Here is a 58,582-nt window from a genome sequence, read left to right on the forward strand (position 1 = left end):
GGCCGGCCGGCGGGCGCCTTCATTAGCAGCCTGAAATTATAATATTATGTTAAAGAACAAAGCTGCTCCCCGGAAAAATATGTGCTGCATATCTGACAAAGATAAATTGGATTATTCAAAATATTCTTGATGAAATGTTACATTTTGCAACTAATTATCAATCTGTTTTATCTGCAGACCAGCTGGGCATTTTTGTGCATGCACGACCTGCCTCTGCAATGATCTTAAGATGTCACGGTAGCGTTTACATCTTTTATTTCAAGATTTAAATAACTAGGAAGTAGCTAATGTAATTCACTGCTGAGAAGAAAGGCGAGCTCCTTGATTCTTTTCCAAAGCGATCTCCTCCTAATGAACTTCTTTGGACTGTGAGTAATGAGGTTTTATTCAAATAATGTTTAAGGAAGGCTCTGTAGGAGTAATTTCTAAAAAAAGGGGGGAAGCAATGTTTAATACATTTAAAACATCTCTATTCATAGGATATTAGCTCCACAAGCACACAATAGCCGGGAGACTCCAGTCTTGCTCCTTCCGCTGAACTTGGCCGCAGCCAAGCCCTTCGACGCCCCCACAAAGCGGAGGACTGGCCTCCTTTGCATCTGGCGTTTTCTAGAGCTAATGTGTTTAAGCTACTCTGGGTTGAGCCAAGTCCTGGCCATTAGGAAGACTCAGCTTTCTGCTCTGGTCTCCCCATCAAAACCTCTCGCCTGTTCTGATCTATCCTGGGGATTGGGTCAATATAGTTTTCTTGTTTTGTGAGCATTTTATGGTTTGAGGCAGCAGAAAAACAGGCTCTGACAGTTTCTTGGCCGTTCACACTTTCCTGGAGGGCAGCGGGTGGCTGCAAAGTGCACTCCACCTGGACACTTAGTAGTCAACCCACTTTGTCTGCTGCGGCCAGGGCTTTCTCCGCTTAGATGCCGGAGAAGGGCTGTCAGCTGCCCTGTGAACACACAGAAGTGCTTCCGGACCTGCTCTGCTCGTCACTGCGTTTCAGCGACGGTACAAGAATATCCCCACTGCTAAGCAATCTTAGCACTCCAGCCAGAGCGGACGCTTTGGCAACACCGATGGAGAAGGCAGAGCGGGGCATCATTCCCATTGTACAGGTGAGAAAGCTGAGGCTCCAGGAAGTAGAAGCAGCGACTTGCTGGAAGGTACGCGGGGAGGTAGGTTGGGGGCAGGGCCCGGAAGCCTTTGCCCCACCCCTCTCCCGCCCCACACCGACATGGATTCTAAAGCGCTCCACTTAGATGGATGAAAGATGAATTTATAATTGATGGGAGGAACACGTGGGAACCTGTCAGGATTTGGATTTCCCTTCTCAGCTGAGAGGTCTTCAAAGTGGGGATGAGGGAGGATGCCAAGGAAAATCAAGCACCCATTTTCCCCAATAAAAATGACAGGAAGTACATTCTTCTTGCTTTTCTCGTTGATTTTATTCTGACTGCTTTTCCATAAAATTATCCCCAGACAGGTTCTCAGAGCTGTCACGAAGCCATTTGAAATTTCGCATGAAGCACATTTATGTGTGCATTTCGAGATCTATCTGTATAACCTCCCCCCCTCCTTATTTGGGTTGGTTAGAAAATGTCTTTTGTTCAGACTGCAAAAGAAAATTACAGCTGATCTAACTCTCTGCCTGATTTGACTCCTGGGTATTCTATTTTGACATTCCCACATTAATAGTCAAATTGCAGTGCTCAAAACATGAAGACTTAACACCGACCGGACCTCCTGAAGTCTGTGCTTTCTGGTGAGAGTCTCACCTTCTGTTTTTAAACTGCTTGTTTCTGCCAAGATGCCTCTTTTGTGAGAAGCCATGGTGGTCACGGACATGGAGGGCAGGGGACTCTCGGGGCTCGGAAGGGACCCCAGGGGCCACTGGGTTTTCCCAGTCAATTTCTTGGGTCTTTTCCCCTACTGGGGCCAATGGACTTTTGGGCTTTCATTAGATGATGGAAAAAAAAAAAAAGAAAAAGCCTGAATGGAGAGTATAATCTCTCTGTCACAGAGACAGAAGATAACTGTTTGTAAAGTAGCAAATACTGGGTGCTGTGTTTGTTCTAAAAGAATTTCTAATCTGAAAATTGTTCATTTATATTTTGGAATCGATAAAAATGGTTTTCGTTGTCTCTTCTATAGAAGAGTGATTGTGTGTGTGTGTGTGTGTGTGTGTGTGTAAATTATTCCATCATCTTAACAGGGTGGGGTATAAGAAGATGCTAGAATTTTCCGGAAAAGTGTGTTGTATCTTTATTATTCATCCAGAAGATCTCTCTGTCCTGCATTTGTGGAGGGGACTGTCTGGGTTCACAGCAGTACTTTGCAAAATTCTGTAAAACTGTGCAGATTAGGGGGTGGCACGGCTTTCCTGCGAGGGGCCAGATGATCAGTATGTTGGGCTCAGGAGCCGTTGCAGTTACAAAGCTCTGTGGCTGCAGCTTCAAAACAGCTGTAGACAACATGTAAATGAACGAGCATGGCTGTGTTCCAATAAAACTTTATTTATGGGCATTGGAATTTGGATTTTATATAATTTTCATGTGTCATGAAATATTATTCTTCTTTTGATTTTTTCAGCCATTTACAAACGTAATAGCCATTCTTAGTTTGTGGGCCAGACGAAACCAGATGATGCCCGGATTTGGCCCACAGGCCGCGGCTCACCCGCACTGCTTTGGAGTTTGATGCGGGTCCTTCTAGCTGCTGACTCATGGCTGCTCTTGTAGGAGTGAGTAAATAATACCTTCTAATATTTCTTTTAAATTTTGCAGATTTGCATCTCTTTCATAATATTAAGCTCTCGATTAGTGACCACTCTCAGTTTTATGGACATGTGATTGACACACAGCATTGTTCAAGTTGAAGGTGTGCCGCGCCACAGTGTGATATCAGAGGATGCTGTGGAGTCATGGCCAGAGTTCCTTCACCTGCATCACTTCTTACACGATGCTCTTACGTGTGAGGAGAACTTTCAAGATCTACACTCTTAGCTACTTTCACATGCACAACGCAGTAGTGTTACCTGGGGTCTCCGTGCCGTGTGCGGATCCCCACGACTCAGTTTGTACTCAGAAGTTGTACTTCTGGACCGCGGTTCCCCCATTTACCCCCACCCCACCCTCCACCTCTGGCCACCGCCAATCTGTGCTCCGCATCTGCGAGTTTTGCTTAGTTTGTTCTTAGAGTCCACACGCACGCGATCACACGGTACTTGTGTCTGTCTGGTTAATTTCACTTAGCATAATGCCCTCAAGGTCCCTCCAGGTCGTCACAAACGGCAGTCTCGTCTTTCGTTCTCGGCTGAGTCAGGTTCCGTCCTGTGCGTTGACAGCCGGCACCCAGCGTACGGAAGGCCCTTGAGCGCCCGGACGCCCTCGCTCACAGCCTGGGATCCCTTTGCTCTTGTGGGGTCTTCCGGCTCCGCTCCGAGGGACTTACCGGCGTATTGCTTCTGTTCGCGCAGAGCGCTGTCCCTGAGAGGAATTTTGGTGAATGAAATGATCTCTAGCCCCTTCGCAGCCCCCGTGACAACGGGCCAAACACAGAAGGTGTCCAGCTTTGCTGCGGACACCAGAGAAGCTGACAGAGGGCCGGGTGACAGCGGAGCCAGGCAAAGCGGGAGAGAAGTGTGTCTGCAGAGTGCACCGTGCACCAGGCTGCCTGACCCCCACCCCCCCACTCTGACAGGGCCAGGATGGCCAGCGCCGCAGGGTCTCTCCGAGGAGCAGGGCTGGGTGGCATAGAGGAATCGGGTCATCCTGCCTGCCGGGACTCAGCCACAGATGAGGCCGCCCTAAAACATCAGGCCTCAGAGTTGAGGGGGAGGATGTCACGGCTCTGGAGGGGGATGCCAGCCAACTGGCAGCATTGGGAGGAGATTCCATTTCCCTGGGTGTTTCCAGATCCCTCCCACCTTCCTGGTCATCACTACATCTTTGCCCCTAAATTGCACTAACTTTGCTGTCCTTTGGAATTCAACTTAATTTGAGCTTTTTAAAAAATGTTTTATTTATTTTTTGAGAGGAGAGAGAGTGTGAGCCGGGGAGGGTCAGAGAGAGAGGGAGACACAGAAACCAAAGACAGTTTCCAGGCTCTGAGCGGTCAGCACAGAGCCTGACGTGGGGCTCGAACCCACAAACCGCGAGATCATGACCTGAGCCAAAGTCAGCTGCTCAGCTGACTGAACCACCCAGGCACGCCTTAATTTGAGCTTCGATGCCCATCGTGCAGCCAGGCTCAGAAGGTTGGCTTTCAGAGTGGAAGGTGGTGAGGATGTCCCGGGGCTGAACAGGATGGTTTCTGGGAGTCTCCACCCACGGGGGCTTCCCTCAGGGACCTGCTTTTCCCTTGTAGCCTCTTGAGAGCAGGCTCCGTGAAGCCAGGGCCAGGCCCCAGTGTGGACCAGTTGCAGGTGGAGCCTGGCCAGTGGCATCCAGTGAGGAGCAACCAAAGGGCGAATGGCGGCTGGTCTGGGATCTGAGACAGAAAACTCAGCCTCTGCTCTTGACTTTGGCTTTTCCCGAGCAGTGACCTGGGCTGTATCTCCACAAGATGGTGGATAGCCCTGGTTTCCTGCTAGGGCGTGGCTGGTTGGCTGGGAAATGGGAGACCAGGCCAGACAGCAGGAACCCGAAATTCTCCCTGGACCAGACAGGTGCTCAGATGGGCGGCTGGCAGAGCTGAGGTAGAGGACACGGTGTGGCCCTTCCTATGTCCTGGATCCCTGCTGCTGTGGCCACGGCTTCTGCGGTTGGTCTCCTCCTGATGCTTGGGGTGGGGTTAGAGCCCTCCAACCATGTGACAGAAGAACAGGGGCTTGGAGGTGGGAAATGGACGTTCCTAGAGTCACCTTCGTGCAGAATGGGGCTGGGGCTCATGCTCAGACAGGCTCGGGGGCCCCACGCCCACCAGCTAGCTGAATGGTCTCCACTTCTTCCTTTTCTAGAGCAGGGATTTTATTCTTGCCTCTCCGGCTGTAAAGGGTTTGTATTGCCCTCCTGTTGCTCTCCAGATCCAAGTTCAGGACTGGGGGCCAAGGATGTGGCTTAATCCACCCCACCTGTGTCTTTTATTTTTGCTCTCAGGACAGTGATGCCAGGTCTCTGGGCTCCCCTGGGGCAATGAACCCAGGTCTCTGGGGTCCCTGTGGCCGGGAACATTCTCCCACTTCTGTTTCCCCCGAAGATTGATCTTGCTCATTCCTGAACTTCCCCTAAATTAGATCTTCTGAGCATTTAGTTGCTGGAAACACACAGTGGGCAAACAGGTGCAGGGCCGAAGTGGAGAGAACCCCAGGGTGGGCTCGTGAGAGCACTCAGCTTAGAGTGGCCCCTGCTTCACGAGAGCGGCAGCAGCACTGATGTATCCCGTGCTCCCGGCACCCCACAAGGTAAATATGATCCCTGCTGTTGTTAAGTCCATCATGCCCATTTTTCAGATGAGGAAACTAAGGCTTAGCTAGGAAAAATACTGGTCTCTCTTTGTTACTGCTATTGGGGTTTGCTTACGTGTATGGGCATGCATACGTGTACATGAGCATATGTGTGCAGGTGTACGCATACCTGTGCAAGTGTGTCTGTGGACACGTGTGCATATTAATGTGTGCTTGTGTGTGTTTGGTCATGAATCTGTATGTGTGTAGATGTGTATATGAGTGCAAGTGTGTCTGCACGTGTAGTGTGTGCACGCATGTATGTGTACATGTAAGCCTGTGCACACGTTGAGAGGTTTGTGAGGCCTGGGGCAGCAGGCTGCATCTGCCTCTGCCAGCAGGGTCCGCGCGGAGGCCCGGGAACCCGTGAGGCGCGTCCGTTCCGGGCACACAGCAGGGCTGTCAGGGCTGAGAGGTGGGCTGGCCCGAGGTCTGTCTGCAGGCCTCGGGGTGTGTGGGCAGCATCCTGGGGTCGCTCCTGGCCTGCCTCTGCCAGCCTGGCCCCGGGCTGGCGGTACCCAGGGTGCTGCCCAGCCCGGCTGCCTCCGGGCCTCCTCATGGGAGGGACTGGGGGCCCAGATGCGCAGCAGCAGGTCCGTGTGTAAAATTTGGGGCCAGAGGAGATGTGCCACAAGGTGTGAAGGTGGGACGAGGGAGGAAGGGAGCAGCCTGGCACCACGATGCATCTCGTTTTTAAAGTTTTTAATGATTTTTTTAAGAGAGGGAGAGAGAGAGAGTGGGGGAGGGGCAGAGAGAGAGAGACACACACACACAGGATCTGAAGCAGGCTCCAGGCTCTGAGCTGTCAGCACAGAGCCCGGCATGAAACTTGAACCCACGAACCATGAGATCACGACCTGAGCCGAAGTCGTGCACGTAACGGCCTGAGCCACCCAGGCGCCCCTGGCCACCCCCTCGATGCACCTTTGGACCAGCCCTGGGCCTCAGCCCGGCCAGCCCGCCTGGGAAGGAGCAGTCCAGGCTCGTTCTCATATGGCATCCGTTAGCTTCATGCATCTACTTACATGTAATCAATGCATTGATTACCCAGCTAATTAATTAAAATGGAATTTAAACATTTAGCTTCTCGGTGGCACTTCCCTCATCTCCAGTGCTCAACAGTCACGTGACTGGTGGCCACCAGATCTAGCAACGCAGATGCAGCGTGTCGTTGTCTTCACAGAAGGTTCTGGTGGACACAGAGCAGGTCTCCAAGTGCGTCTCCACGGCCTGGCTCAGATGGAAAATGGCTGTCAGGTCTTCAGGGACCCACTGGCTTTGTTCTTGGGCCCCATCTACACGGCCACCCGGGAGGTGGTTTTCGAAGGTCAGTAGAAGCCTTTCTGGGCAAGGCCAGGCCTCTAGATTTCGTCTGTGGGAGACAGCAAATTCTTCTAAATACTCCACTCTGCGCATGGTGATGATAATTGCAGGAAGCAGTAAGAGAGCTCTTTTGTTGGGTGCTCAATGTGTTGAGGGTTTAAGCGAATACATACCAGACACCATGCCTGTCCCTGCTCATCCTCATCGCTGCCAAGGATGGGGACCGGTGCCATCCCTGTGCACAGGCCCCGGCAGCGCTGACTCACCGCAGACCCCACCAAGCCCATCCTTGTGAGTGTAACCTTGGCCCGGATGGGACTGTGGCTCTGAAGCCCGTTTCCCAAGCGTCTCCCCAGCCCCCGACTTTTTCTTTGATTGGAATAGTTTTAACACTTTAGCTGCATCTTTCCTAAAGACAATTCTTTAGGAAGTGGGGTGTGTTTACACTTCCCACGACCCCTGCCATTTGTCCTGGTGCTTCTTTATGGACCTGCAGATTCTCTTCACTCGAAACCTCTCCTTGCCACTTTTTAAGCTGTCATCGTTTGGAAAGTTACTTAAGACCCTCGGTCCTTGGATGACCATACAGGTTCTTTCTCCTCTGAAGAGCCTGACAACGGACAGTTTACACTAAATAGTAGAGCCCCGTTACCGCAACCATATAATTTGGCGGTGAACGTGAAGATAAGCTTCAAGCACGGTTTTTCATCACTCTTCCCATCCATGGCCCTTTCTGGCGAGAGGTTTCGGTTTAAAATCCCTGGTCAGTCAGTGCTTTCCTCTCAGGAGGAAATTAAAGAAATCACTTGGAAATGGCTGACAAATAGAAAAAAACGCGAGCCACCCGAAGCCTCTTGGCCGCAGTGGGTGTTCTGGAGAGGTGGATGTGAGGTCAGCGGCGTGCCGAACGCTGTTCCCGGCTGCCCCGCCTCCCTGGGCTCATCTGCCCAACTGCACAGACACGGAGGGCGCGATGACTGCTTTCGAGATGACTTCTGGTGAGCCGCCGTGGGCCGCTCGGGTCACAGAGCACGTTTGGCCAGTGGAGGGGCGGCGAGAAGGACTCTGTCTCGGCTGGTTCTCCAGAAGAAGAAACAAGCGTAGTATCTGCTAAGAGATCAGTTTGCGGCTGATTTGGTTTAAATGCTAAACCCTATGAAATGATCTTAAGCAGAAAAATCAATCTCCCAGAAGTCTCAGATGTACACTGGAACTCATATTTGAACTAAATCTAGGTAGAGTTAGATAATGGGCTTGCTCTCTTCAAGTGATACAAATGTATTTCATGCTAGGAGTGCCTGATGGAGTCGGGGAGCTCCAGAAGGTGCCGGGGTCCCGGAGCCCCAGGAGACAGGTGGGCATGGCCCGTGATCACTCCTGTCCTGAGGGATGGCGCCAGGGGGACACCGAGTCCCAGGGATCCTCCTATCATGAAAGAACTCTCCAGAATAAACCCATGGTCAGAGCTACGTACTCTGGGATTGCCTACAGTGCTATCAAGAAAAGTGAGGGACCTTCCACTGGAGGGTGGCATTGGAGAGTCCAGGGAGACAGTCTGGGGACACCACTGGTCCTGAAGAAGAGCAGAGACAAAGGAAGGTCGCCCTTCCTGACCTACCTCAGTTTGGTTCTGACTCCCATTTCCTGCCTGGAATCCACAGCTTCTCAGAGTCCCCGTGTTCCCATCTGTGAAATGGGACTTGATGCATCTCTTCAGTTGTATTTTTTGACTACTGTGGGCACTGGGGTGCAGCAGCAAACGTGGTGGACATGACACTCCAAGCTTGTGAATCTGGTGGTGGAGCCAACAAGCTTGCAGAAGCATTAGGTTGTGGAAGGTGCTGGAAGGTAAAGCAGGATTAACAAACTTATGTGCTTCCTAGAGTCCTTGGAGGGCTGTGTGAGGTAACACAGCCAAGTGCCTGTGGAGTGCTCAGTGGATGTTGGCTTTTACTACTATGGGTTTTATATAACATGATGCTTTACCCTTCTCATTATTAACCATGAGCATTTTCACCAGGTAAGGCAAGGGAGGAAAGAGAGAAGGAAAATACAAACTTGGGAGAAAGGAATGAAGGGGAAACAGGGTTGTGGGGCAGGCTCTGCATTTCTGTCTACTGAGTGCAGGCATCTGCTGCCTGCTTTCCTCTCCATCTCCAAGTGCCCCCAACCCCGCCTCCACTCCATCGGGCTCGTCCAGTGAGGGGCTAGGGAAGTTCTCTGGAGTCAGAGACGTATCTCGGCCCCTCTGCCCCTGGCCCTTGCAGTGCCTCCATTTTCCATGCTTAATCGGAGTGACATTTACAAGTGGGGACAGGCCTGCTGGCAGGGGACCAGTGGGTGTGAGTGCTGGTGTGGTCTGCTCGGAAGAGGAGGAGACACCTCCCCTCACCGTGCATGTTCATTGTTGGATTTAAAAGCTGGCCCTTGGGGTACATTTAGCTGAAGCCAGAGTCCCCATGGCCAAGGCATCTGGACAGCTCTTTTGGTCTTCTTGTTAGTGATTCATTCTTCTTGGGAGTGTTTTTAGCAGCTGGATGTTTGCCTTGCCAATTTAGAATACACGGGTCCTGGACCGAAGGCATCGATAACCCATTGTAGGGATGACGTGACCGGCATAGATTTGGAAGATAGAAAGCAGATGAGGGTTACTTGGAGGTGAGCTGTGGTTTTTGGTACTCACAATAGAGGCTCTGAAATCCAAGCTCCCCCTGAGTTTCAATGGACTCTATTTGCTTGCTTATTTTGGCTGCTCTCTCTGCTGTTGGAATCCCTTCTCCCTCCCCTGAAGCAGGGCCAAATGACACACGTTCAGTCAAAAACCATGAATCCAATGTTCTAGGGCCGCTGCTGTCACCAACCAGCTGTGTGACCTGGACAGGCCACTCAGTCCTCTGGAGCACTCTCCGTGTCCCAGTGTTCAAGGGAAGGGGTTGTTCCCGACCAGAGAATTCACTTCATTTAGAGAGCGGTGAACATGAAATGAGATCGTAGGAGACCCTCCGGGACCCGCCCACTGGGGCAGGGAACCAGTGGTTCATATTTTGCACTTGGTGCGTTTGCACAAAATCGTCTCCAACACACTTCTGTCTACTTGGCTGTCAAGTCTGCATTTAGTTCACGTAGTTCCTCTGGAAAGTGCTGGTCATACATTGATAAACTTCCATCTTTAAACAAAACCTCTGTGTGAAGAGAACTCCACTCCCCAAAGAAGGCACGACCTTAATGAGGTTAACTGTTATCAGACGGCGCCCCAATAAGATGGATTGGTTGACATCACGGTGGCGAGAACCGCTCTCCCGTCTGCGCCGTGCGACGGCCTGCTGGGGGCCTCGTTTTTGGCTTTTCTCCAGCAGGAATGAACAGTAAATAAATGAAGAGCTATATTAGGCTGAACCGCTGACATTTGTATGCAGGGTAGTAAATGTTTGTAGATGAAGAACAGCAAAAGATTTTTTAATAAATGCTTTTGTGACGGATTTTATACTAAATCATTTCTTGACATTTCGACTAAAACCAACAGCTTAGATAATGGATCTGATGTTCATACCATGCATATACTCTGGTTTGATAAATCCTCTGCTAAGAGGACCTCCATGAAACCGATTCCCTCTAGACCAGGGAGAAGATTGTATGTGGAATAAATTAACGGGGGGAGCTGGGGAGGCCCCAGGGGCCCGTGCCTCTGCCCACGCTCTGGGTCTGTGCTGAGGCTCAGCGAACGGTCTCCTTGGGTTTTGAATTTGGGCTGCACCACGATAAATAAACTCCGTGGTAGAGATGACTTTATGACAGTTCTATTTTCTGATGGGAATATTTACTTAAAGCCAGAGACAGAGGGCCTGAGAGGAAGTGAAGGAATCAGTAAGTCAGCATGCAGGGAGGCCATTTTGAACAAAATGTTGCCCTGTTTTCTTAAGTTGTGAGGGTCCTCCCCTAGCCGTCCTTCCTCCCCAGCCAGCGGATCCCAGCAGGGGCGCATGGCGGACTCTTCAGGCTCCTGGAGGAGGCCAGGCTTCATTGCCAGCAAGGCCTGGCTTACAAGGAGCTTCTTCCTCTTTGTCTGGCCTTCGAGGCCGGCCCCCCTGGATGTAGATGCTGGAGTGTCTTGGGATTTCCTCCCTTCCTCTCTGTTGGAGGCTCCCTTTCACAAGTCCCTACCATTGACCTTGGCTCAGCAGACACTTCCCTTTCCTCGGCAGACTCCCGTGCCACCACGCCTGGAGCCTCTCTCTTCCTCCCTGTGCTGCAGCTGGGGAGGGTCTCTCTCCGTGCCCGTGGCCCATTTCTGTTTTCCTGGAGACTTGCTCTTGCGGTTCACAAAAGGGTTTCTCCTAGTAGGGTCTGTGGGTCGCCAGGCATCCCCAAGGCTGCTGTGTGACGCAGCCCCGAATTCCCAGAGACAGGTGCAGGCCCCAGGCTTCCAGAGGCCCCTGCCACTGGTGTCCAGCAGGTACGAGGAGCCCAGCGTGTGTCTGGAATGAACGGGCGCCCGAGAGAAACAAGAAAGGCGGGCTGGAGGCTTTAGGTCTGAGACCCACATGTCATGTCACATTTTATTGTTATTTCACACGTGTCCTGCAGTCTTCAGAAACGTTAAGTGACCTCCATCCTGATCCATTAGGGTGTAATAGATTAAGCCGTCCTTCAGGAAAAAAAAATTAAAGAGCCTTGACAATGATAATTGCTGTTAATATCACTCTGGACATAGGTTTGCTGATTGATGAGTTTAGATCATTTGCTTCTGAAACAACATGAAATAACACGAGAAGCAGTCCATGGTGGTGTCTGTGGGGCTGGACAGGGACTCCCCAGCGAAGCCGGTGGGGGGCACAGGCAGGGCACCCTGCCTCCTGAGTGGGGCCCGGGCCCTGTGGGTGCTGCCCCCGGCGGGGGCCCAGGCATCCTGGGCATCGTGGGCCCGGTCCCTGGGGCAGGGGCAGGAATTCGCGCAGTGCGTATCAGCACCTTCCTGCTCCAATTTCCTTTTCCCGTTTTCCGTACTCACTCTCCCTGGTGAGTTGGCCTTGGCAGGTTTCCTGAGATATCAAATTCCAGGAGAGAAAATACACAGGTCATGTGTAAGGACTAAACAGAACCCTCTGGTGGAAATGACTTTTGTCAGGTGTCTGCAAAACAGCTCCGCCTTCAGCTACGAGTTAATCAGATGGAGCTGCGTGAGGAGCTGGGGCAGGCCCCCCCCCCCGCCCCGTGGCCTCCTGACGCCCCCCCCACTCACCTTGGCCAGGTCATGGAGCTTCTGGGGGCTGCGGCTTCCTCATCTCACTAACAAGGGGCTGGGATTCGCTCGCCCAGGCAGTTTCCAGCTCCTGAGAGGGTGGAATTCTACCCCCGCCCCCACCAGTCCCCAGCAGCCCTGGTCCAGCGCGGGCGTGCCTAGCGCTGGACCCCACAGAAGGTCCTCTGCCTTCGGTGTGGCTGTAAAATCACCCTTGGTTTGCTTTGCAGCTTGTTCCTAGTCATAGAAACCCGGGAGGTGAGCCCGTTAAAAATGTCCACCACGCGGGAAGGTCTAACGGCTTTCTGTGCCGATTGCAGTGACTGATTTGACACACTGGGGGCACCCGGGGATGGCGGGGGTGGTTTTCCACATGTGCACGCTGCAGATATGTGCCTTGGACTTGGACAGGCAGGGCCCACGGGGGGACACGGGGTAGGGTTGCCTGGGCCAGCTTGACTCTGAGCCTCGATATTCTCATCTGGAACATGGGGCAACTGCTCCCTTCTGTGAGCTTGTGAGAAGCGGCAAATGCAGTAACGAACACTGGAAATATACACAGAGCACTTAGAAAGGAGCTGTGCTTATCAGATCTTATCAGCACAACTGAACTGTGAGGTTCCTGGTTTTCTTCTGCTGCCTCCTTCTGGTTACAGCCTTTCCCCTGTCTTGGGAGAAAGAACAATCTCTGATTTTGAGGCCGTGGGGATCTGTTCTCCTGGGTACTGCCAGTGTGGGCATGAAACACCGGCCCGGGAGGGCAAAGGCGGCACCCGGAAGGCAGCAGGGACAAAGGAAAATGGGCCTTGGCTTCCAGTGCATTGAACCCATGGACAAGCCGGCTCATCCTGTTTGGGGCCGAGGCCACCATGGCTGTGCCATGGGCACTGACAGCCCCAGGAACAGGGTCAACTCCCAGGTGGACAGGGGTGGCCCAGGACGCTGCTGACACTCCTGGGGGTCCTCATTGGCTCTGACACATCACTGCCTCCACGGGGCACTGGTATCCTTGAACATGACGCCATGTGTCTGTGCCTCTCTCCAGGTCTGTCAGCTGCCTGGGGACCGGACTGCAGGTCCTCAGGTGCTGTTGGTTGGAGGAGGGAGGGGTACACCACCACTTTGTGGACTGCTTTGTCTGGAGTATCTCTTACTGACCGTGGGGGCGGGGGGCCCGGCAGGCTTGCCTGGCATTCTTCCCGGATTGGCTGTGCCATGTCCCTCTTCCCGAGTGCCCTGGGAGGACCGTGGGCCTGTGCTGCCGTGCACGGTGTCACCTACCTGTTTGTGCAGCCTTCCTGCGTGACCAGCCAGACCCTGGCCACGTGCAGTGTTATGTAGCAGCTGTGTTTTTAGAACAGCAGGGTTGAGCGACAGCTTACGTGTCATCAGTGCACGCATTTCAAAGGACACGTGCAGGATTTTCAGCAGACGTACGGAGTTGGGCCGCCGACACCACAATCCACATGTAGAACGTTTCCATCACCCGGAAAGATGGCTTGTGTCTCGCTGCAGCCACCCTCCAGTGCCACCCAGACCCAGGCAAGTGCTCACCTGCTTCCTGTCTCCACGGATTCACCTTTTCTGGCCATCTCCTGCCAGTGGAGTCACACATACGTGCTCCTGTTCGGCGGCAATATCGATGCCTCTCCCTCCTGGTTCCTGGCAGGAAACAGGATGTATTTGCGGTGGGAGAGTCTCCAGGCCTCAGGGAGATCACTGCCCTTGTCCACACTGGCTGGAACTGCATCCCATCTGCTCTCCATGGCCTCGGCTCTCTGTTCTTGTTCTCATCACTGAGAACCAGAGCTGTTTGGTGATGCACAGGCTCTGGCCCAATAATTTGGAGCTCATCTTTCCTCCACGCCCTGCACCCTGTTGTCACTGAATAGTGTGACCTTCCCCTGGTGGGCAGACTCTATGGTGGCCCCATGATCCCTAGCACCTCCCCTCAAGTGTGGGCGGGGCCTGTGGTGGACTTCTGACTGTAATCACAACAAAGGCAGATGATTCCGTGACCTTAGATTGTCCTGGCATTCTTGCTGGGCTTTCTCTCTCCCTGTTGGCTTTGAGGAAGCAAGTGGTCACTCTGGGGGCCCTCACAAGCCAAGGAACTACACGTGCTTCCAGAAACCGCAGGCAGCCCCCAGCAACCCCCAGCAGCACCCCCCCAAACCCAAATCTCTTGGTTTTACAGCTGTAAGGAATTGGATTCTACCAATAACCGTGCAAGTAGAAAACTGGATCCTTCCCCAGTCAAACCACCGGATGAGAACCCTGTTCTAGTTGGCACCTTGCCGGCAGCCTTGGGAGAGCCCAGCAGTGCATCCAGGTAAGCTCTGAAACTGTTAGATGATCCATGTGTGTATATTTTTAAGCTGCTAATTTTGTGCTGATGTTTCGCAGCAATGGAAGACTAATTCATCCCCCACACAGGATGGCCATCTCCCAGGCCACACCCCTGTCCCATAATCTTCTGTACCTCTACTACCCTGCTTCACTTCAAGCCTTCATCTTGCCCAGGATTACTGCAATGGCCTTCCATCGATTTCCCTGCCTGTGGACTCCCTCCCAACCAGCCTCTCCCCTCCCATGCCCGCTTCACTCTGATGCAGTGAGGTCTTTGTGGAGCCCGGGGCCTGGCCCTGGCAGCCTCCGTGTGGCACTGCATGGATCTCATGATCCAGTTCCAACACCCTTCGCAAGCTTCATTTTCTGTCCCTTCCTGCTCATACAACTACGTTCTGGCCACGCTGCACGACTTGGCCGTCCTTAGGTCTTCTGTGTGTGTCCCACCTCTGATTTGCATCAGCTCTTCTCCTTGTCTGGAATGCCAATCCATCGCTTTTCAGCCTGGAAAACTCTTATTCATTCTGCAAACCCCCAGGCTCAATATCACCTCTTTCTGAAATCTCCAGAGACAGAAAAGATTTGGACTTTATGTGGCACACCCTTCTTTCATTGACTCTCACGTGTCATCTTAGTTTGTGTCCTTAGAACCCCCACAGACTGTAGACAAGAACGTGGACTTGCTCTCCCCAAGCTCTAGAACCTGACTAACCCCTGTGCTGTTTAATGACCACTTTTAGAACGAACAGCTGGCTCTCTGCTCAAATACATGAACCAGAACCTTCAACTGCGACCTCATGTCAAGGTTATCCTAAGATCCCTTGATTTTGGGGGAGCTGGGTGTGTGGGTTGGGTGAGATAGGGTGAAGGGAGAGGCCGGTTCCAAATCCTGGGATGCACTCTGGAATGTACTGTCGATCTGAATGTCATTGTCATTGTTTTATTGAACTTCCAACCCTGGCCGGGGTCCCAACTAGGGGACACCAACCTGGTAGAAGTCTCAAACTATGCAGAAAGGATCCGAGGAGTGTAGACCTTCCCCTGATTTATTGCTACAACTGAAATTGCTCCCCCTGCCCCCAGGTACCCCCCTCCCCCGCTGCTGTTTTTACCCCTTGGCCCTCCTCCCGACCTAGGTAGACATTTTCCTCAATTACCTGCTTGTTTTCTGCTTTCCTTGGGAGAGTGGGAAGCCCTGCGGGGGCTGGGGGCCATGCAGTGTTCCTTTCTACATTTCCAGCGCCTGGAAACACGGAACATTCCAGGCATGCAGGGTTGCGGGTCGAGTGAAGTACAGGGCACCTGTCCCCAGAACCTGGCTCTGCCCACACCCAGGCTGCCTTCCCTTCCTGAGGTTTGTAGAATTCAAACCATGGAGTCAGCCCTTCGCTTGTGCCATTTCATTGACTTTCCATTCGCCTTAGAATAAAGGGAATAACCTTCACCTCCAGAAATTTTTATGTATCCGTTCATCCCAGATTTAAGGATTGCCAAATAAACCGTGGATTTTTTTTATGGATTGCACTTACATTTAACCAAAAATGTAACTCTATCCCTAACCCTAAAGTCTAGAAGATATAATATGAATTTTTCTTCCTCGAGTATTTTTATCTTAGAGAATCATTTCGGTTTGTCTTCACATATGACTCAATTATAAATATGTAGAGCCTGCCAGTGGGCTTTGGTTGATTACAGTTTTAAGGGTCTAGGGTTTAAGATGTGAGGTATTAGAACCCATGGTGTCAGGGCAAAATGGTGTTCCCCACTGGTTGGCCCTCAGGGGGTGTGGGTCTGACTATCATCCTTTACTTGGGTGAAGACCCTTTGTCATTCTGCTGTTATGTAATGATGGATACGGGGCAGGGATGGTTGACGTCCAATCCCATTTCTATCGTTTCATCAGTTTCAAGTTCTTTGCGGAGGAAGAAGGAAAGCCCCTCCCATCTACTTCTGCTGAAGTTTTTAAGTTGTGGCCTTGCGGGCAGCCGATCAGTGGTGAGGAGCCTCAAGCACCGGCAGTGTTTGCAGTCACCGGCTCGGACAGCCCCCGTCTACGCCAGCCCACGGCCTGGCTGTGCATCATGTAGGGTGTCACCTGGGTGGAGATATAAAGGCGAATCATGCTAGCACGACAGAGCCCACAGACTCCAGATGGCTGGGTATTTGGGGAGGAGGTGAAGGAGAAACAAGTCCTGGGCCCTACAGCTGGACAGCAGCCAGCACGCACTGCGAGGTCTTCAGGTCAGTCTGTTTCAGGGCGATGTTGTCCTGTCACTGAGTCCGTGGGACAGCATGGAAGTGTCCTTCCTCACTATTTCCGGAAGCATGTGATAAATAAGACCGCTTCTCCTAAGCCAACACTGCTTGTAAACTATATATGCCTAAGAAATTAAAATGAATCTCAGGGCAACTGAGGGGCTCAGTCAATTGAGTGTCTGACTCTTGATTTCAGCTCAGGTCATGATCTCATGGTTTGTGAGTTGGAGCCGTGTGTCCAGCTCCGTGCACGGAGCCTGCTTGGGATTCTCTCTCTCCCTCTCTTCCCCTCCCCTGCTCTTGCTATCTCTCTCAAGATAAAGAAGTAACTTAAGAAAATCTTTAAAAAAATTAAAATGAATCTCTCTGTCGCCAAGTGAACACCCTCCAAAGGGTGCCCTCAGCTGGTGTTTTGATCTGTTTTCCGCAGTGGGTCAGCCGTCTCTCTCCAGTGCTTGCAGGAGGCGTTTTTCCACATGGGACAAACCTCAGTGTTGCCTTGTGTCAACTCCAGGAAGGAAATTGGCAAATGCATGAGTTTGCCTGTAGCGTCCACTTCAGTTCCCGGGGCCACGGTGAGTCAGGAAGGGGGCTCTCGGTCCCATCACGAGTGTTCTTGCGGAACTGCCGCGTGAGCCCGAGAGGGACGCCTGTGTGCCTCTGAGGGACTTGTGCACCCCCGCATCATGACCTCTTCCTCCGCCAGGGTGACAGGTGCACAGCCAGTCCTCGGGAAGTGGAGTCCAGAATGACAACCACAGAGGGAAGGAACTTTGCAGACGGTGAGGTTGGACTTGCAGAGAAGGACAGAGAAGCCAGGGCATACGTGTGCAGAGAGGAATTACTTAGTTCCCATTCTTCCCTTACAGCCATGAGCTCTCCACTGGTTCCATAGTTTCCTCCTGCACGGCCTCCCCACACCCTGCTCCATGCAGAGAGAGCTGCCTGGGGGTGGGTCCTCAGTTCCCGGAGCATGTCCTTGATTCCTGGAGCGCTCCCTAGGTTCTGGGGGCACTGCCTAGGTTTCGGGGATGGGTCCCAGATTCCTGGAACATTCTTTGGGTTCTGGGGGTGCACCCTGGATTCTGGGGGTGAGCCTGGGTTCCGAGGGCACCTAGTTCCACCCTGGAAAGCATGCAGAGGACCATGTGAGAGGCACCTCATCCTCCCCCGCCTCACCAACCTCATCAGTAATGCATTTGATTTGGTCTCTGAAGGCCCTCCAGGTGCTCAAGGAGCGGGGCTCTCAAAGGGCCGTGGAGGAGAGCCACCGTTTCTCTGTGATCCTCAAGGCGGCTCAGGGGCTCCAGAGGCCAGGCTGAGCTGGTAATTGTCACTGCTAAGTGTCCCTGTGATTTCTGCCAAGCCCTCTGGTCAGCGAGTGCTCTCCAGGAAGTCCAGGGTCCGGGCTCTATTTTCTTGGCACCAATTAACTTCCGCTGCCTTTTCTTGTGGGTCCGTGGAATTACACTGCGCTCTTTACGAGGGTGTTTAGTGATTCTCATCGACTGTTGAGGAGCCTGCTGGGACCCTGCCAACTGATCTTAACAAGCCCACTTACTGCAGGATTTCCCACTGCTTTCCTGGGCGAGGAATTCCTTAACCAAAGGCACGTCTCCCAGGAGAACTTCGAGAAGGTGCCTCGTTATGAATATTTTGATGTTGAAAATGTTCAGCGTGTAGGTTGGTTGTAAAGCCGGCCAGTGTGTTTGGAAGAGCAGGGTGGGCCTTGGGCAAACTCGGAGCCGGGTGGGATTCGGAGTCGGCCCTCTGCCTTTTATCCCTCGTGCTTCTTTCTTCTTCTCACCCGCCCTGGGACCCCTGGCTCCAGCTACACGCCTCCCCTCCGCCCGGCCACACCGAAAGGCCCGCGCTAATTGGTGATTAGGCACTAATGCATGGCGACCGTTGGCTTGTTTCCTCCCCTGGATAACTTTCCCTTCCTTTTTATATTAACCGGTGCCTTTCATGTCTTAACAAGAGGGGCCAGCTTGTGTGAGACTTCAGGAATGGTAGGTGAGAGAGAGCTGAACTCCTGGCTTCCCTCCCAAATGCACGTAGTCTGGGTGGCTACGTGTGCCACACGGGATTGTGACTGGCCCCGGATCCAGGGGTAATGGGGGCTGTTTGAGAGAGAGCGGGTGGCATGACCTCTCCGGTCCACCTGCAGAATGGAAGAGGGGCCGGTCTCTGGACGTGGTGGGGGCTCTGGGGGATCACGGAGGATGAAGCTTGTTTGTGATGCACCCAGGAACCCAAGCTGATGGGAGAGCCTACAAGGTCAGACTCTGGGGCATCAGGCAGGTGGAGAGAGCCTCCTGCTAGAAACATACACGGTAGAAAATTAGAATTTACCATCGGGCAAGCTGAGGGGTAATCAGCTTATTACAGTAGGAGTCTTGATTATCCAAGAGCAGGTGGGGCAAGTCAGGAACAAACTCAATCCATTAAATGAGGGAGACTGATGCTTTTGGATTCACCATGGGGTTGGATTCTGAGAACGGATTTGTTTTTATCTTCCCAGATTCCCCAGGCCACGGGAGAGAGGCCCCTTGGAGAAAGACCTTGGTTCAAACAGTGTTCTCCAGGTCTGGAGCAGCGCCGTCCGACAGGGCCTGTCGCAGGGATAGGGCTGTGCTACGTCTGTGCCGTCCAGGGTGGGGAAGCTGCTCACACGCCCAGCCTGCGGGCACAGCGTGTGTGGCTAGTGCGCCTGAGGAACTGACGTTTCCTGTCATTTTTCCTGAAGTATGTTCTGGGTCATCTGAATACCCGCATGTGGCTGGAGGCTGCCCACTAGAGGGTGCCATCTAGAACATGGTGTGCAGGTGGTGGTGGGGGAGGCAGGGGGGCCGGGGAGGGGAGTGCAGAGAGGGGGCCTGGGGAGTGGAGGGTGCCAGATGGAGAGGACATTATAGAGCTTGTGGGCACATCTGGGCTTGTCCCTGGGGATGGCAGAAGCCACAGAAGGGTTTCAGGAGCAGAGTAGTGCACACTCAGGTCTAGAGTTTAAAAGAGGGGCACCTGGCGGGCTCAGTCGGTTAAGCGTCAAATCTCAGCTCAGGTCATGATCTTACAGTTCATGAGTTTGAGCCCCACATCGGGCTCTCTGCTCAGTTTGGAGCCTGCCTAGGATGGTCTGTCCCCTTCTCTCTCTGCCTGTCCCCTGCTCTCTCTTTCTTTCTCTCAAAAATAAAACAAGCAAACAGATGCCTCCTTCTGGGGTCCATGTTGGAGTAAGGCGAGGGGCAGGAGACCAGCCCGAGAAGGTCGCAGTAGATGGAGACACATACATAACATACAATGGTGTGTGATCGGGAGGAACAGTTAATGCCACGACCAGGGCCAGGCGCTCCACACTAATGGTCACCGCACCTGTAGAAAAATATCCCGTCCCAAAGGGAAGGTTGTCTGGGCTTTGCAATGAAGCTGTTGGTTGTTGAGAAAGACAACCAGAAAGTGAAGATGGAGCGGGAGCCTGGACCAGGAGCAGGTGCAGACACAGGCGCTGGAGTCTTGGCCACCTGGGCAAAGTCAGACTTGGACCGCCTGCCCTCGGTCAGGGCAAACCTCCTGGGACCGCAAGGGCAGAACTAAGAAGGGACTTTTTGGAGAGTAGGGGGAAATGACAGTGGCCAGGGCAGTGTCACCTGGTGGAGGTGACTCTCCTTGTCTGGAGAGTGTGGCCCCATCCTCCTGGCACTAGAGGTAAAATAGAGGTGTCCAGGAAGCAGGAAAGGGGCTGGCCATGCCACACGGGGACAGGAAGAGGTGGCCCCCATGGGACAGTGGTGTGATCCAGGAGCTCACGCAGGCAGGTGCTCTGAGAAATGGTGCGATGACTTACTAACTCACCAAGTTACTATTTAGCTTACACATCTATTTTTAAAAAATGTTTTCTTGTCTATGTTAAAAAAAAAAAAAAGGCCCAGCATTTGGACTAACCCAGTTCTGTCTGCATTGATCCTTCCTTATTTATCCTAAAGGAAGTAATCACGTCCACGTGCGAATCGTGAGCCTGAGGATGCTCCTCACGCTTTGTTTCTCTAAATGCGCGGCAGCAGCCGGTCGGGTCACTGGGGGGAGGCTAACCTGGGTCCTGGGTGTGATGTTGAAAGAAAATATCCAGGGACTTGAGAATTATCCAGATTATACTGATAAGTGATCAAAACCAAGTTACAAAAGAGAACATAGAGTTTACTCATAATTTTCTTGAAAAGAGTTATATAAAAAAAGGATCTATACATTCATGAAAAAAATTAGGATCATAAAACAAAATCTGATTACTCTGAGAAGTCGGATTTAGAATTAGAGGTGTTTTAAAATTTCCTCTTTTCTCTTTCATTTTTGTGAATACCGTACAAGAACATCCGTTGCTGGAAATTAGAAGAAATATCTTTCTGTTCTGTAAAGGATGAGTTGAGGGGGAGGGGCAGAGGGAGAGGCAGGGGGAGGCAGAGAGGGCTCTGCCTGGAGTGAGGCTCCCTTTTCCAGAAGCTCACCGTAGTAGATGGTGTTCAGATGTGAAAACACAGGAAGGCTGTTTCCAGTGAATCCTTTGTCCTCAGTCAAAAAAGCATTTTCCTCCTTCGCGGAAGGCAAAGTGCAGGCTGTGTCTGGTCCCGGGCATTGAGCTGGCCCCGTCGTGGGGGCCCGGTGGGACCATGCCTCTGAGCAGACAGTGACTCTGTGACTCCGGAGCACTCAGCCGAGAAAGGCGCCTCGTGCCCGAGCCCGGATCCGTGAGCCGCTGTCCAAGGGTGGCTGTGCAGAGCCCCGGGCCCTCCCGGTGACAGCAGCTCGCTGAGATGGGATTGCCTACTCAATTAGCTCGCAGGATTCCCAATCCCAGGGGTCCCGACTGTCAGACAGGATCCACAGGAGTGTGATGAAGGGCCTGTCGTTAGGACCCAGGCTGGGGCAGGGCCCTCTATAAATGGCCAAGCAAACGCTGGGCCACAGACCTGGGATCTCACAGATGGGGCAGTTCAAGGGTGTTTAATTGCATCCCTGCTCCTTTTTGGCACAGACATTTGGGTGATGGGTTGGCCTTCCTTAGGGAAAAAAGGAATCCTTTAGATGTTTGGGCATTCCTGCTCAGGTGTGACTTTCCGATGGAGTTGGAGAGCGAACCTTGCGCGCAGCCGGGCGGGGCTCCCCTGTGCCTGTGGCGCCACCCCCCAGCCCCAGAGTCCCTTTGGGCGGCCGCATGAGCACTGCTCCCGAAGGCATTTACACTGGCCTTTTGGAACAGACTTCAAAGCCCGATGCCCAATCATTCAATTATTCTTAAAACTGTCAATCTCACCCTCCGCGGAAGGCAGATTGCTCTTTGGAAGAGGACGGAAGGGGTTCGGCGCTGAGCTGAGGAAGAAGAGTAGCGCAGGAGGGGCACGTGCCCTAAGTAGCACGCTGGAAGCCTCTCCTTGTCGGGTCGAGGGTGGAGGCCCGAAGAAATCACAGGACGCGTCCAAGCCCACCTGGGCAGAGAGGGGCAGAGCCTCGACCGAAGCCAGCGCGCCGAGAGGTCCGGCCTCAGGCGGCGAGAAGCCCCGCGGGTCTGACCGGTGACCTTCCCTGATAAGGACTTACCACCACATGGCACCCTGCTCTAGAAAGCCCTGCGGTGAATGCGGCTCCAGTCCTGTGCCCACGGCTGGCTTTGGGCGTCTGAGGTGCTTCCAAATCAGACCCCTCTGGAAAGACCCCAAATGCTGTTTCCAAGCTTATAGAGACGTGAAGATCAGGCATATGGGGATGATGAGATTTTTCCCCGCCTCTCGTCGGAAAGTTTTGTGTTAGCTGTGGGCTGTGTTTCTTTATTGTGTGCTGAGGTCACGTATTTTTCTGGGTTGAGAGATAAACGTTTTCCTTCCAATAAAACAGTCTGCCATTTAAAACCGTGCCTGTTGGATGCAGCCGGACCAGAGATCACTCAGCACACACTTCCCAAGGGGTCTGCTCCTCCTTCAGGGGCAGTGGCTTCTGCGCCCACCCAGAAGTTAGGCTGGTGTTTTGCTGCCTTTCATGAATTGTTTGGACTTTATCTTTAATATATATTCAGATGTTGATCTTTTCATGAATTCAGACGGGACGTTTACCTTCCAGATTCCATTTGTGAGGGTTTGATGTGCTAAATGTGAAGTTTCGTGGTTGCAGGTAGGGCCTGGAGTGCTTTATGAAATATTTGTCGTTTGGGCTGTTGTGGGTCTTGACTGTTAGTATTCTTTCCCCAGGAGTTTTTTGTATTTCTTTTAGAATTAAAAACGTAGAATTTCAGGTTCAAGTTTTTGTACTATTTCTTCTCCGCCTCCTCCTCTCCTTCCTCCATCCCCTCCCTCACTGACTCTGCCTCTCTCTTTGCCTCTCATTTGCAAGAACTAATGGAAAGGGCATGAAGTGGTTGGACCTGGCGCTCACTGTTGCAAAGGCCCTCAGGAAGGACGGGACAGTTGTGGCCCTTACAACGGGCACCAAAGCACTGTGGGGCCAGCCGTTGGCATGACCAGGCATTCAAGGGCCCCTAAAATGTCATAGGCAAGGAAAGAGTAAGATGAAGCCTTTGGAGGCCAGCAGGTAAGTGCAGGACAGAATTCAGGAACCCAGAGAGTGACCAGAGGCAGACAAGGTCTGGAGCAGCCTCAACACAGCAGTGTCCCCACAGATGGAAGACTCAATCTTGGAAGCAGAGAGATGTGAAGTGAATGTTTAATACCCTGGTCCAAGAAGGTGGCATCTCCTGTGATTAGAATGATATAGAATTGATGTGTATCTGCAACAAATATCATAAAGATTCAGTATTCCTCAGAGAGGTGGAGAATCAGGAAAGGAAGGAAGGATGCAAGGCATTTCTCTTGGTTTGGTGGAAAAGCAGAAGATCCCTGGCCTATGAATCAGTCAAACTGGGGGTGCAGGGAACACAAGATTGCATATGAGAATGTTTCTTTTGTATCTAGATACACGATCTCAATCCCAGACAGAGGTTTGACTGGAGAAGACCTCTTCTTGGGCCGTCATGTCCCACGGCCCTGACTTGCTGGGCCTGATCTGGGCTGGCTCTGGTCATGGGTGACATTGGGCTTCTGCTGACCATGGCTTGTGATGGCTGATGTCAAGGCAACCAGTACCTGAGCCTTCCTGCTGCCATGCCTCTACTCTCTGGAGACTGGGCCGTTCCCTGGGGCCTCCCACTTGGCTCCACTACAGCCTTTTCCTCTTCTTCCAGCCCCCACCTCTACACACTCTGGCTCACAGAAGGCTGCTTCTTTCTTGTTTTAATATTTTAGAAGGAAAGTAGTGGCATCTTCTAAGATAGAGCTTGTTGGCTGATGTACAGATGCTGGGAGTCAAGCCTGCCTTGAAAGGCTGCCCTCTCTGCATGGTGGGTTTTCTATACTTGGAGCCCCAAAGCTGGCATTGTTTTGAGAGGGTTAACTAAGATTAATGAGCAAAGAAACATGAAGCCATAAAGGATCAGCATTTCCAATCAATGACTGAATAAATTTAATGTGTATTCCATTTGCAGTTTCTTTGGCGCAAACACATGGACACCAATTCTGAAAGGGGTTGCCTCTTTATGTTTCCGAGTAACCCACTAAGACTAAACACAGGGTGCACTTCCAGTTTAACGTGCTTTATTTAAGGTTTATACCGCAGTCGATGTATCGATCAAGAGGAATTTGTAGACTACAGAGGTGCGTTTAAGACGAGCTGACAGAGGACTGGAAACCTCGCGATTCCCAAGACTTTAACCCTTGTGAATTGCAACTTCAGCATCTGATTTGGGAGGGGAGAGGAAAGGGGAAGAAAAATAATTGTGGTAGAATAATGGAGACAGCAAAGCGAGAGCTGTAATTCCTACCAAATGCCCGCGCTATGAAACCAAGGAGAATCTCCATAGGTGTTCCGAGCCAACTTTGTGCATTAGCTTCGTAGAGAATGTATGTTTGAGCAGTGCGTAATGTGTGTCTCAGGCCGGAAGCTGGGCGAAGCCTCTGTCCACCTTATTCCTGCCATTAGCCCTGTACCAGCAAGAGAACAGCTCGCTCCTTTATCGCCCCCAGATTAGCCTACTGTGGCCCTCCTTCTTTCCGACATTTGAATAACAAGCTTGATGAAGCCACTTAACTCCCTCCAATTACAGGTGCCAAGTGGGGGTACACAAAAGAGAGGCCTTTTACATGTGTGAATGGTTTCACAGCCCAGTGTCATAATCAGATTCGAGAAATTGAACTTGCAGAAAGTTTGTGCTAGCCTGGTGGATTTTCATTTCAGATGTTGTCAACTCAAGGGCATTTGGACCAATCAATATCTGTCTGTCTTCTCGCACATAGAAAGTTAGCTATTAGAAAAGAGAGGCTTACAGCAGACTCAGCCAATACCATTAGCCCTAGCCTTAGGGCAGTTCTGTCCATGTGCCCGGGTAGGCACCTGCCCCCTCCCCTCCCCCACCATTAGGGAGGCCACTTGGGATGTCATTTGGACAGAGCGGGCAAAGAGCACTTCTTTATTCTTTCTCTTTTTTACACCCAGACTCCCCCAAAATCAATAAATCTGTTTTTTGCTTATTTTCAGAACTTTACTTCAATATAAGCAAGGACTTTCCTTCCAGCAACAAACTTGGCTAACACCATGTCAGGCTTATGTGTGTGTGTGTTTTCTTTCTCTGTTTCAATTTGAAAAATAATTGGAAATAATATCTGATTGATGTTCTCTCTCTCTCTCTTAGCTAAAGATTTCCTCGATGAAAGACCTTGATCCATGCGGCTCGTGATTCAGCACTTGATTTTCCACTCCAGGTGTCCTGCCGCTCCATGAGTCATTGTGGGAAATTAAGGAAATGCAGTATTGTTTTTAATCAGAGAGAACTTTATACTGATTGTGTTCATTGACTGATGTTTTCTATTTCGTTGTTACTGATGCTTTTCCTGTGATTTTTGTTTTGCACTGAACTTCTCCCTGACCGAGAGAAGACCCCGAAGCAGTTAAGATGCCAGGAAGGGAGAATTGAGAATTGGTTAGTGGAGATTTGGAGTATCTCCCGGCAGGACTTAGAATTTTGTTCAGCTTATTGTGATCTTTCTTTCTTTTTTCCCCTTCCCTCTTTCTTTCTTTCTTTCTTTCTTTCTTTCTTTCTTTCTTTCTTTCTTTCTTTCTTTCTTTCTTTCTTTCTTTTCTTTCTTTCTTTCTTTCTTTCTTTCTTTCCTTCTTTCCTTCCTTCCTTCCTTCCTTCCTTCCTTCCTTCCTTCCTTCCTTCCTCCCTCCCTCCCTCCCTCCTTTCTTTCTTTCTTTCTCTTTCTTTCTTTCTTTCTTTCTTTCTTTCTTTCTTTCTTTCTTTCTTTCTTTCTTTCTTTCTTTCTTTCTTTCTTTCTCTCCTTCCTTCCTTCCTTCCTTTCTTCCTTCCTCTTACTCTCTCTCTCTCTGCCTCTCATTAGCAAGAACTAACAAGAAGGGCATGAAGTAGTTGGACCTGGCGCTCACTGTTGCAAAGGCCCTCAGGAAGGACGGGACAGTTGTGGCCCTTACAATAGACACCAAAGCACTCTGGGGCCGGCTGTTGGCATGACCAGGCATCAAGGGCCCCTAAAATGTCATGGGCAAGGAAAGAGCTAGGCGAAGCCTTTGGAGGCCAGCAGGTAAGTGCAGGACAGAACTCAGGAACCCAGAGAGCGACCAGAGGCAGAAAAGGTCTGGGGCAGCAGCAAAATAGCAGTGTCTCCACAGACGGAAGACTCAATCTTGGAAGCAGAGAGATGTGAAGTGAATGTTTAATACCTTGGTCCAAGGAGGTGACATCTCCTTGATTGGAACAATATAGAATTGATGTGTATCTGCAACAAATATGATTAAGATTCAGTATTCCTCAGAGAGGCGAGAATCAGGGAATTCAGGTGGGTTTGTTGGCTGGAGCCGGTCCTCCGCCACCCGACCCATCTGCGGACAGAAAGGGCGTGCTCCATGGTAAAGGTGTCTGTTGGCAGACAAAAGTAAAGATGTGAATTTCCTCTCGGATTCCTGAGCAAGCACAAGACTTCTAGCCCTCTCTTCTAATATGACTCTGGATTGCTCTTTCTCTGAGAGTTGCTGTAGAGATAGCAGGAGCTTGCTGCATGGTGCAGACACACTCTATTTCGTTGTAATTAGCAAGGGTAATTCTCTGGCATGGCTCCAGAATGGTCCATGAGGGCTTTTCATATTTGAAAGCAGAGGAGAGCTCAAGGTGAGGTCCCGAGCTTTAGCACGGAAGACCAGTTCGAACCTGGAGCCAGAAGCGAGAAGCTAGGATTCTGATGACAGCCTTACTCGGGCCTCCAGGCAAAGCTTCCCACTGGGTTCCTTGTGGAGCTTCCGCTGGGGTGCTGCTCAGGGTGGGCCTGCCGCTGGGGTGCAGCTCAGGGTGGGCCTTCCGCTGGGGTGCAGCTCAGGGTGGGCCTGCCGCTGGGGTGCAGCTCAGGGTGGGCCTGCCGCTGGGGTGCAGCTCAGGGTGGGCCTGCGGGGTCTGGAAAGTGGATTCCTTTTCCACTGAGAATATAGAGCCTTCACTCTGGGGTTTGCTTTATTGTCCTGGCCTAAGCTCATCACTCGTTCTCAGCTGTGTCTTTGCTCATCTCTGTTCCCCGGTGGTAAAGAAACAGTCTGTGTGTTTTTCTTCATTTTTGCATCTTCAGTATCTATCAAAGGACTGTCCAGAAGCATCCCCCATACATATGAAGACAAATATGTCACTGAACACACTTTTCAATACAACTTTTTTTTTTTTTTTTTTTTGGATACCAAGACTTTCTCAGTAAAGGAAGCCACGGGCCGACGGGCAAGGCTTGTCTTGGCACATACCGCACTGCTCCCCTGACCTGACTTTGGGTGGCACTGGTCCAACCTGGAGCTCTGACTCGAAGTCCTGCTTCCTGGGTTGGATCTCAAGGATGTACTGCATACTGCCCCCTGTACCGAGGGGAGGGGCTGGCCCTAAGCCTGGGCTAATCATAGTGCCCTGTTTTCTGGTCACGTGGTACATCTCCATGTGGTCAAGTGACAAAATGGAATCTAAGTCTAATCAAAGCTGAGCGAGTTAAAGGAAATCTTATCTTGCTAGTGGGGGAGTTGGGCTAATATGAGCCTGGAAGCTTCCAGAAGCTCTGGTCTTGGCCTCAAAGAGAAGTTCAGCTGGGGGAAACTAGAGGGTGGCTTCCAGATCCAGCTGTCTTCACCCATTCCTTGTAACTTCCCAGCTGCGTGCATCGGGCATCCCTTCTTTCTCCCCAGCCTGTTTGGATGATTTCTGTCACTGCCACCAAAAAAGCCTTGATGAGTAAGACATCTTGAGATTCCACAGGAGTTTTAAAAATCCAAATGTTTGAGTCCTCACTTTTTAGATCCTTATTCCTAAAAGAGGAGGCTTCCACGGTCCAAAAGATAAAGAATTGTATAGATACCATGTGGTACCTCTAAGAAATTGAAACAGGACAATTTTTCAAAATATTTAAACTACCATTCCTTCTAGTTATTTATTTTCAAATGTATATGTGGTTCTTGGCGAATAAGAGACTATTTGTATTAATCAGTGCCCTTTTTAAAGTGCCTTCCCCTGCAATCCTTTATCTCTAGATAAACATGGTGCTTCTCAAACATTGGAGGGAAATCACACTCGGGTTTTTGTATGGCTTCTTCTCTTTGAGTATAATGAATGGATTTGGGAGCAAAAATAGTCCGTGCTTCAACAGCTGCAATACGGAAATCTTCCTTTCCAAGGCAGTCAGGTCCCACAGCACGTTTTCACTGTAACAATGAGGTTGAGTTAAAAAAACATAATAAAGCCATCATCGTCTTCAGAAGTGTCAATTTAAAGCTCAAAGCAGGGAGTTTGGGCCCTCACCTACCATTTCTTTTCTTCTGCCAGTTCTAAAAATTAAATTCTCTGTAACTGTAGTTTTCTTTCTATTCAGTCTGAACCTAAACTGCGAGGTTGGAGGAGTTTAAGTTTACAAGTAGAACCACTGCTGAAATAGCTACACAAGTCCGCCTTTTGACCAACCATCAGAGGGAACATAAATGTGCTTAGCAGACCTCTCTTTTTTGTCTGTTCAGCATCCTTTTTGTTGAGTAACGAGTGGTTTTGCATTCAAAAATGGTCTACTCAAATCCTGAGGGCTAGCCCCCTCCTTCTGCCTTTTAGCCTGGAGAGCCTCAATGTGTGCACTTGACCTCCAATCAGAGTACACAGAGTACCCCTTCACAGCATGAGTGATTGTCTTGAGATTGGGTTCAAGATCCCACTGGGTCACAGAGAGTCCTCTGGGCTTATGTTGGAGCTTTCGGGAAAGGAGTGCACTTTCTCTGGGATCATGAACTGTAAGGACCAAAGTTCAGAGCTATGGACAACATCTGCCTGAGGGAAGCAATAGCTGGAGGATGGAGTTGTCCATCTGGCTGGCTTGAACCTTGAGCTCTAGTCATGGAGGAAGTGGACCCTGCCTCTGCCCCTAGACTTTCCAGATTATTTGAGGCTAATGGATTGTTTTTTGTGCTTAAGTTGTTACTTACGTCCCAAAGAGTTCCAGTGGGTATAGTGTGGTAGTGTGGAAATTAAGAACTTCTTTAGTTTTTAACCTAACTGCTGTCAAAGTGTCTAGACATGCTATTTATGTGTCTAGGTCTTGGAAATGGTGTTTCTTGAAGCCACGGGTTTCAGACACATTACTTATTGGGCTTAGGATGCACTACGCACCTTTATGGTTTTGTTCATTCATTCGGTTTCTGTAAGTGGTGGATTCAAAGAGTAGGGTTAGCTTTGCTCCAGAAGTACCACCAGTGTGTTGGGGACTTTGAAGATTATACAATAAACAAAAACATTTAAAACATTCAGGATAAATGACAATTGGATGGAGAATCTGAGTCAGGCTAAGTCAAGTTGACAGTGGGTGAAAACCTCGAGTCACAGAAAGCTGCTGTACAACTGGACATCAGTCTTGACTCTGGCCTTGTCACTTGGCTCGTAAACAGAAAGTTTCCTTGAGTTTTGGCAACGTGGCACCTCCTGGTCACCGGGTTTGTTGAGCTGAAGAGCGATCTGCAAATCATAGAAATGGTAGACGTTGGTAATATTCCTCAGCATTTTAAGGAGCACGTCTGCTCCATTCCAGTTTCCAGGCTTGGTGTTGTCTGTCGTAGGCTGGAGAGGAAAAGTGCTGCTCAGAGAGAAACCTTATTATGGAGAAGGGCAGGGGTGGAAGAGAAAGGATGGTAAGCCAAAAGTTGTATTTCTGAGATTAAAAACAAACAAGTGAAAACAACTGCTTTCTTCTGCTCCCATGATTCTTGCGTTTTAAAGGTTAAAAACCCCAGTATATAGACGTCTCTTCATGTCCACCATGACTGACTTTGTATGTCAGGCTGCGCAGATACAGGAGCAGGGCTTGGCTGTTTCGGCCATGGCTCACCCTCCTGCGGGGCAACCAAATCTAATACTAGAGTAGGGTCCCAGGGGGAAAGGTCTGGAAAAGGGGGAACAGGAACCAAAGCAGACAGGACAGCAAAACAGTCCCTTAGCTGTGAAGTTGCAAGTGCTATGAGTACAAAATCAGCCAGCTGGTCCCCCTACACGATTGTTTCTGTGATGTCCAGATCCTAAGCTGGAGCAGTGGCTGGTTTTTCAGAAACAACATATTTTATTTTACTATAACCGTAGAGTCACATCAGTTGTAATGAACAATGCAGAGACATTATGCATATTCTTCACTCTCGTTTCCTTTCATGGTAACATCTTGGGTAGACTCATTGATGTTGATACAATCCAGCCATTTTATTCACATTTAACGTGTCTTACACATTCTTGAGGGGGTGTGTGCGCATGTGTGTTTCCTTCTACTCAGTTCTACAGATGTGTGTGATCTCCACTGCTTTCAAGACGTGAAACAGCTCTGCCATGAGATTCTCCTGCATCTAAGCATTTCAGTCTTTCAGTGTTTCTGTTGTGGTCAGTAAGTGTGACTTTTCATTGTTTGGAGCCTCAATGTTTTTATGAAAGGCAAAGAGAAAGTAGGATTCCAGGCACCAAACTTTGCCTTCAGCCCCCTCCTGGGATCCGCGTGGGACCCTTGCCTGTGGTTGCACGATTAAGTCTCCTCGAGATGGATGCCGAGGGATGCCGTGTCTGGGAGGGATGGTCCTTTCAGTTTCTCTGCACTGATCTTCCTACTCACTGGTCGTTCTGAAATAAAACCACGAGCTGTTCATGCCGAAATGCCAATACATCTCCCCTCAGCCATGCTCCATGCCTGTCAGCTCATTTGGTTACAGCCTTCTCACATTTACTTAACCTGATGTATAGGAATAATGGAATATAATGAAAAGTCTTTGCAAATGATAGATTTTCTTCTGCATGCGTCCACATGGTCCACAGAATGTAGTTATTTTTAGTCGGAGCCATTCTCTGGCCATATTTTCAGCATATTGTATCATGAAGAAAGATCACGGATTTAGTCAGGGATTCTAAAAATCAGTGCATCTGTGATAAGGAAGCACTGCCTGCTCTGTCACAGCCCTTTCCAGGACCCTGTCCCGAAGTCTTCCCTGCACTCCACTGACACCTGGCCCATCTGCCAGAAACCTCTGTGTTTAGTGGAATCTACCAAGGATCTTGAAATCTAGCTAACTTCTCATACAAGATAAATTCTATTTGATTACCACTACTTAGATTCAATTGTTTTTAGAGAGAGATATTGAGAAAGAAAGATCATGAGCAGGGGAGGGACAGAGGGAGAGGAAGAGAGAATCTTAAGCAAGTTGCATGTCCAGTGTGGAGCCTGATTCGGGACTCATCTGACTATGAGGTCATGACTTGAACCAAAATCAAGAGTTAAACGCTTAACCAACCGAGTCACCCAGGAGCCCCAATTCTTTCCATTTTTAATTTGTTTGTCACTGAAGTAGGGTTGGGGCTCTCATACGTGGAAATCTGAAGTGAAGGCTGCCATTGCTTACGGGAAGTGGGCTCTGTGTTGGGGAACTTCTAGCCCCTGTCTTACTTGATCCATTTGAGAAGAGACCGTTGTTGGTTCAGATGTGCATTGACACTGTGTGCAGATTGACAGCTCACTCTTGGGGCCCCCACCCCACCCACTGGGGCCTCTCCAAGGATGGCCCTTGGACAAAGTTTTGGCTGGACTTGGCCCAGGTGTGTTTGGTCCCACCACTGCAGCCTGTCATGTGGACTGGTGTCCTGCATGTCCAGGATGGGCTTCCCTGATCAAGCTTGGGAAGTAGGACACGGGAGTTCTACTGTCTCATGGCTTCTGCCACTGTCTTGCTGTGGCCGACTCATCTTCCTATTCCTTCACCATGTCTATTTCCCTATGCGTCTTTGCTTCAGAAACTATGGCTGTTAAGACCAGACCCGTGTTTTGATGGCTGCTGATAGTCAACTAAGTGATGTTCCACACCAGCAAGGCATGATTAGAAGTGGGAAGAGTGTCCTGGTTGAGGCCACCAGGATCTGCAGACTGGCATGCCTCAGGGATATGTGGCTTATGGTCCAATGGGAGCCCAATGGGCTGGACCTCCCAGTCTACCTGGCACCATCCCACTGAGCAGTGCACTGAGTGAGACTCAGAGGAGCTGTCTTCATTGTTGCATGGCCAAGTGCCTCCCACTTTGCAGGGACTGCTTTGGATAGATTGTGTTCTCTAATGAGCTTCGTAATATTGGACGTGTGATCTCCACCTGTGAATCCGTTGCAGACCCAGAAGATGTGCCCTCCATGGACTGGGAGCCTCTTAGCATTTCATTTGAGATGAAGTGTCTTCTGTACATAGGTGAGGTCTGTGGTCACCTGGGACCCAGCTAAGGGACAGAAGGAGCCTGGGATAACTTTGAGCTGTAGCAGACGAGAATTTAGTTGCCCACTGGGGTTCTGTGTCATAGACGTGGACAATCAAGGGGTGTACCAAAATGGGGCAAGGAGAATGCAAACTTCCCCAGATGCTTCTAGCTTCTGAAAGCAGAAATCTGCTCTTGTGCCCTGTGTGAACTGCATGCCTCGCTCAGAGGTAGGCACATGGAGATGCATTACACAGGCCATGAACTTGACCCTAATTGCTGCCTTCCCTGGATGGGTCGGAAGCACCTGCATGTGCTCACCAGCTCCATGCTGTCCAAGCATCCTTCATGTCTCTAAACTGGATGGAGTCTGCATCACTGGGCAAGTGAACGTGCAGGGCAGCGGGGAGCCAGTGCCTTCGGACCCATGTGGACTTGAACAAGACAAAGCATTTCCACAGGATGCTTTCCTGACCTGGGTGACAGTGAGCTACCTCTGGAAGGCATTGCGCTGAGGTGTGCCTCCTCTGTCTGACTCCCTGGACCTCCTTCTTCTGGTTCAACAAGCCTCCCTTCCCCCACACCTGTCCTTCACCTTCTGTCCAGATGGACATGTTCATTCACAGTCTATACAGTTTATTGGTATTAATTTATAGTTCTGATTCAAAGAGTGAAGACATGCTCACTTTAGAATATGTAGAAATAAAGAGAAGCACGCAGAATACAGAAAGGTACCCTTACATTTCCTCTCCATATTTTGATCCGTCTCACTCCGTGGCTACGTCTATTTTGTTCATGTGGCTGGGAGCATCCGCTACATGCTGTCCTAATGTCCTCCTTCAACATCCCTGCCCTTCTGCGCTTCCTTGGGCCCCTCCCCACCCCCCATGACTTCTCCAAGGCTTGCGGGGCTCCCGCTCTCATGTTTCTTGAGGACCTTCTCCTCTGACCATCCAGCACTCGGGGCTCCTTTGCTGAGCACTGGAGCCCTGTCTGTGCCTTTCGCCAGTTCCTCACTTGTAGTGTTCTCCGATTTTGTCCCACCTCTGTGGTCAGGAGGGCGCCCTTCTTTCTCTTTGCACATCCACGAGCACCTAACGTTGGGCTGCCAGAAGGATTCTCAAGCGAGATATATGAAGATGTTACTGAAGAATAAAAAAATACCGTGTTAATAAGAACACGCATCTTCATTAATAATTGCTATCTCAGCCTCTAATCTCTTTTATGCTCTACTGGTAAGAGTTAATGCACTTCATGATTTTCATTCCTCAAAAAGCTGGTCGTGGACTTGACTGCACTCAGTGCTCTCTTAGACAGGGTTGAACAAGCATTCCCAACTTACCTGGGTGGAGCTGCTCTGGGCAGGCGCATACACCGGGGCTGGTGAGCAGAGAGGTCTCTCAGGCCGTCGGCCCCGGTCCCCGTTCCCTCCTTCCTCCCCGTTCCCTCCAAGAAGCACCCAGGGTGGGTTTTGGGGTGCGTGTGACTTTCCGGGGGGTAACCGCTTCGCAAGACCTTCCCTGGGCCGTGGAGAATGCGACAGAGAACATGCGGTTATCGGTTCTGTTTCAGAGATCAATGTTCCCTGTCATGGCGTGGGACTGGGGGGGCCGGGCAGACCCACACCCATATATTTTAATGATCTGACCCAACGGAAATCTCCTGGTTACAAAGACTCTGCCTTAGAATTTTAAAAAACCTAATAAATAATTTGTTATAACCGCAGGGTATCACTTTGCCATGTTACTTATTATGGAACTAGGATACTATTTAAATTGCTTATTTACAGCATTAAAATAAATAGCGGTTTGGGCGTTTTGGCAAAGCAGAGGACGTACGTTATAATCCGCCCGCCCCCCGCCCCCAGCCCTTCCTAGCTTCAGCACACCCTTCCTTCCTGCCAGGTCTGGGCTCTTTCCCGAGTTGCAATTACTCCATTATGCTATTAAAGTTCAGAATGCACAACACGCCTGACCTCCTGAAGGCATTTGCCAGTCATTTTTTTTTTTTATCTCCCCTAATACCTGTAGCTTCCTCTCTGTGCTAACATTTGACTGCAAGCATTCTGTAGGGTCTGCTGGTGAGCTGTCTCTTGAAGACCACTGGCCTCTGCACCTCTTATGGCCACTAATCGGGCCCCTGTCAGATCTCCGAGGGGGGTGGCCGGCAACACAGTGAATTAAATATCAGGCAAATCAGATCAAATGGCAGCCTGGCCCCCCCCAGGTAAGGAGCAGGCTCCGGGTGGCCCGCATCTGAGCAGACGCCTGTCCGTCCTCGGTTCACGCAGGGCACGGACCCTTGTTATATCAAGTGCCCCTCGCTTAAGCCCCACTAATTGGGTAGGATTGCTGCCGTCTGATGAGTCATAATTAGGACGAGATGCTTCTACCGGAGCCGTCTTATCGGGCGAAGGGTCAGGGACTAATGACTAGCAGACGGTGAGGGTTTTGTTGATGCCTGTAGTCTCTGCTGGAAAAAAAAAATCCACTTCTGCTGCATTTCTTCCGGCAGCAGGCACTGAATCTTTCCCCTCATTTGATTCAGTGACCTCTCAAGTGCATCATTGCCCCGAGGGCTCCGGGCCGTCCAGCAACTGTTAAGCCCCTTGGGCTGATAATCTTCTCCCACGTTTGCCCTTAACACCAGTCGCCCCACCATTAGCCGCAGCTGCACTGGTGCTCATTAGAGGCGATCGATGCGGGCGAGATGAAGCAGGCCTGCACCTCCGCCCTCCCGGCTCCTGCAGACTTTCGGCGGCCCACCAACGCCTTCCCAGCAGCCCCGCGACAAAAGGGGCTCTTTTCTGTTAAAAAAGGCACAACGTGGAAAAGGGTGAGGAGAAAGTACATATTTACCTTCTTGGTCTCGGGATGTCGTTGACTGTCTAGAGGACATTCTGTTTTCCTGTCATGTGTACTTTTCACATCATTGCCTCGGATGCTCCTGGAGTCGGGCAGGGCCCGCATCAAAATGTTTCCTAAGGAAAGAAGGCCTGGTCCTGCTTGAGGAGGCAGGGGAGGCGTGTTGACTCTGGATGCAGGTTGCTGCCTTGGCTCCTTCCAGAACAGGGTGATCCGGGGAAGCCAACAGCGGTTGTTGGAGTCCTGCTTCCTGCCAGAAGGTGCTGCCGGAGAGCCTGGTAGTGCTCGCTCTCCTCCTTCCCTGCGAAGGCGTGCGTCCCCCCTCCCCCCCCCTGCGCACAGCAGAAGGAGGAAGGGGGTCGGAGGCACAGGCTAGAGTCATCTCTGCTTCTCTGGCTTCTGCAGGCCAGTGTCTTTCTGGAAGAGCTGGGTCAAGAGGCCCACCGGACTGTTCTTCTTTTGTGATGGGCTGGGAAGCACGGGGACCCCCTTGGAACAAGAGCGGCCATGGCTTCTGTCTCTGGGGTTAGCAGTGGGCAGCAAGGCCCCCCTCTCCTCTGGCCCTGGGTGCCTTCAGCAGGTGCGCAGTTGCAGACCTCCAGCGGCCTTTGCTACACATGGAAAGGCCAGGAGAGATGCCGCGGTGGCATCTCGGCACCGGAAACTCAAGGTGTTTGCCTACGTTTTCGGCATAGGGGGCCGTCTGGAGTGAAGGGGTGTCCTGTGCCCTGTCTTCCCATCGAAGGAAACTAACTATCTAGAAAGGACCCCAGCAGAGCTGCACTGTTGTTCCCTAGGAGGGGTGTGTTTGGGCTAATGACCAGGAGACTTGGTGGCAGGAGAGCTCATCTGGACACCGCCACAACCGGGCCAGCAGAGAATGGACACTCCCGGAAGAGCCAGGCTCCTAAACAAATTCAGGCCAGGCAGCCTTCAGGCAGGCTGGGTGAGCCGTGGGACAAGGCATGTCTAGAGAACCCCTCAGCTTTCTCTGTGTCCTTCCATTGGAGCCTAAAACACTGCTTAGTGACAGAATCCATAATGTCTGGAAAATGGGCAAAAAGAAACAGTCCTCTGTAAGGAGAAGCAAAGAACAGTGACTTAGGACAAGAAAATCACAAGTTCTGAGCCCATGTCCTTCCATGAAATGAAGTGACAGCAAGGAATAGAGAACTCCATGAAATCAGAACAGGACTTTTGGAAGATGGCAGAAAACAAGACCCTCAAAGGCTACAAACCAGTAAATAATTCCTGAACTTATAACTGCAGTTTGCAACTAGAGGCGGGAAATGGACGTGAGAACTAAGGGAAGCTCAGAGAGAAGGGATAAAGAAATAAAGGGATAAAAGAGAAAGTAGGAGACCTGGAAAGACAAGAGATACCATATAAGTACAATGGCAATTCCTGAAGGCGAGCATAGGCTCCATGCTCAGTGCAAAGCCCAACATGGGGCTTGAATTCAGGACCTTGAGATCAAGACCTAAGCTGAAATCATGAGTTGGATGCTTAGCTAACAGAGCCACCCAGGTGCCCTTCTAATGTTTTTTGTTTTTGTTTTTTTTTTTTTTAATTTTGTTAGTTAGTTACCTGGACAGTTTACCTGAAAAAAAAAAAAGAACGACTTTCAATTCTGATACTCTTCTATCTTACACCATAACTGAGATATTTTGGAGAAAGTGGACAGCTGGTAGACTTTCCTGCAATAATAAAGACAGCAATGCATCAATGTGTGTAGAACTTTAATAGAAAAATATTTTGACCTAAGTACTCTCTACCCTTTACTTGAATTTTTACTCTAAATGTGAGCTTTTTAGGTGGCATTCAGTTAGTTTGCAAACCCATAAGATAAGGACTCATTAGCCTCTCTCTCCCCTGGGCGAGGCAAGGCGCCTGTGACATGTATGTTGACTGAAACATACATGTTGACATGTATGTTGGCTACAGCAAAGGATGCTCTCAGATATGCAAAGAATCCAGAAAATATACCATTCACATGTCCTTTCTGAAAAGGACTACAACCAACTATGGAAGGGTGGGAAAATCAAAGGGTCAAAGAAAAGGGATAAACAATGAATTTGGCAAAATATATAGAGTGTGAATACCTGTTGCTCATGTGATTAAAAACATCCCCAACACACACACACACACACACACACACACACACACACACAATTATTGAGAGCAAAAATGGATAGCTTGGGCAAATAATTTAATATTATCTGATTTATGCTTTCAGGTAAGAGCAAAAATTGGCAGATCAGACAGAGAGGGAAAAGCAAATGTGCGCTGCATTTCTGTTTTACTTAAGAAGAGGCAGTAGATAGTTTACTGGTGTTAATTCGGACCAGAGAAGAGTATGTGACATTAAAAAAAGAAAGAAAGAAATATGAGGAGCAACACACAGAATAAAAACAGGATTTATAGTCCAAGTTTCTGAAGAAAAAAAGGGCTAAGAAAAATATTTATCAAAAGATGAATAACAAGGAAGAATTAAAAAAATAAAGCATAACAGAATAAGTCCAGAGATAAATATGAAAAAGCCAAACTCCCCAAATGACAGGCTTTCAGGTTTGATTGAAAACAGAATCAAATTAAAACCTACTGACCAGAGACACAGCTACAATTTAAAAAATATATAGAAAGATTGAAAGATAATGGCTGAATGAAGATCAGGTAAATATAAACCAAAAAGTGGTAGCACATTTATCTAAAATTAGGGCTTAGATGGTTTCAAATGAATTATTTTTATATTGCTGAAAGGTAAAATTCACCATGAAGATGTATGAATAATGAACCCATATGTGTAAAATATTACGATTATTAGAATCTATGTAGTAAATTAAAAATACTAGAAGAAACTGACAAAGACATAAGTGATATAGTGAGTGACTTTCACATGAACAGTTAGTAGCATACAAGACAAGTGGACAAAAATAAGCAATGAAGTAAATAATTGGGTCATATATATAATAAATAGAGCTTATTCAATATTTCATAAACTATGGTGATCTTTATACCATCCACAGAAAGAGGATGATGCCCGTGTGATGTTTGGAGAAGTTGATCACAAAAAATACCTTAAACACAAGGAAAGATTTAATGAATTCTTTTACGGACCAGACTGTACAAGCTACATCCAGAGCTACAACAAATTAGATGTAAGCTTTAATAACAAAATGTAACACAAATTGCAATATACTTAAAAAATTAAGGTGATACTCTCCCACTGGTCATTGTATAAAATAAGAATGGCATCTATAATTCCAGAATACTTACAGAATAAGGACATACAAAATATTAAGGGTTGAAGTTCAAAGTTAATTCAAGGTCAAATGCATTGTACTAAGTCTATTTGTTATAAAACAAGACTCAACAACAATGCATAACCTAATGAGCACTTAATATTGTCTGTAAACATCAAGGGATGTTCAAAAAATGAGAAGGGCAAAATCACATAGGAGAAATTTATGAATTAGGACATAGAAAATAGTGATGTTGAGAAATTCAAGAACTTTAAAAATAGGCAGATACATATTCAAATAGATAAACTGGGACATCTGATTTAGGATAAATACATAAAATAAAGAATTAGTGAATATGATTGAGAAATAAACAAAAATAAGATACTAGGATAACTCAATGGTAATAAAAAACTCTAAAGAAATGCTAAGAACTAATGTGGAGGAGTGGACCACTCAGTGACTGGAAGATTTTTCTGAAGAAAATAAAAATCTTCATGTCTGACTGAGAAAGGAGAAAACGTCCATGGGCTAATAATCTTGGAGAGGAATTTCAAAAGTTGCTTATGGTTTAACTATTACACTTTTGTGAGATTTTAAAATGAATCTCTTTGTTAGTCCCTTTCCATTATTACTCAGTATTTTGTTAATTCTTCCAGAATAATTTTAGAATTCTTTAGTGTTAGGGGGTGAGGGACTTCACTTATGAGAACAAATCCCTCTCCTGTATGAAATATTGCAAAGCACAGAGAGAAAATGTTTCCTGGTGCATTTTATGTAGCTAGCTGGGCCTTGAATCTAAACCCAAAAAGGCAGAAAATTCCAGACCCATCTCGCTGGAAAGGTGAGGCTGGGACAGTGGGTGGGGCTTGTACCTGGCGAGATCAGACCGTAGCCATTGAAACAAAGAACAAAAAACCCTAAATAATATATAGCAAATTGAGAATAACAGCTTCTTATACTACACACATCTATTTCAGGAATGCAATAATGTTTTAATATTCAGAAATCTATTAATAAAATATATCACATTGGTAGATTAAAAGAGGAAGAACTTAAATAAAGTCCCAAAGGACACTTGATAAAATTCAACATCAATTTCTAATAAAAACTTAATAAGTCAGGACTAGGAGAACATTTCCTTGACATGGGAAGACAATACGGGATCAGCAGCGAGATCACACCTAATGAGGACTCTCCGTGGGTCCTTCAAGGTCTGGAGCAGCACGAGGAAGTTGTAATCTCATCACTAAGAACCTCACTCTGGAAGTTCCAATCAGTGCGATAAGGCAGGAAACAGAAATAAGATAACTTTTTGAGTAGACCCAAGTCTACATGTGGTATGAATAGTTGCCTAGAAACCCGAAGAGAATATTTTAAAGGAAGTCATTGACAGAGTTTCTTCTGGTGGTCATGTGCACAGATCACGAACACTTCTTTATCCATTAAATATTGGTTGGAAGACAAAATGATAAAAGATTTCCAATTGTCCAGACCAGTATAACTCTCCAAATCCTAGGGATAAACTGGCAAAGTGTGCAGGGTAGGAGTGGGGTTCTACGTGAAGGAAAAGACCATGGGTTTTGAAAGAAACCAAAGGAATCCTCAGGAAATACAGTTATAGACCTTGGTTCTCAATAGTGCAAGGAGGCCACACTTCCTCAATTCAAGTTATGCTTTAAGGACGTTTCTTAGCAAGATTCAAACGTAAGGTTGACTAGCTTATTCTAGAAGCTATTCAAAATACTGAATACCAATGGAGTGGAAGAGCATGAGAGACCAAGAAATGTTCTATAGCTTAGTGGTCCCATGCTGGGGTGGGCACAAGAGTAGGTTGAGTGCCGACTTACCCAACATGCCATACAGGTGGGGTTCAAGTCCAAGGAGAAGTCTGATTATTCAGTAAGGGATGTTGAGATAGCAGTTTGATCACTTGGAAAAGGATCCCTCTATCACCTCTACGTGAAACTTCACTGCTGTGCTTATTCATTTATATATTTAAAAATCTTTTTTAAAGTTTATTTATTTTTGAGAGAAAGAGAGACAAGAGTATGAGCAAGGGAGGGGCAGAGTGAGAGGGACACAGAGAATCTGAAGCAGGCTCCAAGCTATGAGCTGTCAGCACAGAGCCCACCTCGGGGCTCAAACCCATGAGCCATGAGATCATGACCAGAGCTGAAGTCGGATGCTTAACCGACTGAGCCACTCAGGTGCCCCAAGAATTCACTGCTGTGTTTAAAGAGGTAAATGCAAGAGAAGGAGATGGACTTGAGGAATGAGGGACACGTCTGTCTGGTCTCCAGGTCGGGGAGAGAGGACAAGCAAGAAGTCAAAGAGGAGCACAATAGAGATATTTACGTAACAACTGGAAACTTCCTGACACCAAATGACACCCTAGCCAATCTTCAGAGACAGCTGGGAGCACATTGTAGCATATCATTAATGAAAAGGATGATCATCTTTAATACATAAGGAACCATTATAATTCAGTAAAAGTTCTGGGGGGAAGAAAGCCTACAACCCCGACAAAGCATCCATGAAATAAGAACTGTGAGTGCACAAAAGGCATCTAAAAAATAGTTCATCCCATTAGGAATAAAAGACATTTTAATAAATAAAAGGTATTTCTGGCTGCTCAAATTAGTAGAGGTTTTTGCAAGAATAATGTCTCGTGTTGGCAAGGTTCTGAGAAAACAGCAATTCATATGTATTTGTGTACGAGATTTTTTTGGAGGTAAAGTCGACAATGTGAATTAAAATTTCAGCATTGTCCTGTGACCCAGAACCTGGGCTCACTTGCAGGCATTTGCTCCATGTAAACAACCCCAGAACCAAGAAGAGCTGTGCTCACCGGGGGCGCTGAGGGGTTCCTGTAACAGCTAGAGATGGGAAAGCAGACTAAATACCCAATGAGAGGAAACAGGTTAAATAAATCGTGGTCCATTAAAAGCAATGGAATACTAAGTAGTCATTAAAAACCGTGTTCTCAGAAACGAAGCGTACGCAGTAATATTCACAATATATTAAATAATAAAAGTGAGTTGCAAAATGTTAGCTGCTTTATAGTTGTAAAACTGGTAGATACGGCTAGAAGCTGATGGAAGGAAATACAGTGGTTCTCCTCTACTCTTGGGAATATAAGGGAGTTTTATCTTTCCCTTTATCTTTTCTGAAGTTTTCAAAATTTATGCTACAAGATCATGTGACATACATACAAATCATCACAATAATTATAATAAAAATGTGCAGCTCCATAAGGGAAACACCACTGGTCTTGTTATCTGATGCGCATCAGAGCGGTGGTTCTGTGTCACAGAGCAGCCCGGGGGGCCAAAGAAAGGGAGGCTTGCAGAGTCTCTACAGTGTCCTCTCTCTCTCCCTCTCTCTCTCTGTCTCTCCTTCTCTGTCTGTCTCTCTCCCTCTCTCTCTGTCTCTCCTGTCTCTCTCTCTCTTTCTCCCTGTGGCCACTTATTTCCCTCTAGCCATTCTAAAAAGGTCCTGGTTTCCAGTTTCTTGGCTTTTGGTTAACATCGTTTTATTTAATGTCTGACTTGCTCTTCTGAATCAAATCTATTTGCCTTCTCAGGCTTCCAGCATCCTGGCTTCGTTTCCTGAGAAAGCTGTTTTCAAGTCACAGGGTGTCTTGCGTAGTTCCTTGAAGTCGCTGTGAGTGAAGGCGGAATTGGAATTTTTGCTGCTGCCAGCGCTCTGCTCAGACCTGGGCAGGGGGGGGCGGGCTCTCACTGGCTTCTGATTCAGTTTGATGGTTCTGGGCGTGAATGAACTTGGCTGCCTCATTATCAACAGAAACCTCAAGTTAGGATTGCCAGACTTCACAGGTACAAATACAAAATGCCTAGTTAAATTGGATTTTAGATGAACAATAAATAATTTTCAGTATAACCATATACTAAATGTTTCATGGGATATACTTATACTAAAAACCATCCACTCTTTATGTGAAATTCAAATTTAACTGGGCAACCTCTATTTTATCTGACAGCCCTGCCCCACAAACGCCTTCAATGAATCAGATGCCAAAATGGCCCCATGCCCTACCTTGGCCTAAGTCACTCTGTTTATGGTGAGTTTTTTTATGGTCTGCCCTCAAGTGGCTGAGGCCAGCCGGGGCCACGGTGTTTGAGCAAACAGTCATCCCCCGATGAATCTATCTGGGCTCTGCCAGTGGCCAGTCATCAACTGGCAGTCGGAAAATTAGAGCTTTGGCCAGTCCTCTCTGTAATCTGAAATTTTACAGCCACTGGTCTTCCAAAGCAGAGAGAAAAATGAAGGAGCTGATGAATTAGTTGAAGTGGTAGTTGTTTTGTCAAGGAGAAGAGAGCGCTGGTCCAGTGATGGACATACCCTTCCCCTGCTGGGGTTAGTGTTGGCAACGCCATTCAGTCTGACTCTTTCTTGAAGGCACCTGTTGCCTTCCTTACGGACACGCTTTCCAGGGGGAAACACAGTCCGTGCCAATGGGGCACACGGGACAACCCCCTTCCAGGCGTGCAGACCTGAGTATTTTATCTCTTTCTTCTGCTGAGTGGACATGATGAAATTGAGAGACGAAAGTAGGGAAGGATAAGGAGAGTACCAAAATCCAGCTGGCATAGTTTGTTCCAGTTGGTTTAAAAATGATCACAGAATGGACACTACTTGTTATACATTGCTTTAGGATTGAATCTGGCAAATGACGCTTTTATTTGCGGTGGCCACCCTACAATCGTGGTGCCCGTGACTTTGGGCAGAGCCAGGGCAGTGCACAAGCATTGTCTGGTCTTGTCGTCCTGGTGCCTGACACCCGGGAAAGGCACGGTGCCCAGTGCCCCTCTGGGGCCATCACTGTGTCCCTTCTACTGAGAGCAGAAAAGGCATGTGGTTCCGCCTTGCTCCTGGCATGAGTCATCTCCTCTCCGGGAAGGAGCCTGGTCCAGAGCTGTCCGGGGAGCAGACCGTGTTTTATTACCTCTCTGGCTTCTGGGTGCCAGCCAGGAGCTGAACCAGAAGTGCCAAAATGCTGTAAGAAATCAGATCTCAGAGAACGGCTGCTCGCAGGGCCTTTCCAGCTGCCGGCTCTGCGGCAGAGCCCTTTGTAAATTCTGCAAGAAAACATGTTCTCAAGAGGTTTCCATTTCACGTTGGCAGGCTTGAGTCAGGAGAGCTGGAGTCAAACTTTTTAAGGAATGTCTGAGCTTGGATGCTGCTCTGTGCTTAGCCTGCTCTCCAACTTTTGGAGCCCAGATTTGGAACCGCTGTGGTTGGCTGATAACGGGCTACACTGAACGTGCCCGAGCAGAGTGCGTTGCCCCTCATAATACGCTCGTTGGCTTTAAAGGACTCACCACGCGTGCCGGAGATGATTTATGGACCTGGTTAGAAAGGAGATTAGGAGCATCATTTAAACACAGATCTGGTTTTCTTTCATCTGGGAAAGTAGCCTCTTTTCATTCAGAAAAAGGGGGCAGGAGTCCTGGTCAGCATATCCAGTTGAAGTCATCTCTGTGCTTTGGGGCCGTTTTCCCCAAATTATGATGATGATCTTTTTTTAAAAATTTTTTAATGTTTTTTATTTATTTTCGAGAGACAGAGAGAGGCAGTGTAAGCAGGGGAGGGTCAGAGAGAGAGGGGGATACAGAATCTGAGGCAGGTTCCAGGCTCTGAGCTAGCTGTCAGCACAGAGCCCGATGTGGGACTCGAACCCACGAACTGTGAGATCGCGACCTGAGCCGAAGCCAGACGCTTAACTGTCTGAGCCACCCAGGCACCTCAATGATCTCTTTTTCTGCCGACCAGTCCAATTCGGACTACGGGGCTGGATGGCTAACCATGTCTGCACAGCTGGGCTCCTCCTTGGTTATGGCCCCATTTGCGTTCCTAATGTTTTTCCTGGACAACTTTTCATCTTTCATTGATATTTCTTATTCTTCTCATTTCCCTGCATTGTGCCAATGGCGGCTCGATGGAGACTGACAGACACGGTATGGAAAGAGGTGGCACGTGGCAGAAGAGAAGTCTTGGCCGAAAGAGAAACGTAGGATCTACTTGTTCAACTGACCCTAGAAAAGGCCCTTCGGTCAGAATGGTGGTGGATACCGACATGGGTTATTTTGATTATCGTGCTAATGTGAGGTTTGCACATTTTAAAAGTGATTGGATTCAGGAAGTCCCAAACTTGCTGCATTTACTACTTTTGTCGGGAGAGCATCTTCATCCGTGAAAGTGAACATTTTGTGTGGATGGAGGCTTGTGCTGATGAGGCATTTCTGTATGGCAGTGTACTATACTAGGTTACAAACTTCCCAACATTAGAATAAAGCACTTCAGGAAGGACATTAACTCTTTCAGGCCACCTAGACGTTTCCCCAAGTGCACGTCATAAATCCGGAAAACTGTTGTCTCTGTTACATTCAGGAATAATTTTGCTCTGATGCATTCCCGCACCATACGTAATTCTATTTTAGGGAGTAAAGATGTGAACTTATGTCAAGAGAGAGTCTGCGTATCGGTTCGGTCCCACACCTGCCTTATTTTAAGTCAACGGCTGGTGCTGCAAAATCAGACAGTTTCTCAGAAGACTTGCACGGAGGCATGTTCTACGGGTGTTTATGTTTGAGGTGAGCGCTCTCATTTCAAATCATTGCTCCAGAATAGATGAACGCCACGTGTGATTCCCATTAACGGGCGTCAAGCTTTGGGGGAAACTTGCACTAAAGTTGAAAATCAGGCCACTGAAAGATTTGCTTCCATCCGAAGCTTAGTTTCTGGTAATAATGGGACGCTGATATCCAAGGCCTGACATACATGCCCCGAGATGGAGGAGTTCCCGACACGTGTGTCCCCAGGGCTGTAAGACCCAACCAGAGCGTCGAGGTCCCGGAGCCGGGGGTGACAGCATGCGGAGGGCTGGCTCGTGGGCCACACTGGAGTTCAGGCAGCGCGTGAGTGGATCGAGGCTGGTAGGAAGCCCCAGACAGTCAGGAGGAGCGGAGGCTGGACACACCACACACATGCTTCCTCAGACTTCTCGAGAAACTGGAATTCGGAAACATGTCTTTGGAGTTTATAGATCAAAAAAGCCTCTGGGTCCTGCCTGGAAAGTTGGCCCAGAAAACTCGTTATCAGTGAAGACACGAGCACATATTGTCTGAGGAGATGACATTCTCTTTTTCCATAGCCAGAGGCGAAAGTCTTCAGGACATCCGCCAGATGTTAGTGCGACGTGGCTGTCCTCCCGATTGGCGTGTCATGTCCCTGGCACAGTGGTGACCCTCCATGTTGCACTGGAATGACTTAATTTGTTTCCAGGAAATACGAAGGAAAGCAGTGCTGGGGCACATTTCAGCTCCGAAGGGGAGTGGTTCCCGGTTCCAAGAAGGACGACATGGGGACATTTTGTAAAGTCTCTGTGGAAATCGGTGATCCAAATGAACATTTCCATTCATCCCTCAGCCTAGCCGGGGAGCAGACCTCATTAGATGCCTGTGTGGGACATGTGTGGTGCAAGGGGACCTGGCTTTCAACAGGACAACGCAGAGAAGCAATTAGGTGTGACTGAGACCCGGCCCGTAACAGCCAGAGCAGGAATACGCTGGGAACGGTCTTCCGGAGACTGTGTGGCTCGACTCAGGGCTGCAAATAATGAGGAAACTTCCTGTCTCAAGAACTGCCACCGTTTTTTATGAAAGGTAGGCACTGACAGCTTCGCAAAGGCCACAGTGAGGGAGTCAGCCTCGCAAAATCTGAGCCACGAGCAAGGAGGCTCCAATCAAATTGTCAGGCCTCCTTGCTGTATGCAGCACCCAGCAGAAAGGAGGCCAGGAGTCTGGGTCAGGAGGCCACCTGCTCTCTCCCTCCACCCCTCCTTCTGGAAGCTCCCAGGCGCGGGGCGGAAAACTAGACAAACGCCCCTCCCTCTGACACTGTGCCAAAGATCTAACCCCTTTTGTCCGTCTCTTACGTGAGTTGCTTTTTATGAATTACAAGAGATTTCCCCACTATTTTCTTTTCTTCAGGGCATGGGAAATTCACCCAAAGTTCATAGCTAATAAGGATAATATGTTAGTAACATGAAACCATGGGATTTGGGGCGAGGGAGAGTGATTATCTCTCCAAATTTTTGAGACGTACATCCTATAAAAATTACATACAAGTGCAATTATTATTTTTTTTTAGTATCAGAATTACTGAAAAGAGCACACATGGGTAGCTGGGTTTAATAGTTCACAGGCTCCTGGGGTCTCTCTGAAGTCTTTTCCAACCGGAAGTTAGAACAAAGAACAGGTTGTCCCCCAAGGTCAGTTAGAAATTCAGGGTGTTTCAGACAGTAAACGCCATTGAATAGGACAGTTGTGGTGTTTCCTCCTGGCCAAGAGGGAGGGTGTAATGTGGATTACCGTCATGCCCGGGGCCAGCTCTTGTAGGCTTGGACGTTGCTTTCTTTGGAGAAACCATCTCTCGGTCAATGGAGGACAGAACTTTCTGGAAGGGAGAGGAGGAAGATGGCTGACCCGTCTGCTCCTCAGTGCAGTGTTTCCCAGTGATTCACTTGTTCTTTGGATCAAGTTTAGGTCTTTGAAGCTTTGTCTTGATGTTGGAACTTCTCCGTGGGCTTGGCCACTTTCCTGTGATTGATTGATTGATTTGAACTTTGAGATTTCCACCCCCTTCATGCCTGGGGAGGTGATGACTCCAGTTTTTGTCATAGAAATTCTCGACGATTTCCCAGAGTGCGTTCCTCTGTTTCAGATTGTACTGAAGTCTCAGTGTTCTTATCTAGACATGGGAGATTTGATAGCACCCTCCTGAACTTCTGGATAGTACTTGGTACAAGCCAGACATGTGGCACCGTCCATCTAAGCCCCACTAAATAAGCAGGCATTTTATTGTTAATATTGGGCAATTGGTAATAGTATTTGACGTTTATTGATTGATTGTCCTGTACCAGTTCACTCAGTTCTCTTCCTTGAGGTTCATACTATATTATTCCTTAGCACGGTCACAGTGGGTGGTCCGAAGTCCTGAGTGGTTGCCATGGGTGACCTGCTGACCCAGGCCGGCTCTCATTGCCCTGCTGCGGCAGATAGAGCTTGGGCTCTGGGACTGGACCCTCTGGGCTTGATTCTAGACTCTTCTACCTGTCAGTCTGGCAACTTATTTATTCATCCCCCACCTCAGTTTCCTCACCTGTCAGCTGGGGATAACAAAGTACTTGGCTCGTAGGCTGCTTTGGCGCTTACAAGCCCTCACGTGGGAGGCCAGGCAGAAGGGAGTCGCCCCCACCCTCTTCCCTCTCCTGATCCAAGGTCTCCCTCCTGACTCCTGCCTCTGTTGTGTCTCTCTCTCCCTCCAACCCCAACAATGTTTCTTCCTCAGAACATTTTGTGGTGTCTGGTTACTTGGAAAACTTACAACTTAAGACAGATTTTTATTAGTAGTTAATTTATTTGCTACTTTAACAGCTCATTTTTAAAATGGGTAAAAGTAATATATAGGAACTATGGAAAAGTTTGGAAAATTTGGAAAACAAAAATAAAAAATAATAGAATCTCACTACTAGGCCACCCAGAGGCCCCCTGTTGATGTTTTTAGGAATATTTTTAACCTGGAGTACCTGTGTGGCTTAATCAGTTGAACATATGACCCTTGATTTTGGCTCAGGTGATGATTGCACAGCTCCTGGGATAGAGCCCCGCATCAGGCTCTGCACTAAGGATGGAGCCTGCTTGGGATTCTCTCCCCTCTCTCTGCCCCTCCCCTGCTCATGCATGTACAGGTGCTCTTGCTTGCTCGCTTTCTCTGTCTCTCTATTGCTTTCAAAAAATATATATTTTTAACCTAAAAAAGGAATATATTTAGCCTGGTTGTGATTGTACTAGAAATTCAATTTTGGCTTTTTTCTACTCAACCAAAATTCTAACAGAAGTATTTCATGGTGATTAACTAGTTGTTACTCAACCTTCTAATTTCTGTATAAGTCTAATTACATGAAATGGAAGTTGGGGTTTTGATTTATTACTCTGATTTTCTGTTTGGAGTGTCATTGTAACTACTGTATTGTAAATGATGGAAAATAATTGCATATGTTAAAAAAATAAATTGTGTTATAGTAAAAAAAAATTCTTCTAAATGTAGTTTGATTAAACTGTAATGTGCCAATATATGGAATAAACCTACTAGAATAAAGTTTTGGATACCACACTTTTGTTAGTTTTATTTTAATTTTATAAAAAATATGTCACAACTGATCTTTGGAATGAAGCTTTTCTGTGTGTTTTGGATTCTGCTTGAGAATCCATTCGCGGTGCTGGTCTGACTGGGTCAAAGTGGTCAACAGTGTGGAGGATCTCGGTTGACATGGCCATATCGCTTTCTAAAAGGGATCAGTTACCAATTACGTCATTGACGTAATACATTGACAGCATTTAATATTTTATACTTCAACTTACCTTTATTGGGGTATAATTTATAACTAATAAACTTGCTCATTTTCAGTGTACGGCCAATGAGTTTTGACAAATGTGCGTGATCTTTCTCATATGATTGTGTTCTCAATGGAGTGTTTTCATTAACACCAAGTTTTCATATCTGTGTTTCTTTCCATTAATCCCTTCCCCTAACCAGAGTCGACTTTAAATGATCACCTTTATGCTTTTATGATTCTTTTGATCACTTGAGTTTTGCTTTTTCTAGAGTTTCATATAAATGGGGTCATATAACATGTTATTTGGTGTCTGATTTCTTTCACTTAGCCTCAGGCCATCTGTGTTCATGTATACATCCCTAGGTGTTTTGTGTTGTTTTGTTTCCTGTTGAATAGTATTCCCTCTTGTGGATGTACCACACTGGTTTATTATCTATCTGTTGGGGGATGTTTGAATGTTGCCAGTTTTGGGCTATAATTCATGAATAAGTCAGTTACCAACATTTATGTATAAGTCTTTTTGTATGCCGATTTTTTTTTCCTCTTGGATAAATATTAAGGAGAGAGATTGCTTTAATTTAAATTTCTCTAATGATTAATGATGTTGAACTTTTTTCATGAGTTAAGATGTTTTTCATATATCTTATTTTGTAATACGTCTGATCAAACCTTCTTCCTATCTTTCTTTTTCTAAGTAAACTGTCTTGTCTTTTTATTTTTGAGTTATAAGAAATCTGTGTATAATCTGGCTACAAATTCTTTATTAGGCAATGTGTTTTGAAAAATTATTTCTCCTTTCTTCTTTTCAATGGCTAGCCTTTTAATTTTCTTATCAACGAACAAAAGTTTTTAGTTTTTTATAACAACCTGATTGACATTAAAACCCATATGATACAATTTGCCCTTTTAAAGTGTATAATTCAGAAGTCTTTCAATGTTCACATATATAAGCAACTCTTACCACTGTCAATACCAGAACATTTTCTTCACTTGAAAAGGAACCCCATGGGCACCTGGGCGGCTCCGTTGGTTAAGCGCTCAACTTCAGCTCAGGTCATGATCTCGCCGTCTGTGAGTTTGAGCCCTGCATCAGGCTCTGCACTGACAGCCAAGAGCCTGGAGCCTGCTTTAGATTCTGTGTCTCCCTCTCTCTGCCCCTCTCCCCTGCTTGCACACTCTTTTTCTAGCTCTCTCCCTGTCTCAAAAATAAATAAACAAAACATTAAAAAAGAAAGAAAGAAAAGGAACCCCCTATACGACAGCGATCACCATCCTATGCCCTCCAAGCCCCCCTTTCCAGCCCTATACATCCCCTAACCTACTCTCTTTATCAGTTTTCCTATTCTGGATGTTTTGTATACATAGGGCCATAGAAAATGTGATCTGCTGTAACTAGCTTCTGTTACTTAGCATAATGATTTCAAGGTTTTCTGTATTGTAATATATATCAGAACCTCATTTTTTATGGTTGAGTGATATTCCGTTGCATGTATATACCACATTCTGCCTATTCATAGTTGGACATTTGGGTTGTTTCTACCTTTTGGTTTTTACAAATAATTGCTATATATTTAAAAAAATTACATTTACCATTTTACATTCCCAGTAACAGTGTGTGGTAGTTATTTCTCCATATCTTTGCCAACATTTACCATCTGGCTCTTTGATCCTAGCTGTCTTGGGGGTGTGACTTGGTATCTCATTATGGTTTTGATTTGTTTTTGCCTGATGACTCATGATGAACATTTTTTCATGTGACTATTGATTGTATGTCTTCTTTGAAAAAAGTGTATTAAAATTCTTATCTTATTTTTAAAGTGGTTTGTCTTTTTCTCATTGAGCTGTAAGAATTCTTTACATATTCAGAGTATAACCCCTTTATCAGATACATGGATTGCAAGTATTTATCCCATTCTGTGGTTTGTCTTTTCACTTTCTTGAAGTATTTTCTAAGATTTTTATAGTTTAGGTCTTATGTTTATGTCTTACTTCATTTTGAATTAATTTTTGCATATGGTGTGGGGTCAGAATCCAACTTTATTCTTTCACAGGTGACAAAAGTCCAGCTGTCTCTGTACCATTTGTTGAAGACTATTCTTTTCCCATTGAATGACCTCAACATCATTGCCGAAAGTAAAATGGCCATACATGTATTTTATTTCTATTTTATTCATCTATGTCTATCCTTAAGCCAATACCATGCCGTCTCTATTTCTGCTGCTTTGTGGTAAGATTCAAAATTGGGAAAGGTGTGCTCTCTAACTTTGTTCTTCTTTTGGAAGATTGTTTTGGCTATTCTGGATGCCTTGAAATTCCCTATGAACTTTAGGATCATCTTGTTGATTCTTACAAAGAAGCCAGCCATGGTTTGGATAAGAATTGCCAGAATCTTTAGATCAACCTGGAACATATTACCATTATAACAATATTAAGTTCTCTAATCTGTGAACGTGGCATGTATTCCATCCATTTAGAATAGAAGGAACTTCATCAGTCTGATAAAGGCCACCTATGAAAAACCTACCACCAACATCATTCTTAATGGTGAAAGACTGGATACTTTCCCCCAAAGATCAGAAACAAGAAAAGGATGTTCACCTTTGATGCGTATATTTGACACTGTACTTGAAGTCCTGGTCCTGACAGTTAGGCAAGAGAAAGAAGGAAAAGGCAACCAGATTGGAAAAGAGTAAGTAGAACTATCTGTATTCACAGATGATGTGATCTTGTATATAGAGAGTCCTAACGGATCTACTGATTAACTATTAGAACAAATAAATTCAGCAAGGTTTCAGGATACAAGATCAATATACAAAAATCAATTGTATTTCTGTACATTTAATGATGAATAATCGAAAAATGAAATTCAGAAAACAACTCCATTTACAGTAACATAAAAGTAATCACAGATAAATTTAACAGAAGTGCAAGTCTTATATCATGAAAATTATGAAACATTGTTGACAGAAATGGTTTAATTTTGAGGAAGTCCAATTAGTCACATTTTGCTTATTATTCTTATTTTTTCTTATTTAAGAAATATTTACCTACAGCAAAGTCACAAACAGATTTTCCTATTCTTTATGGAAATTATATAGTGTTAGTCTTATGCCTAGGTTTATGATCAATTTAGAGTTAATTTTTGCATAAAGTGTAATGTGAGGATTAAGGTTCATTTCTCCCATGTGGGTATCCATCAAGCTTCTTTGATGACCTTTGTCAAAATTTCACTGATCACATATGTGTAGGACAATTTGTGAGCTCTGTAATCCATTTGATTGACCTATGTCCATCTCTCCACCAAGACCACACTGTCTTGTGTATGGTTGCTTTATATTAAGCCTTGAAATCAGCAGTGTAAATTCTTCATGTCTGATTCTTTTCTAATTTGTTGTAGCTATTCTCAGTTGTTTACATTTCCATTTAATTTTTAGAAACAACTTGGTTTTCTTTTCTGCAAAAAATCCTGCTGAGATTTTGATTGGAATTATGTTATATGCATAGATCAGTTTGGAGAAAATTGGCTTACTCACTGTTTTGGTTTCAGAGTAATGCTGATCTCATTGAAACTGTTACTTTTTTTCTACTCCCAGAAGAATATGTGTGGAGCTGTTCTTATTTCTTCCTTTCTTCCTTTATTTATTTATTTTTTAAAAACTTGTTTATTTATTTAGTTTTGAGAGAGACAGAGCAAGTGGGGAAAGGGGCAGAGAGAGAGGGAGACAGAGACTCCCAAGGAGGCTCCACACTGTTAGCACAGAGCTTGACATGGGGCTTGCGCTCACAAAGTGTGAAATTATGACCTGAGCTGAAATTAAGAGGCAGACCCTCAGCTGACTGAGCCGCTCAGGAACCCCCTTATTCCTTCCTTTAATATCTTTTACTGGTAATCAAATTTACCAGTAAAGACAACTGGGTTTCTAATTTTTTTAAATGGAAAGATGTTTAACTAGAAATTAAGGTTATCTATTTCTTCTTGAATGAACCTTTTAAGTTTGTGTCTTTCAATAAATTTGTCCATTTCATCTTAAATGATTTTATAATATTGTGTTGTTATTCTTTTAATAACATTATAAATGTAGTCATATCACCTCTCATTCCTGATACTGGTCATGTATTTCCTCTGTCTGACTTTTTTTTCTGGTCATTCTGGCTAGAGGTTCATCAATTTTATTGATCTTCTCAAAGAACCAGCTTTTGGTTTCATGTATTCTGCTCCCCCGACCCCCTCCTTTTTCTATTTCCTTAATTTATCTTCTGATTTTTACTATTTCTTTTATTCTGCTAATCTTGGTTTTAATTTGTTCTCCTGTTATAGTTTCTCAAGACAGAAGCAGAGGTCATTGGTTTTAGACATTTCTTCATTTCTAATATAGGTGTTTAATGCTATACATTTCTCCCTAAACATTGTTTTAGCAGCATTCTGCAAACTTTAATATATTAAATCTTTAGGTTCACTCAGTTCCAAATAATTTTAATTTTCTTTCTGATTTCTTGTTTAATTTATGGAACCTCTACAAGTATGCTATTTCATTTCCAAATATTTTGTGATTTTACAGCTATATTTCTGCCACCAATTTCTAATTTAATTCCATTGTGGTCTGAGAAAATCCTATGATTATAAGTCTAATATGAGTCTTGATTGGTGTCACAGAATATGGACTATCTTGTTAAATATTCCTCGTCCACTTGAAAAGAATATATAAATTCCTATTATTGGGTGGACTGTTCCAAACATGTCAGTTAGGTCAAGTAGATTCCTTTTGTGGCTCAGGCCCTCTAAACTTTTACTGATTTTCTACTGGGCCTATCAATTATTTAGAGAGGGGTGATGAAATCTCTCATTATATGTGAGAATTTGTTTATTTCTCTATAATATCCTATCAGTTTTTGCTTTGTGTATTTTAAAGCTCTATTATTAGGCGCATAAGTGTTAAGCACTGTTATTTTCTCCTGATGAATTAACTCTATCCTTTATGACTATCTTTATCCATGAGAGTATTGTTAGCTCTTAAATCCACTTGGTCTGATTTCAATATGGCCATTCCAGCTTTTATGATGTTAGTGTTAGTTCTCTCTGTCTCTCTCTCTCTCTCTCTCTCTCTCTCTCTCTCTCTCTCTCTCTCTGTGTCTCTGTGTCTTCCTCTCTCCCTATTTTATATATATTCTTTTACTTTTAACCAATTTGTGTCATATTTCAAGTGGGTTACTTGCTGACAGAATATGGTTGGGCAATTGGGCCTTTTTTAAATTTAAAAAAGATATTTTTTAATGTTTATTTATTTTTGAGAGAGAGAGAGACAGAGTGCAAGTAGGGGAGGGGCAGAGAGCAAGGGAGACACAGAATCCGAATAAGCTTCAGGCTCTGAGTTGTCAGTACAGAGTCTAATGTGGGGGTTGAGCCCACAGGCCAGGAGATCATGACCTGAGCTGAAGCCAGATGTTTCACTGACTGAGCCACTGACGCACCCCGTGGGCCTTTGTTTTAAAACACCATCTGACACTTCTGCCTTTTATTTATTTATGTATTTATTTTTAATTTTTAAAACATTTATTTTTTTTTGAAGATGAGAGAAACAGTGTGAGTGGGGGAGGAGAGGAGAGAGAGACACACACAGAATCCGAAGCAGCTCCAAGCTCTGAACTGTCAGCACAGAGCCCGACTGTGGGCTCGAACTCATGAAGTGCAAGGTCATGACATGTGTCAGAAAGCTTTTTAAAGGAGTACTTTGTTTATCAAATAAATAAATAAAATAAACAAATAAGTTTATTTATTTTGCAAGAAACAGAGCCAAATATGGAACTTGAACTCAGGGAACAGGGAGACCATGACCTGCACTGAAACCAAGAAATAGACGCTTAACCAACTGAGCCACCCAAGGCCCTGTAAAGGTTATTTTTAAGTAACTCTACACCTGATATGGGGCTCAGACTCACAACCCCGAGGTCGAGACTCACATGCTCTACCTACTGCGCCAGCCCGGTGCCCCTGAAGAGGTACTTTAAAGTCCTTGATACTGTACTCTCACTGGCATTGTTTCCAATGATGTCTGCATTGCCATCTTTATCTTTGATTATCTGCATCTGATATGATTTTTTAAAATGCATTCCCTTTAGAACTGTTTTTGACATAATTTGATTACTGGGTAACCCAGTGTGGATTTACTCACATTTCCTCCGCTTGACGTTCATTGTAGTTCTTGGGTCTATAGGTTTATAGGTTTCATCAAATTTGAATATATCTTCAAATATTTTTCTGTCTTCCTTTCTCTGTCCTTCCTTTGGGGACTCCAATCATATGTGTTATATCACCTGAATTTGTCCCTGAGCTCACTGATGCTGTGTTTATTTTTAATATCCTTCCCTCTGCCTTCTCATTCCATGTAACTCTGGGCAATTTCCATTGCTCTGTCAAGTTTATTCATCCTTTCTGCTGCCTTATTAAATCTGCTGTTAACCTCATCCAGTTCATATCACACATGGTAATTTGCATCTGGACTTGTATACTTAAAAAAAATCTTCTATGCCTCTACCTGACTTTCTGGACATGTGGAATACACTTAGAATATGTTGTTTAGTTACTAGGTCTGTTGACTCTAACCTCAGTGTCAGCTCCCCATCAGTTTGGATTGAAAGATTTTTCTTCCCATTATGGGTTGTATTTTCCTTCTTTGCATGCATGGTAATTTTTAAGTGTGTGCCAGACATTGTGAACTGTATCTAGTTGGGGCAGAATATTTTGTTTCTATAAAAGTTATTGATCTTTGTTCTGAGATGCAATTAAATCAGCTGAAAGCATTTACATTCTTTTATGTCTTGTTAAGCTTTTTTTAGGTAAACCAGAGCAGCATTTAGTGTGGACATATTTGTTCCCCACTATGGAGGCAAGATTTTATGACGTATCCTATGACCTTCCCCTCCGTTACAGCCTTTTTCTTTTCTCCTTCTGCCCCCCCTTTACTTTCTGGAGTAAAATGTCCTAAATCATAATATTGTATTACTTTAACCTAGTATTGAGTTTTATTTACTAGTACTTAAAATTTATTGACATTTGTCCTTTAAGTATTTTACTAATTCATAATTTAAAAAATTACTTTTAATTTCACTTTCTAATATCCTAAAAATAAGCTAAGAAAAGTATAACACAAGTGGTGATTTTCCACTTGTCTTTGATTCGGCATGAAATACTCATGCCATGTGTTTGCTAGTATACATCTTCTTGATCAAAATAATTTTGCTTCAAGTATGAAAGTAAAAGTTAACATTTCTTTATGGTATGTTCATTATTTCAAGTTTCCCGAGTCAAAACATGACTTTGAATTCAAAGAGCTGTTGGGTATCTTAACTTTTTATGCAAACCAAGAAAAAAAATTGAAGCATAGTCTCTTTGTTTTCTCTAGTAGGCCATTTCATTCTGTCAAGGGACCCGGAGCTATAATTTTTAGAAAAAAATTTAAAAATACACTTGCTCATGTCCGTTCTCTCTGGACATCAAATTCATTTGGAAGTGCTGGGTTGGGTTTACTTTAATTATCGCTTATTTTGAAAACAAGGGCATAATAAGTGCTTACTAGCGTGTTTAAGGGAACTCAGCTAGTTGTTTCTATATTGGCTATTTGACCTCATTAAAAGGACTGTGAGAACGCAGCACTGGCCCTGGAGTGCTGATCAAGATTCTGTTGACTCTCAGGTGCTCTGTCACTGGTACATTAAAGAAATAGGTGATGTCATAAATATCACCTAGTGAGGGTTACGGAAGGCAATCCAGCTCAATGAAGTCTGGAGATTTTTATTTTGTTTCATTATTTGCAAACAATGTCAAGAGCATTTTCCATAATCTTTCTTTACTGCCAAAAGTATTTTTATTAGTGAGTTAGTGACAAAAACATTACCATGGACTAAGAAAATAATTCATTTTTCTCAGCTGTTTTTTAAAAAATTGGAAGAGTTATAGATTAGGCTGTGCCATATAGTATGTAGAAGTTCCATAACCTTAAAATAGAAGTTTTCTAAGAAATACTAGAAAGGTTTATAAATACTTCAGATGCAGTTAGACTTCAGGAAGGTGGGCGTGGGAAAAGGGGAGACTCTTCGCCACCCCCCACCCCAACCACACTCATGCTTTCATAAAATAAGAACAGATTTAGTTCCTTAAATAATAACACAGGCCTGCATACCTTAACCTCACTTTCTACTTAAAAGCTTCCAAATCCACTGTAGAGAGCAAATGTTAAATGAAAAAGGAAGAGCATTTCTACACACACTTGGAATGTAGAAGTATTTGATTGTTAACAGCTTCAAGAGTTAGTCATATTTTCTGGTACATCATTTTTTTTTTAATTTAAAAAAAATTTTTAAATTTATTTTTGAGAGACAGAGAGAGACCGTGCAAGCAGGGGAGGGTCAGAGAGAGAGGGAGACACAGAATCTGAAGCAGGCTCCAGGCTCTGAGCTGTCAGCACAGAGCCCGACATGGGGCTCGAACCTAAGAACCGTGAGATCATGACCTGAGCCGAAGCCGGACGCTTCACTGACTGAGCCACCAGGCGCCCCTTTCTGGTACATCTTCAAGGCCATGTTCCCAAAGTGGTTTCCACACAGAGATGTGACTAAAGGTTCATTTGACCAAAGACTACTTCGAGGAAAACAGATTTAGAAATGGTACCTACCTCTCCCTTTAGCATTAGCATATTAAAGACACACTAATAAATCCTTCTGTTTACTTGGCATTTTCCAAGCATGTTTGATCCCAGAATCCTTTCCTGAAGGAACAGATGATAAACCCCACTGTTCTCCCAGGGCCTATAAGACCCTGAAGAATCTTGTTCTCTGACCTATAATGACTTGATCTTCTACCTGTTTCCTCTCTTCTACCCTCTTCTGTGGAAGAGGAGTGGCCCCTGCAGGCTACCCATACAAAATGCCCTTTGTGTTCCCGGGGCCTCTGAACGGCCATTTCTTCCGTCCAAAATGCTCTTCCCTCAGATTGTCACTGGCCTGGACTTCCCTCATGTGTCTTATCAGAGGCCACCTGGTTAGAAATGTCTCCCCGCCTACCTCCCTGAATCTTCTTTCCCCTCCCCTGCCTTTCTGTTCATCTCTTGAAATGATACATATTTGCCTAAGTTTGTTATTGACTGTCTCCTCCAACCAGAAAGACAGTGAGCTCCGTGAGGGCAGGGTGAGGGTGAGGGCTTAGTCTATACTGTTTGCTAATCAATCAGGAGTGTCCACATAGTGCCTGGAACGGGAGGGGACTCGATTATCATTTCGGAGCGCGCATGTGACTGAATGCACGGATTTTGCTCTGCACCGCATGCATGTGGAAGCCGCAGGAGTCATAGCGACAAGGACTATCATGAGAGCAGTGATGACGAGGTAAGACTTAGTAAATGCTATCCCCGAGCCAGGTAGGGAGGAAGCTGGCTTGAAAGAGGAGCAGACAAGACTACCCAGAAGGTTGATGTCTTCACGACAAAGTTTCAACTGCAGTCTTTCCTTCTTTCTTTTTTTTTTACATATAATTCCATTTATTTTTTTCAGTGTTTTTAAAACTATGATTTTTTTAGTTTATTGTCAAATTAGTTTCCATACAACACCCAATGCTCTTCCCCACAAGTGCCTTCATCCATCACCACC

The 58,582-nt window shown here is 46.7% G+C and overlaps 1 protein-coding gene and 1 long non-coding RNA gene across 2 annotated transcripts; one reads left to right on the forward strand and one right to left on the reverse strand.

Annotated features, from left to right (window-relative positions):
* Nucleotides 1-11,328: 11,328 nt before the first annotated feature.
* Nucleotides 11,329-12,194, reverse strand: LOC115273995. Its single transcript, XR_003901037.1, has 3 exons — nucleotides 12,000-12,194; nucleotides 11,769-11,912; nucleotides 11,329-11,405 (listed from the first exon to the last, which is right to left on the reverse strand). It is a non-coding gene; the product is annotated as an uncharacterized LOC115273995 (long non-coding RNA).
* A 1,299-nt stretch (nucleotides 12,195-13,493) lies between these two features.
* LOC115276591 lies at nucleotides 13,494-35,993 on the forward strand. Its single transcript, XM_029920636.1, has 6 exons — nucleotides 13,494-13,695; nucleotides 14,073-14,331; nucleotides 17,035-17,179; nucleotides 17,311-17,386; nucleotides 19,129-19,261; nucleotides 35,687-35,993. Exons 1-6 carry the CDS (start codon nucleotides 13,494-13,496, stop codon nucleotides 35,991-35,993), a joined length of 1,122 nt encoding a protein of 373 aa, XP_029776496.1.
* The last annotated feature ends 22,589 nt before the right edge of the window (nucleotides 35,994-58,582 follow it).

This window comes from Suricata suricatta, chromosome 2 (assembly GCF_006229205.1).
Source record: "Suricata suricatta isolate VVHF042 chromosome 2, meerkat_22Aug2017_6uvM2_HiC, whole genome shotgun sequence".
NCBI lineage: Eukaryota > Metazoa > Chordata > Mammalia > Carnivora > Herpestidae > Suricata > Suricata suricatta.

Coding starts and splice junctions, on each gene's coding strand:
- LOC115276591 (XM_029920636.1), top strand. CDS start 13,494: ATGGCTTGTGTCTCGCTGCAGCCACCCTCCAGTGCCACCCAGACCCAG. Junction 14,332..17,034: donor GAGCCCAGCAGTGCATCCAG/GTAAGCTCTGAA, acceptor TGTTTTCCGCAG/TGGGTCAGCCGTCTCTCTCC. Junction 19,262..35,686: donor CTACGTCTGTGCCGTCCAGG/GTGGGGAAGCTG, acceptor TGGCTTCTGCAG/GCCAGTGTCTTTCTGGAAGA.